The following is a 72,089-nucleotide window of genomic DNA, read 5'->3' as shown; positions in this document are numbered from 1 at the left end:
CTGTGACGAAATGACGGAATTAGACTTCAGAAGATGGATAATGAGAAACTTTGGTGAGCTAAAAGATCATGTATTAAGTCAATGCAAAGAAACTAAGAACCTTGAAAAAAGATTTGAAAAAAGATTCGAGGAAATGATAACAAGAATGGATAACTTAGAGAGGAATATGAATGAATTAAAGGAGCTGAAAAACACAATACGAGAACTTCGCGAAGCAAACACAAGTTTCAATAGCCGAATTGACCAAGCAGAAGAAAGAATGTCTGAAGTCGAAGACCAACTCAATGAAATAAAATGAGAAACCAAGATCAGAGAAAAAAGCGCAAAAAGGAATGAACAAAGTCTCCAAGAAATGTGGGACTATGTGAAAAGACCTAACCTACGTTTGATAGGTGTACCAGAAGAGGACGAAGAGAATGAATCCAAGCTGGAAAATACTCTTCAGGACATCATCCAGGAAAATTTCCCCCACCTAGCAAGATAAACCAACACTCAATTGCAGGAAATACAGAGAACACCACAAAGATATTCTGCAAAAAGAGCAACCCCAAGGCACATAATCGTCAGATTCAACAGGGTTGAAATAAAGGAGAGAATACTAAGGGCAGCCAGAGAGAAAGGTCGGGTCACCCACAAAGGGAAGCCCATCAGACTCACAGCAGATCTCTTGGCAGAAACACTACAAGCCAGAAGAGAGTGGGGGCCAATATTCAACATTCTTAAAGAAAAGAACTTTCAACCCAGAATTTCATATCCAGCCAAACTGAGCTTCAGAAGTGAAGGAAAAATAAAATCCTTTGCGAACAAGCAAGTACTCAGAGATTTTGTCACCACCAGGCCTGCTTTACAAGAGCTCCTAAAAGAGGCACTACACATAGAAAGGATCAACCAGTACCAGCCACTCCAAAATCACACTGAATGCTAAAGAGCTTCAACATAATGAAGAATCTACAACAACTAACAGGCAAAACAGCCACTTAGCATCAAAATGGCAGTATCAAATTCACACATAACAATATTAACCCTAAATGTAAATGGACTAAATGCACCAATCAAAAGACACAGACTGGCAAATTGGATAAAAATTCAAAACCCATCAGTGTGCTGTATCCAGGAAACCCATCTCACATGCAAGGATACACAAAGGCTCAAGATAAAGGGATGGAGGAAGATTTACCAAGCTAATGGAAAGCAAAAAAAAAAGCAGGAGTTGCAATTCTCATCTCTGATAAAATAGACTTTAAAGCAACAAAGATCAAAAGAGACAAAGAAGGCCATTACATAATGGTAAAAGGATCAATACAACAAGAAGAGCTAACGATCCTAAACATATATGGACCCAATGCAGGAGCACCCAGATACATAAGGCAAGTTCTTAAGGACTTACAAAAGGACTTAGACTCCCACACAATAATAGTGGGAGACTTTAACACTCCACTGTCAATACTAGACAGATCAACCAGACAGAAAATCAACAAGGATATCCAGGGCTTGAACTCAGACCTGGAGCAAGCAAACCTGATAGACATTTACAGAACTCTCCACCCCAAATCCACAGAATATACATTCTTCTCAGCACCACATCACACCTACTCTAAAATTGACCACATAATTGGAAGTAAAGCACTGCTCAACAAATGCAAAACAACTGAAATCATAACAAACAGCCTCTCAGACCATAGTGCAATCAAGTTAGAACTCAGAATTCAGAAACCGACCCAGAACCGCACAGCTTCATGGAAACTGAACAACTGTCTCTTGAATGTTGACTGGGTAAACAACGAAATGAAGGCAGAAATAAAGAAGTTCTTTGAAACCAATGAGAACGAAGACACAACGTGCCAGAACCTCTGGGACACATTTAAAGCAGTCTCTAGAGGAAAGTATATAGCAATAAGTGCCCATATCAGGAGAAAGGAGAGATCCAAAATTGACACCCTATTGTCAAAAGTGAAAGAGCTAGAGGAGCAAGATCAAAAAACTCAAAACCCAGCAGAAGACAAGAATTAACTAAGATCAGAGCTGAGCTGAAGGAGATTGAGACACGAAAAATCCTTCAAAAAATCAATAAATCCAAGAGCTGGTTTTTTGAAAAGATCAACAAAATAGACAGACCACTAGCCAGATTGATTAAAAAGAAAAGAGAGAACAACCAAATAGATGCAATAAAAAATGATAAAGGGGAAATCACCACAGATTCCACAGAAATTCAAACCATCATCAGAGAATATTACAAACAACTCTATGCACATAAACTAGTAAACCTGGAAGAAATGGATAAATTCCTGGACTCCTGTGTCCTCCCAAGCCTAAACCAGGAGGAAGCTGAAACTATGAATAGACCAATAACAAGGTCTGAAGTTGAGGCAGCAATTAACAGCCTACCACACAAAAAAAGCCCAGGTCCAGACGGGTTCACAGCCGAATTCTACCAGACACACAAGGAGGAGCTGGTACCATTCCTTCTAAAACTATTTCAAACAATCCAAAAAGAGGGAATCTTTCCCAAATCATTTTATGAGACCAACATCATCCTGATACCAAAACCCGGCAGAGACCCAACGAGAAAAGAAAACTTCAGGCCAATATCCATGATGAACATAGATGCAAAAATCTTCAATAAAATATTGGCAAGCCGATTGCAACAGCAAATCAAAAAACTTATTCATCATGATCAAGTAGGATTCATCCCAGGGATGCAAGGCTGGTTCAACATACGCAAGTCTATCAACTTAATTCACCACATAAACAGAACCAAAAACAAAAAACCCATGATTATCTCAATCGACGCAGAGAAGGCATTTGACAAAATTCAACAGCCCTTTATGCTAAAAACCCTCAATAAACTTGGTATCGATGGAACGTATCTCAAAGTAATAAAAGCTATTTATGACAAACCAACAGCCAATATCATACTGAATGGGCAAAAACTGGAAGCATTCCCTTTAAAATCTGGCACTAGACAAGGATGCCCTCTCTCACTACTCCTATTCAATATAGTACTGGAAGTTCTAGCCAGAGCAATCAGGCAAGAAAAAGAAATAAAGGGTATTCAAATAGGAAAGGTGGAAGCCAAATTGTCTCTATTTGCAGACAACATGATAGTATATCTAGAAGACCCCATTGCCTCAGCCCAAAAACTCCTGAAACTGATAAGCAACTTCAGCAAAGTCTCAGGATATAAAATCAATGTGCAAAAATCACAAGTATTCGTCTACACCAACAACAGACTGAAAGAAAGCCAAATCAAGAGTGAACTGCCATTTGCAATTGCTACAAAAAGAATAAAATACCTTGGAATACAACTCACAAGGAATGTAAGAGACCTCTACAAGGAGAACTACAAACCACTGCTCAACGAAATCAGAGAGGAGAAACAGATGGAGAAACATTCCATGTTCGTGGTTAGGAAGAATTAATATCGTGAAAATGGCTATACTGCCCAAAGTAATTTACAGAATCAACGCTATCCCCATCAAGCTACCACTGACTTTCTTCACAGAACTGGGAAAAATCCACCATGAACTTCATATGGAACCAAAAGAGAGCCCGCATAGCCAAGTCAATTCTAAGCAAAAAGAACACAGCGGGGGGCATCACACTACCGGATTTCAAACTATACTACAAGGCTACAGTAATCAAAACAGCATGGTACTGGTACCAAAACGGAGATATAGACCAATGGAACAAAACAGAGGCACCGGAGGCAACACAACATACATACAACTATACAATCTTTGATAAACCTGACAAAAACAAGCAATGGGGAAAGGATTCCATGTTTAACAAATGGTGTTGGGAAAACTGGCTAGCCATGTGCAGAAAGCAGAAACTGGACCCCTTCCTGACACCTTACACTAAAATGAACTCCAGATGGATTAAAGACTTAAACATAAGACCTGGCACCATAAAAACCCTAGAAGGAAATCTAGGAAAACTATCCAGGACATAGGAATAGGCAAGGACTTCATGAACAAAACACCAAAAGCATTGGCAACAAAAGCCAAAATAGACAAATGGGACCTAATCAAACTCCACAGCTTCTGCACGGCAAAAGAAACAGTCACTAGAGTGGATCGGCAACCAACAGAATGGGAAAAAATTTTCGCAGTCTACCCATCTGACAATGGGCTGATGTCCAGAATTTACAAAGAACTCAAACGGATTTACAGGAAAAAAACAAACAAGCCCATTCAAAAGTGGGCAAAGGATATGAACAGACACTTTACGAAAGAAGACATATATGAGGCCAACAATCATATGAAAAAATGCTCATCGTCACTGGTCATCAGAGAGATGCAAATCAAAACCACATTGAGATACCATCTCACGCCAGTTAGAATGGCGATCATTAAAAAATCTGGAGACAACAGATGCTGGAGAGGATGTGGAGAAAAAGGAACACTTCTACACTGTTGGTGGGAGTGTAAATTAGTTCAACCATTGTGGCAGACAGTGTGGCGATTCCTCAAGGCCTTAGAAATAGAAATTCCATTTGACCCAGCAATCCCATTACTGGGTATATATCCAAAAGACTATAAATCGTTCTACTGTAAGGACACATGTACACGAATGTTCATTGCAGCACTGTTTACAATAGCAAAGACCTGGAATCAACCCAAATGCCCATTGATAATAGACTGGATTGGAAAAATGTGGCACATATACACCATGGAATATTATGCAGCAATCAGAAATGATGAGTTTGTGTCGTTTGTAGGGACATGGATGAATCTGGAGAACATCATCCTCAGCAAACTGACACAAGAACAAAAAATGAAACACTGCATATTCTCACTCATAGGTGGGTGATGAAAAATGAGAACACATGGACACAGAAAGGGGAGTACTAAGCAGTGGGGTCTATTGGGGGGAAAAGGGGAGGGCCAGTGGGAGGGGGAGGTGGGGAGGGATAGCCTGGGGAGAAATGCCAAATGTGGCTGAAGAGGGGAAGAAAAGCAAAGCACACTGCCATGTGTGTACCTACGCAACTGTCTTGCATGCTATGCTCATGTACCCCAAAACCTAAAATCCAATAAAAAATTAAAAAAAAAAAAAGACTCTAAAGTATGTGGTAGAAAAGGAGGAGAAAGGTAGGAAGAGACTGATTCAGCTAGTGTGGTCACACTGAAATGGGGATTTATATAATATTTTTTCAGGCACTAAGGAACCTTACAGAAAAGAGGTTTTACGTATGTTCAGATGAGTGCTAACAAATTTTTATTGAAGGCAAATATTTGGCATTTAACAGATGAAAAGTAAACTTAACACAAGAATTTTGCACGTTATTTATTAACTAATAGAGGAGTTATCAATGCACATAATTAGAAAAAATACCTATGTCTTAAGATAATGTCTGATTAATTATTTGCACACGTATTCACTTAAGCTTACATCTGAACAATTTAAGGTTAAAAAAAAGTAGGTTAAAAGAAAGGTGGTACAAAATGCTAAGGTAGTCCAGAGGAAGATACTATACCTTACTAGAGAGAATAATAAGTGCTTCACGTACAGGTTAATTCTAAGTAGCAGAGACACAGGGCAAGAATGAAAACATCCAAGAGGTAATTGCCAAAGATATAGGAAAAAAAAGCATAAATTATTTCCAAAAGGTTTATGTAAGATGTTTAGATTTCTTTTTAAAGGATCATATGATAGAATGTGAGACTTAAGGAAAGCAAAGTACGTTTCATCACACTAGTGCTTTAAATAGGTCCTGCATATGTCTTTGCATACTTATTTTAGATGCAAATATAAACCAAAAATAAAATTTGAAGCCCCCGCCACAACCATCTGAATGGACTTCCTCCTCAGCCAGGGCACTCTAAAACTTAACTTGAAACTGTGGTGTAGGCCATGACAGGAAGTAGGGCTTGGACTTGCCTCATTATTTCCCATCCAGCATTAACATCAACACAAAGTTTAAGTCCGATAAGAAACATTTGCGTCTGCTAAAATCTGCTGCTTGAAGGCTTCATCTGCTTGATAAAACCTAGGTCTCCACTACCCCTTATCATAAACCAGATATTCCTCTTTACGAATAATAACTCTTTCAACCAATTACCAGTTAGAATATGTTTAAATCTACCAATGACCTAGAAGCATCCCCAACCTCAAGTTGTTCCACCTTTCCATATTGAACCAATATAAATCTTCCATGCATTGATTGATGTATTCTCTCTCCCTAAAATGTGTAAAAGCAAGCTGCACCCCAACCACCTTGGGCACATGTCATCAGGACCTCCTGAGGCTGTGTCACAAGTACCTCCTTAACCCTGGCAAAATAAACCTTCTAAATTGATTGAGACTTGTCTCAGGTACTCTTTGGTTTACACATCTAAAAACATACATAGCTCAAGATTATCACATGATTCAAATTATTTAAAGAACTTTCTTAAACTCTAAAATTTATAAAACTTGTATTTACATACAGAAAGACCTGATTTTAGAAAATATAAATTAATGCCATTATATAAACCCATTAAAAGCAAAGCCTGAAGAAATTCTGCTCAACAAATCAGTATATAAGTGAAGTTCAGGTGACTGAACCTCCAAGAGTCAGTGGCTGTGTATACAAAGTTGTCTACACTATTCAATTTTAAATAAGCAGCCATAGTAATCTAAATATAGTCATGTAATGAAGTAGGAGAATAATACAGTATGGAGAAAATACATTTATTTTACCTAGACCTCAAAATATGCAATCAAATATTATAATTAGTATTCCTTCTAAGAGTTCATAAGGATTACTGAAGAGGAAGAAAACATGTTATTTGCATTGTTAAGAGGCAGTCTAAGTGACTTCAGGAGATTTTAAGGAAATGAAGTGGTATTTTTATGAAGAAGAAGAAATAATGGCTTAAACTATTATCATAGAGAGCTTTTAGGACCTCATTAGACACTTATTTACATACTAAATAACACACCCACCAGTGTCATGACGGTTCCCAGAATACCCATATTTGATATAAAATAGGTGACACTTCAGTTCTGAGAAATGTCCACTTATTTCCTGGAATTTTCATGAATGTTCCATCCATTGTTTAAAGAAACCCATAGTGGTAACAGTCCCCAAACTTCTTGCTCGTGGCTCTCTATTGAGTCTGACTACATTCCCATTTATTTAGTGTGTACTTTTTGATTTTCAGTAAATCTCTGTACTTTCACTATTTTCTGACTCAATCTTAAGCTCCTTCCCACGATGATGTTGAAAGCCTGGAAGCAAGTTGGTGTTGAGGTTCCACTGGCATTAGGTGATCCTCCCCCCAGCCCACCCACCAGTATTACGTGGAAGTGATCACAGTAGTTGAAACTATAGAAGAGGCAGAACTAGATGAAGAGAAGTGGATAAATTCAATGAGTGTGTTGGAGGTGGTGCTCAAAAGATTTCTAGATATAGAAACTTTAGAGCAATCTGAAAAACTGTTATAACCGTCTTTATAGCAGTTCTTCCTTTGGAGAAACACTGTAACCACCAACCTCCTTTTCAAGCCATTCATATATTTTCAGTCATATTAACACAAAAAGGAATTCCATATTTAGCATTCTATTATGCATTGATTCCTGAGCACAATCCTATTCCAAAGAGATTCTTGGACTTGAGTTTCTTACTATAAATTAAGTAGCATTAGCTACATTTTCTTATAGATAGTTTAGGGAAATATTTTTCTAATATTTAAGAAAACTGGTTCATAGATGCAACATGAACAGTGGAAGAGGTCATGTTGTCCATGTTCACTATCACATGGAGAGACTTTTAAGTAGATAAAATATAAAAACAGACCATTTTCTGAATTTGCTGTGGTAAATTTCATATGGAACAAAGTTATTTTTGAGAAGAATTATTGTGCAGAATTTATAAAGTAGTTTTGTGTTTATAATATTATTCTTGAAAACACGATCTGAATATAACACTATGATTCTAAATCTATGGGAAAAAAGAAAAGAAATGATCCATCAAAGAGCTGGAAAGCAAGCTGCAGGGTACCTCCCAACTCTACGCTACAATAACAAAATGGCCAAATTACTTCTTAAAAATTATAACAGTCAACATTGTTGAATAATCTTTTTCACAGAATATGCAAAGCTGTTCAACATTTTCTTTTTCATTTCAAGGACATATGAGCCAACTGTTACGATGATGTATCTTGTAGGGATTTTGAGACCAGCATGACTTATGTTCATAATATTTGGATGTTTTGTATTTTTCTTGGACTTATCTACACATTTGAATAAGTGCCAGCACAAGAAGGGAAAGAAATGGGAAAGAAACAAATTTGATCCTCACTCTCAAATATTTAAAGCTCTAAGTGTTCTTGTTCTTTGCTCCCTTGTTGCTGAACAGAATGTCTATCTTTCTCATCGAGTGATCCTGCTATATGTGTGACTTTAACAACCTCATTATAATCTGGAATACACACCTAATAGCAGCACCATGGCAAGAAGAACATGTTCATGACTGACAGTAGCAGGAAGCTAACAAACCATTCTTTTGTCTAGACACTCTCTTCCTCCCAAGCTTAAGAATAAACAAATCCAAGACTGCAGCTGCATTGGTGTTACATACAGACAAGATGGATAAACAAAATTTGACTTTCTTCCTGTTCCAGTAGGCACAGATACTGACAAATACATTTCCCACATCTTGTACACATATTTTGTCTGCCAGAAGAAAGGCATAAAGAACAATGTGTGTATGCCTCTGTGTGATATGTGGATAATGCCACGTTTCTACAGAATCTATTCTCTCCCATTTAGCATAGAAACAATAATGAAAATTATATTGTTTTAATTCACTAATATTAAATCAAGGATCTATCTAGAATCAACATTGCTTTATGGTTCTCTGACATTACCCCATTTGAAAGGAAAGAATGATCAAATTGAATTGGGCAGAAATTTCACCTAGATTTTTGCAGAATATTTTAAACAAAATGCTCTGATGTGAAGCAAACTAAAAATATTTTATTCTGATTTTTTTCCATTCCATTGTTAATTTAAAAACATTTACTTATACCCCACATCACAAATGCCCATAAATGAGTCCCACAAACCCAGGCTGAAGCATACTTGATGTTCAAGGTTTGGGATTGTATAGGCTCAGTTTACTGTTTTACAGATTTCCATATATCAGGAAATCCATATATGGGCACCCCATGTTCCATAAAATTCTGACTGAGAACCTCTGACACAACCTTTTTTAAAATAATTTTTAAACATAATATTTTATATATTTATTTTTATCTGCTTTATTTTATGTTCTGTAGATAAATCTTTGAGCACAATGTCAAGTGCCAGATTTTGGTAAAGTCAGGCAAAAGAATGGCAGCATGTGGTCCTCTACAGAAAAGACCACAAAGATCATCTCTCTTTGTTTCCCTCTGCCCTCTGTATTTCCCACCTATTGGCAGAGCATGTGCCTCATAATCATTCCCAAAGAGAGTTTAAGACAACATGTTCCCAGGAATGCAGTACACATCAATGGACAGTAAAGAGTTAATTAGAATTATTATATTTCCCCGCACCTTAAAATCCTTAGTCAGAACTCAAAAAAAAAAATTATTTGGAAGGTTGAGAAATAAAGTCATCTGCATAAAAAACAATTATGTACTGTCAAGATGATACTTTATAGAAGAATTTAATTTCCAAGGTTAATAAAATGTGACATCCCCTTCCTCAAACTTGAAGATTACTTGTAGCCAAAAATTATAAACAATCACATTATCTGCATTCTGGTACCAGATTATGATAAGAGTATAATATTTTTCTAAGAATTTCTCTTGGTTCTGGATAAGGACCAACATTATTTTCTTATAGTTAAGATGCAGTAATTCCAAAACATAATTGGCCTCTGTAGTAGCCACAAGCCATTTGATATGTTATCATAAATGAAACTGTAAAAATTAAATATAGCTAGAAAGATGTTCATCCGTCTGTTCGCTATAGATTTAGGTTATGCTTGCTGTTCTTCATATCCTCTAATCCTTGAGAGGATATATGTATTTACGCGTGTGTGTGTGTGTGTGTGTGTGTGTGCGCGCGTGCGCTTTTCCATTCAAAGTTTTCAATCCAAAGTTACTTGCTAAATACCAGGAACAATTATAAGAATTTCTGAAAATCACCAAGATATTTGATATTCAAGGTTTGGGCTTGTACAGGCTGCAATCAACTGTTACTGCAGAGTGAACAACCCAAGTTGGGTAAAATGTTACACTAATAAGAGTAGGAATCCACTATGGACTGAATGTACTGCCACAAAATTTATATGCTGTATTTCTGACCTCCAGTATGGTGGTATTTGGAGATACAGTCTTTGGCAGGTAATTAGATCATGAGGGTAGAGGTCTCATAAGGGGATTAGTTCCCTTATAAGAAGAGACAGGGGAGCTTGATGATTCTCTGCTCTCCACCAAGTGAATTTGCTATCTGTAAATGAGGAAGGGGGGCCTTCAGCAAAATCGGAGTGTGCCAGAATCTGTACCTCAGACTTTCCAACTCCAGAACTGTGAGAAATAAATGTTTATTGTTTAAGTCACCAAGTCAATGATAATTGGTTATAACAGTCTGAGCTGACTAAGAAAGGATCTTACAGAGATTCATATCCATATGGGTAAGATGAAAAGTGTCCCAATAGTTGGGGGAGATTAAAAGGGTAGAAAAGTATTTGAGAGTTAGGCAGATCTGAAGGCAAAGAAGTAAGACTAGTGTTATAGAAACTTTCATATGAAACACATTAAAAAGAAATTATCATCCTATATAATTATTCCCTTTAATTACATGAAACCCTTGATTAATGTCTGATGCAGCTGTAGAGCCAAGTGCAAATTATTTTGATGAATAAAGAAATTGAATATTAGAGGAAAGAATAGTCTGTAATGAATCAAGGGAATGAATATTACAAGGAAAACTAGCCTGTGACACATTTTTTCTTCCTCAGATTCCTCTGAGGAGAAATCACCATCCTATGCAGAGATGGGACCAGGAGTTTGAGGCCATGATAAGCACTAATGTTTTGCTTACAATCAACAAAGTAGTTTAGGTCTAGAAGTCTTTCAATGAATAAAAAAAAATGTTCACTTTTAATTCTTAACTTGAAGGAAACTGAGGGAAGAAAGAACAGTGATTCATACTTTAACCATACAGTACGGTTAATTAGCCATTAAACATAATGTTTTAATTAGCCAGACTATATGGTTAATTAAAATTACCCCCTTTGACATCCATCAGACTTAAAATGAAAGGTTGGAGAAAAGTCTATTGAATAAATATTGAAATATCATGCACCTGAAGGGTGGCAAATGTGAGGGTCCACAGGGAAGGCACAGATTTCTACTTTTCATTGTTGTGAACAGTCACTCTAACACTTGGTTTCTTAAAATTTGAGATTTCATGGATCATTAATTAGAGGAATTTTCCCCTAAAGTTACTTTTAATTCTGTCAAATTAGGATATTAAAAATCAATATATCATTTAATTAATTTGATTAAGCAACCACTTACTAAATATCCTCATTTTATTAAAACAGTTGCTGTTTTGGACATACACACACATAAAAACACATATACATACCTATACACATAGGTACATATATATATATATATATATATATATATATATATATATATGTATGTGTACACTAGGAAACAACCATCAATATTAGTCATTAGAATTTACCTAAAAATGTCACTGCATTATCACTGTCCACATCTGTTGTATAGTTGCTAAAAAAAAATCATTGTAGATCAACATCTCTTCTCAAACAAAAATGTAGGAATCATTACAGGAGCTTAAATTCTGTCTTAAATTACAAATAAACATCGTCTCCAAGCATTTCACCTCTTGGCCATGTCTATTCCTACTCTAAATGGATACTTCATAAATTGGCTCTTATACAACTTGGGACTATTTCAGGGACTTCAATAGCTTGCACTTAAGATGGACCTTTCTCATCGATATGGAATGAAGGTCATGAACTCTTGTTGCATTGAGCAGTTGAAAATTTAATTAAAATTGTTCCAAATTCTTAAAGTCAGCAGGTGAAAAATAAATACATTTGAAACGAGAAATACATTATATCATATTGTAAGTTTTTATTGTTTAGAAATGTATAAAAATGAGATGGGAGAAGTACAGGTAGATACACATCAAAAACCATTGCCATGTTAAAAATTAGCCAAAGCTGTTGTCCTTACAGATGTTTTTGTAAGAATTTTCTCTAAGTACCCTGTAATTTTAAGAAGCACTTTAAGAAATGTCTGTTTATACTCACCTCTGAAGAGCTCATTTATTCACATATATTAGAACATTGCTCTGATGCTTTCCTTTGGTTTCATGCCAGGAGATCTCTAAATAATAAAAGCACCTGATAAGAAGGCCTATTTTCTACATCTACAGCTAAACCCTCTTCGATGAATAACAAATGGCCCCTTCTTATAGCAAATTTTGAACGTAAGGAAGATTGCTATGATGGATTTCCTGTGGTTGTTTTATCCTCTATACCCCATACATATAATTTTTACAAGATTCAACTTACTTTGAATAATAGACGTATTGGCTGTTCATAAAGAAATCAAACACACTAAGCTGCTATTTTCAACGTTATTTTATTATTTTACAGCTCATATTTCTTGTTATCCAGAGTAACTCATGCCAAAAATTTCAAAAGCACTTTTGGCAGATATGTAAATAATTTGGAGAGCAAATATCCAATTAGTAAATTTTGGCAGATAGTCTTTTGGATCAACATGAGAAGAGAAGAATATTTTAATATCCTTGACCAGTTCATTACTACTGACATAGTTCTGCTCGCACATGGCAAACACTCCAGCTTTTATTTGAGAGGAATATGATCAGGGAAATTTGTTACTAAAGCCTAAATGTTCAGATAACATTAAAGGGTTTCTTCCTCTCAAATTGCTGTTTTACTAAAAATAGATTAAATAAACTTTGTTTCCTTTGCTTTTCTGTGAGCAATGTTTTTTAAGTTGCATATTACAAAAGATGATAGTGTGTTTCAGTTACAATGATCTCACATAAGAAATACAATGGAGAACAGGAACCTGACTATTTGTTCTCAGGGGTCTTTTACTCTTCATAAACCTGCCCTTTAGTTTCATTCGTCCATTCAGAGCAGTAACTGTGAGCTGACTCTGATGGACTCAGCAAAGCCATGTCAAATATTCATGAGCTGGAACAAGGTAACCCAGTCCAATTGCTTCCTTTCATAAAGGAAATGATGAGACTTGGAATAATTCCTGAAATGGAAAAACCAAGACTTAACATTTTAAATGAAAGGATTTCAAGCCAAAGCTTAATTTACAAAGCAAGTGTCTATTATTAAAAATAAGTTTTAAAAGCCAAGCCTCGACTTTAAAAGTCACACAAAACTTCTTTCATAAATGTCCACTTTATTGGAAAGCATCTATCAGTTTCAGTTTGCTATATTTTCCACTTTCTGCTGCATGAACAGCTTCATAATGTAAGATATCCATGTTGTGTTTTATTATTATAAATAATGACTTTAAGCATTTCTGGTTACTTTTAAAAGGAAGAGAGAGACACAGCAACACAGAGTAGTGAGAATTTGCAGAAGCCCCATGTGCTTGTGTCTTCAGTAGACCATCAAATGTGAGCAGCCTTTCGGTTACTTAACTACTTCACTAAGACTACAGAAGCACCTTTTCATTAAATCTTTATTCTTCAAACCACCATGACTGCATTTAGGGACAGTGGATGGGCAAAACTCTTCTCTGTAGAATCCACCGTGGCAATGGAATCTTGGCTTCTTTGTTGTTTCTTTCTGATTTATAACCATGTCTACGACGTCACATCACATAAATATATTTTAGGCTCTTTTCCATCTTACAGTGTAATATATATCCTGAGACTGTAGATACATATATATGTGTGTGTGTGTGTGTGTGTGTGTGTGTGTGTGTGTTTATGTATATCTGTGTGTACCTATATCTGTGTTGTGTGTGTATATATGTATATGCATATACATACACATTCTGTATAATGCATATTTTTGTATAAGTTTATGTATATTTTCACACATATTTCATAGGTTAAATACATACAAATCCATAAGGCATAAAAACACATCCATGTGTTTTTTCTTCTGAAGTTGTAGTCATTACTGTGTAAGAAGCATAATTAATTATGCTTTCATTCAACAAGTATTTAAGTCCTACTTTTTATCAGACTGTTTCATTAGCAGTTTTTCGAAGTCTAATTTACATTTCTTAAAATCCCACTGTTTTAAGTGTAAAATTCAATGATTCCTAATGAATTTATATAATGGTGCAAACATCCCCACAACTCAGAAACATTTTTATTCCACAAAACATCTCCAGTCCACTTGTAGCCATTTCTCTTTTCCATCCCCAGCCCTAGCTAACCTCTAATTAACTTGCTTTCTCTTTTTTGAAAAGTTTATGTCAATGGAATAATACAAAAAGGTTTTTTTTACATTTGGCATTTTCAGCTTAGCCTATGTTTTTTGAGGTTCATTCATGTGATAGAATATATCAATAATGCACTCTTTTCTATTGCTGAATAGTATTCCACTGTGTGGTTATAACACATTTTGTTTACCCATTTACCAGTTGGTTGGCATTTGGGTTGGCTTCAGTTTTGGGCTCTTGTGAATAACAATGCTATTAACATTTGTATACATGTCTTCATATAGACATACGTTTTGATTACACTTGTATATATACCTCTGAGTCAAATTCCTGGGTAAATGTATGTCTTTCTAAGAAATTGCCAATCTGTTTTCCAAAATGATTGATTATACCAAGTTACATTCTGACCAAAAATGTATGAGAATTTCAGTTTTGCCACATCCCATCAACATTTGTTTTGTGTGTCATTTTGATTACAGCCATCCTGGTTGGTGTGAATTGGTACCTCACTGTGATTTTGAAATGCATTTCCCCAATGGCCCAATATGTTCAACATCTTTTCATATGCTTGTTAACTATTCATTTATCTTCTATGGTGAAATGTCTATTCAAATATTTGGCACTGTTTTACATCAGGGGATATAGTATGGAAAATAAATTTCCCACACTCCAGGGCTCACATTCTAGTAGTAGGAAGAAAACAAAATTAACTATTTCAAATAGTGTTATATCATATGGAGAAATGCAAAACAATGCAATGGGCACAGGGAGTACTAGACTGTGTTGGTTTGATATTTAAATAAAGTCGACAAGAAAAATTTCACTGATAAGTAAACTGCAGAAGGTCTGGAAGAAAGTGATAAAGGAACCCACCTGTACTTCTGGTGTATAGATCTATACGTATTTAGTATCATATTGTTATTAAAGCAGAGAGTATCATATACAATTATTTAATTAAGAGAAGCAATAACATATTTTGTTCTCCAGCCTAAACTGTTATTTAAAGAACACCTAGTATCAATGATTCAAATATTGTGACTTATAAGATTGAGGATTTTGAAGGTGCTTTTTATAATCACTCTAAAAATGGCACAGAGCAAATTGTTGTAATATTTATGAAATCTACATTATATAGCAAATGAGGTGACTCATTTTTACCGAGTTATCGCTGCTGCATGTATGCTTTTTAATCTTCTGACATAGAAATATAGTAGTATACATTCTGTTTGATAGGAATCCATACTTCTATACTATAGGAAATTGACATTTTCTCACTAACACAACTAGAAGTTTGTTTCCTGTGCCACCACAGCATTGTGATGGAGGACATCTTACATGATGGGAAGAATGCAGGCATGTAGGTTTCATTTTAGAGAATCTTAGAGCACCTCACAATTTTTGTTGTTTGTTAAAATATATCAGGTGGTTGCAATTTGCAGAATATATTGAGGAAGGCACATTTTTCCATGGTAAAAGCTGAGAACTAAAATTGTACTTAGAATAAGTATACAAGCAAAACATATCCATGTAGTATAAATAAGAGACATTAGATACTCCAACACAGACAGAAGCTATGTGGGGCCTAAAGGAGAGACTAACTCCTTGAACAAAAACAGCTCTATCTTATTATCATCATCCAAAAAGTTACTAGAATGGTTGATTTGATATGCAGTTGCTGAGTTTGAACCCTTTTTCTTTTATTTGTTATCTGGGATTAGCAGTGATTGCTTCTTTTGTTTTGTTTTCTGCGGTTTTGTTGTTTTTTGTTGTTGTTTAGATTTTGTTTTGTTTTGTTTTTTGTTTGCTTGGTTTGGATTTGAGAAGGGGCATTCTTGTAGCTAATAGAGAATATTTTCATGACATACTGATTTTGTGGTCACTTGACCTCTGGGCAGATTTTGGCATAAGGCTCTGGTTGTCAGGCAGCAATTCCTAGCACATGCCAACTTTCTGGTTCTTGTTTTCCCTTCCCTTAGGGCTCTCCAGATGAGTATCATTGACTGGAAATGCTTGATGAAACTCTGCTTTCATTTTGGGCATAACTGCCTACAACAAGAGGATCTGGTGAGAATTAGCTATACAGACTCAACCACTGCCAATGCCATGAAGTTACCATTGCTAAAAGCATTATCCACATTAGGTATATCATATCTTAAGGACTGGGGGATAAGAATAGAAAAGATAGAGATAGGGGATATGCAGTAAAGCACTTAATGTTTTAATTAATAAGGCTGGGACAAGGCTGAAGTTAACTAAGGTGGCAGAAAAATGATATTACAGAAAAAAAAATTAAGACAAAAATTCTAAAATACACTGGAGTCATACCAAGTGCTGAATGCATGCCACTGAAAAACATGGCCTTGGTTTCTGGCTTGATAAAGCTTATAATCCCTTATGCCACACAGACAATAATTCAAAGGGAATCCAAGGGGAAAAAACATATTAATTCTGCCTGCATTATCTCTTCTAAGAGTAAATAACTGAGTAATATAAAAAGAAATAACAAAAGCCACCTAGGTTAGACTGTGAAGTCAAGAAAATCCTGAGTAGAAACAAGCAATGAAAATTAAATTAGGGATGAATCCTGTACAAGTGATTAGCTAATAATAAAAATTTTAGATTTTATTTTAAATTCAATAAATAATTGTTTTATGCTTGAGAACTGAGACCAATATGACCTCCTTTGCCTTTGAACAAAATCACTTTATCTTCTGGGTGAAGAGTACATTAGATGAAGATAAGGATAGGTACAACAGACTGGAGTCTAATACAAAAGAATAATGATGTGGACTAGAATGAAAGCAAGAAAATGTGTCAACAGTATCTGGAGATGAATTGTGAGTAGAAGATAGGCAATGGATAGTGAAATTTTCCAATTCCTGGCTGACATAATTGAAGCCAGTAAATTAAATGGGTCAACTCTGGAGAAATAGCACATTTGAAAAGAAAGATATTTTTTATTGTTTGTGTTTATAAATTTCTTTCTTTTTTGCCATTTTGAATACCTTAATTTTGAGATGTTTATCACCAAAATTGATAACTTTGAGTTGCCATTTGGATAGAGGAGTGCAGAGCTCGGAGGAGAAATAAAAAATAGAGATAATAATTAGGAATCTTTCACAAACACATATTTTGCCAGACACAAAAAAATTAATCAGATTGCTTTGAGTGAAGGTGTGTAATGAGTTAAAATCTCCAAATGTCCAAAGATTATTTAAAGACTGGGAAGGGAAGAAATTGCAAGAGAAAAATGAAAATTACTAATGATATTTAAGAAGAAATTAAGAGAATTTGGTGTCATAAGAAGCAATAGAATAGATTTCACAAAGACAGGTATGGAGAGAATTTTTTTTCAAATGCTTCTGAAAGGTTAAAATAGCCATAGAGGATTAAGAAGTTTACATTGGTTTTAGCAGCATGGTAACCAGAGCCTTTCAGTAGACTGGAGGAGTGAGAGGCTAAATGGAGAATCAAAGTTAATGGAATTGAGAAAGCAAAGGCAAAGAGAGTAGACAGAGAGAGCTTCATAGATACTGTAACATGTGGAAATGACTTTGAGGAGATATGTGTGAAAGGGACATTTTAAGAATGAAGGGTAGTGAATTTGTTTAAAATGATGGTGGAAATGACCCAATAAGGGGTTATTAAAGGATCTTAATGTGCAGATTAAGATCCAGAAGAAAAAAAAAATAGCTAATATATTTTGGTTAGAGGAAGTAGGTTTGGCACTTAATTGGGCCAGACTAAACGTGAAATGTTTTACACAGAGTGAATCTTCAGCTTGGGATAAGAAAAAGGCAGACAGTGGGTTGACACGGTTTGTATGACAAGAGTATAAACAACCTTAGCCATGATTTTACTAGCTATCACAAGATGGAACTGCTGCAAACTTCATCCATTTTCTTAATCCCATCACTTTACTAGAAATCTTAAAAACCATTAAAACAAGAAAAGGTGGTCATGGTCTTTGTGCAGAGACACCAGATATAAATAATAATTGGAAAATACTGTCTGGTCCTTTAGAAGCCCTAAGGGGAAAAGATATCAGAGAGGAAATGAGTATCACAATGCACGTCAAATCAAAGACTCCAGGGATCAAAAAGGAGGTGGGCCATGAATGTGCCCAGGGAAGAAGCACCACATCACCAGTCAGTATTCAGTCTTTCTTACTTTCACACACAACCTGGTGGTCTCTCTGTCTTTATTCCAAACGTCCACAATGTCTATCATTTTCTGCTCTCATACACTAAAAAAAAAAAAGGTGTACAAAACTAAAGAATACATTATCTGTTTTCTCTTATTACAAAGGCCTCCCCAAACTTTGAGATGAAGTAAACATAATTTGCGGTAGGTATTTCAAGGGACTGTGGTTGCAGAATACTTTAAAAAATTAGAGAATTCTTTGTTCAGAAATGGTTAGATCTGGACAATATCTTTTATGAAACAAATTTATTATAATATGTTCAAAGATACAGAGAAGGACTTCTTTCAGAAGTAATAATAAAGCTATAATTAGCGATGAATGATCTTGAATCACCTGCTGACTCAAATGATCAACTGAGGTTCTCAAGAGTGAAAACCTTATGGAATGTTTTTTTCCCATGACATTTCCAGTAGGCTTTGGTTTGTGCCTGACTTGGAATTCCAGTACAAAAGGCTTTCTTGTGGTGGATCAACTCTGTCTTTTTTGGAAGCAGTCAGTGCCAGGAAATGAACTGAGATGAAGAAATAGAGTGAGGCTTTTTGTTTTTGTTTTTGTTTTATGGTTTTGTTTTATTTCCACACTGAAAGCTCACACTAAGAAAATGAAGCATGTTCTTAGAAGAGAGTTTGCAAGTGTTAAATGGGTTCATGTACTTTAAATAGTTCTGTATTATTGAATTTGTAAATTAAAAAATAAAATATTGTTTGCCCAAGAGCAGACTCACAAACCCATCAGAATTTGTGGTTGCCAAAACTCTGGAACTTTGTGCTAGATTCAACCATGGGAGATTTTTGACCTCTTGAGATTGCTATTTGCATATTATCATATAGGTATAGGTAATAGAGAGGATTTAACAGGGTTCTTCAGGGTGCGTAACTTAGATAAAAAGGTAAAGAAGGAATACATTCCCTCCCAGCATCAGGGGATTCTGAAATGCCTTCTGTTCACTACGATTTGTGATTCTGCCTATTTAAAGTGAGGAGAAATTTGAGTTTACTTTCTGTGGTCTGGAGCCCTCCCACTCTGTTCTGGGACCCCATCAGCAAGGAACTTATAACCCAAAAGTGTCTCTGGCACCCTTTGGACACCCAAGGAGAAGAAGTCTGCTTAGAAAATGATGTTAAAATTTCAGTTATAAAGCCACTTTGCAAATAAGTCCTGAGTTTATGTCCCCAAGCAACTTGAGAAGAGGTCACAATGTTGCTTTAGGTGTTGGCTTTTGGATAAAGGATGTAATTTGAGGCCCTTTTTGATTTTGCTTTTTCAAGAAAAGTAAGGTCAGTTCTTGGTTTTCTAACCACAATCAGCTTCATATTAAATTCCTTCCTGAACTTTCACCTTCTACCAGTGGAGTGCTCTAAAACAGTTTTAATCATTTTTTTATGTTAAAAAAGTTGCACATTTTGAAAACTAATTCTAATTCAGAGTCAACATCATTATTTTAGTTCATTGTACTCTAGAAAACATTCTTCTATAGATGTCACAACAATATTTTATTTGACTGATTTTGATATGTAATTATTATTTTGTGTACCTTTGAATTTTATAGTTTTAATTGGGGAAAAAAGTAGCATTTTAGCGAACTTGTTATTAAGTTAGCACACACACTTGTGAAAGGTCTTTCATTTAGAATTTATTCTAGGTTCATCAAACTAATTGCTTAATATAAGTTTGGATAGATATGCTAAGAAAACATGAGAAGCAAATTGTGAGTGATTATATAAACAAATCTTTTCAATTATTTTAGTATTCACTATCTGTATATGTAGATCTTATTCTCATTTAGTAAAACTTTTTCCAAAAAGAAAAGAAATCTAAAAGTTTAAGGGCATCATATGTGTATCAAACAAGATAGTTATTTTCCTATAGAAAGTGAGAGGGAAGTGAATGAGTACTACCTGATCAGAAGCCCATGTAGGATTGTGTGTCAGTATATCTGGGTTCATATTCCTGCTTTATTTCCACATGCAAAGTCACTTCAGTTTTCTGAACAAAAATTTCTTAAACAGAAAATAAAAAATTTTTGACCAGATAGTATCTTCCACTTATTCTAAGCGTGACCATTATCTTAACATTAGCAATTAACAATTATTGATTTCTTTGTTTCACTTACTTTTTCTTTTCATTTTGTGTTTTTTGGGCCACATATAGGTTTGTTTATTTAATTTTATGTTTCATGCATTCCTGGAAAATATGTGCTGTTTGCGAGCATATGATTATTTAATCAATAGTGTTGAAGGAATGTCTTCTCTTCCCGGGTCCACAAGGGGGTGTAGTTTCTAGGACAGAAACTTGCCAGCACCAAGCCTTGTTCCCACACTCTCCTTCTGGGAGAATAACGGTCTCTGTTTAATTCTGGCAAGCAGGGGAAACGGATTAAACTCAATCGCTCCAGTGGAAGTTTAAAGGAACCCTTTTTATTGGTCAGGGAGCTTGGAGGAGGTGGGAATTCCTCCCAGGTCAAAAGTTCCTGTCCCCACATCCAGCCAGATTCCATCTTTTGGTCCCCTTCCACCATCTTCCTGGAAGCTTTCTCTCTCTCATCTGCTCTCCCTCTCTGGGATTTCCCCCTCAGGGGTCCCCTTCCACTCAGTGTGGAAGCTGCTTTCTCCTGGATTTCATCTTTCTGGATTCTCTCACTCAGTGTGAGAGGAGCTTTCCTTCCCTGATTTTCCCCCTCTGGAACACTTCTCACTCAGTGTGAGAGCGGCTTTTCTGTCTTCTCCCTCACTGTGAGAGCTAGCTGTCTCTCTCTCTCCCCTTCTCCTTTTTTCTCTCTTTCTCTCTGCCTAAATAAATCACTTTCAGCAAAAACTTTTTGGGTCCAGTATTTACTTGTGAGTGCACCGCTCCCGGCTTGGTCCCTTCTCCCTTTCTTGGGTGAGGGACCAACAGCTTGGAAAGACAGCCCACTGGGGAGCAAGCTGAGTGCTCCTCTGCACCCCAAAACCCAGAAACAGTGTTATAATGGATATATCCTTTATTTTTCTATCCAGCACTCTGTTTTTCAGATCTGATCAGGTTTCCATGTGTGCATCTGATTTTCCATTCTAACTCCTGCATTCACAGTACTTCATACAGTGAATTTTAAACATCTTAGCTACTTTATTTCTTGATGATGGCGACTTCCCGACTCTACCTTCAAAAGCATTTCCACAGTACACAGCTGTGAATACTTTATGACCATGTTTGAAATTTCTTTCAGAAAAATACCTAGGAATAAAATATCTGGGCCACGTATAGAGCATATCAGTAATTTCACATAGTAATGCCATGATGCTCTCCATTATGATAAAGCTAGGATATACTACTAGCTGTACATAGGGGTTTCTATACCCTACGTATATACCAACACTGGCATTAGCCAGCTTTCTAATTTTTGACAGTTTAAGAGTATAAAGGGAAAGCTTTTGTTTAAATTTTTACTTCTGCCATTTCCAACGGGCTTTAACATCATTTGATGTGCATATGAGCTGTAATGTTTCTGTGATCCATCAAGTCATGTCCTTTGTTATTTTTGGGGGAGAGGACGTGGTGCTTTGGAAAAAGTCTCTAAATATTCTAGATATTAATTCATTGTGGATTTTTAAAATTGCAAATGTTCCTCCATTATTTCAACTATAGAACCTTTGACCAGGATTCTTCTTCATTGAACATAAATATTTAATAATGATATAATAAAATTAATTATATTTTCTTATGGGTCATAATTCCGAAATTATTTTTTAAAGTCCTTTAATTTCCTAGATGACAAAGGCAATCCTTTTAACTTTTTATAAATTTTATTGCCTCTCAAAATTATGGCTGTGATCCATTTGGAGTTCACTGTATATATGGTGACATAGTAATAAACAAACCTTTTCAATACTTTTACTTCAAAAGAGTTTATCGTGTTCAGTTTAAATACACAACTGAAGCATTTCAATAATACTTTTCTTCAGAAGGTAAATGCCATTCTTTTTTATGTCTTTTATAGGATTTCTGTAAGGACTTCCCATGTCACAATGTAAAACGATATTTTCTCTCTGAAATCTTCTTTCCCTAGGGCTATGTTCTTGCTTTAACAAGTGTCATGGAGTAGAGGAAAAAGGTCCTAATAGGTGCAGGGCTCAACGTGTTTAAAGAGCAGAGAGGTGATGACCCATGGGCAAAAAGACTTTGCTTCCCCTAAGTACCATAGGTTACATGCCGTTGCTGCCACTAGCAACCCAAAAAATCCAGAAATGGTCAGGGTTTTACTTCCCACCCTCTGGGAGAAACAGCAGGGTATTTTGAATAGGAGTAGAGGAAACACATACAGCTTATTATGTTGCCTGTTTTTATTAACTGTCCGCAGCAAGGTCTGATTCCCTGATATTATCATGATTACACTGGCCTGAAGGCCTGGCAATAACTCCTGATTTCTGCACATAAGAGACCAGTGACTACTGTCCCAGATCCACCTAGGAGGTAGGCAGGAGCAGAACATAGAAGGCTTCCCTTCAGCTCCTTCAGCTTTTTCACTTCCTGCTGCTTCCAAATTACCCCATCCCAGTTCACAGACGTCAGCTTCTGAAAAGTACCAGTTTAAGACAGCCTTTAGTCTTCCCAGGTGTTTCTCCTGAGATACTAGTTTCTGGAATCCATGTTTCTCTTTTTTCCCATCACTCATCCAGAGCTAAATTTAATGTGAAGGAGACACAGCCAGGGCTAGTTTACTATCTCAAATGAAGAATGCCTTTTAAGCACTGCCAGTGGAAAGCACTTTGTTTATATATATATACATATAATTTTATAAAGTGACTAAACAATCTTATGTAAGAAAAATTTAAGCATGCTTTCCCAATTTCAAATAAAGTTGGTCCATGATCAAGATAATATAACCAAATATCTGACCAAATTTTCTCTTACAAATGCGACTTCCTGTCTGGTGAACTTTCTATAGAAGACAGGGTACTGAGCATAAATTTCAGCCAAAGTTCTGAATTTCTCACTTTTATGGTGTTATAAGGCCCTTATTAGTAATCTTTTTTAAGTAAAATTCATAGATTCATAAAATAGCATCGGTATTTACATTTTAGAAGTTCCATAAAAAGAAAAATGTTTGAAAAGATATTACTGAAGGTGTAAATCGAAAACAGATTGTATATGCTGTCTGAGTTCCTGAAGTAGAGTTTGACCTCACACTTTATTTCATTTTAATGGTGTTTCTAGAAAAAGGCAGTATTAAATAACATGAAAGAAAAAGAGGTAACATCATAGGACAAAAAAATTCACACAATATACATTTATTGTTAAGTTAAACTGTGTATTAATTAATTAAAGGTATATTTGGCTGTGTCTAGAAGAAAAAATTTAACATTTGCTAAAATGAGACAGAAGTTTAAAAAAATTAACATTATATTACCGAAGAATCTACACCATATATATTTTAATTCCCCTAAACTATTAGTTTGAGGTAGGTTTGGCTACATATAGAAGAAAAAATTAACAATGCTTTAAATGAAATAAGAATTTATTTCTCTTATGTAAAAGAAATTTGGAGGTGAGCAGTGCAGAAATGTACTAAATTACAAGATTCCATGCTCCAATCTGTCTTGCCTTTCTCAAATGAAAACATGGTCTTGATTTCTTACTGTTTCTTCAACCATCACATCTAAAGAAAGCCAAAACAAGAGGAAAGAATGAAAAAGTGAACTTTCCCCACTGAGTTAGATCCCTTTGTGCAATTTCCTGATAAATCTGAAAAAAGATTTCCACTTCCACCTCAGTGGCTAGTGCTTCATAACATGATTGTAACTAGCTGCAAGGGAGGCAGAGAAGCAAAATGTTTTATCGTGTGGGAGTAAAGCTAAACACCAAGCTTCTAGTACAAAAATACAAGGAAGAGAATTAATTACAATATAAGAAACTAGTTATCTCTGCCACAAGCAGTAACCGAAATGGCTTAATTCTTAAAACTTAAAAAAATAAAAACAAGGAGTGTGAGACATATTTGTACTTAAGTGCCCCTTCTGTTATTTTAGCCAAACTAAGTGATCCTCACAGAGGCTGTGAGGCTCTGATAACAGATGCTTCAAAGTTTTATAGCTGATAAATGGCTGTATACAAATTTAAAACATAGCCATTTGCAGTAACCACTCAATTGGTTAAGTTATCCAAATGACTGCTCTCAATGACACAAAGGTCATATCTTCCTAGACCCCACACTGAAATCTGTAGAACTCTAGCAAATAGATTTCAAAATTGAAGAGTAGGTATATTACTAGGATTTTATTTTATAATAATAAGAGTAATTTTTAAGGCGAAAACCCAATAATATCTTTAAAACAGTCATGTAGGCTTTGAAAGGCAAAGGAGAAATATGTGATCTATTCTCTAGGTCTATTAGGAAATATCTAAACTGCCTGTGTGTGACAATATTAATCCAACTTAAATATCTCACATAATTACAATTTCTACCATGAGAAAGAGAATTGATGATAAGGATAAACACAGTCTTGGTGGCTAGCATTCTAAAATGAAGAGTAGGAAAGATAATTAAAGATCAACGCAGACCAGTAAAAGATCAAATTACATATAATCTGTTTCCATAACTAAAAATGTTTGGCTAAAATAGATTAGTTTCCAGGTCCATTAAATTAAAGCACTAACACAAGAATGAGAGATCAATAAAGACTAACACTTTAAACTCTAAGAATATTTTATAATGGTGGAAATCTTTTATGTTTCTTCTTATTTATTGGCATAAATTATTTGTGTAACTTATTCTGTCTAGTGCTTCCTTTCATCAAAAAACATAATTATGTAGAATTTGAATTATATAGAAAAAACAAAGCCTAATTTCAAAACAATCTATATATATGAGTGATTTTGATACCTTTTGCTGATCTTAGTTTTATATTTCTAACCTTAGTTTTTATATTTGTCCTAAGCCCTTCCATGCAGGCTTTATTTTAGCATAGATATGGCTAAATTATTTTATATTCAAATTTAGAGTGTTAAAATGAAAAAAAAAAACATCAGATTTAGTCGATTTGTTGTTCTCTTGAAAGCAGTAACCACTTGTTAACCCAGGTAAAACTAAGACTTAATCACCATTCTTATTAACTTAAAAATATTGACCAAAAATGCATTACATCTATGATGCAACAGGTATGAAATCTATACATGCTTACATAATTTACATTATCATTCACTATGTAATTAAATAGTCATCAATCTCAGTTCAAAATAATGAATAATTTTATTTGAATAAAATGAGAATGCATATGCTCTTATAGTAACGGGGTTAACTTCAGAATCAAAAAGCTTAACTTTTATATCTACATATGTAAACTTGTGTATATATTTTAATTTTTTGAAGCTTCTTTGTTTTCATTTTTAATGCTTGGAATTACAATATCTGCTATAATTACCTCATAGCATTTTAAAAATGAAATGTTAATATATAAAAACAAATTGCCTTGTCGAATTCAGAAGACCATATAAATTTCAGCTATTGTTATTTATCATGTTACTATTATAGCCATTATTATTGGTAATGATTTTATTATTTTTATTATAGCTATTAGTTGTCTTATAATTAAAATATTATAGAAGGACGTGTGTTAACCGTCCAATTCTTTTGAATACACTTATTCTAATAGATATATGGGAAAGAAATATCCCTAAAGAATTGCCCATTGTGCACAAGTGGATGAGAAAGTAGATGATGAATGAACAGAAAGTGGCAGAGTTTGATATTTTATTTGGTATTCAGTACATTCATCTAATTGTTTATTAATTTACTCTTCATATCCAGAAATTGCAGTCTTACTATAACTTTTAAAGTAACTTTGTAGTGATTAATGTATGTATTCTCATATATTGCTTTGTTTCACTACATTTTTTGAATGCTGTGTTAGAATGCTAAAAGGCCACCGTTGTTAAAATTTATGTCATCTAGGATAATAAATATGCAAATTCAGCAGTAAAACTGTTTATGACATTATAAAGAAAAATGTGTGTATATTTTGTGTGCTATGTTATTCTCTCTGTTTATGTCTTTCTTCTAGCTAGCTAGCTAGATCCATTGATCTACCTAACACTTACTATACTTCATAAATTAAATAAAATCCTTATGTTTAGCATCTTGAGAATGAAAGCCTCTATTTATGTTAGGCCAATCCAAATACGTTTGAATGTGTGAAAAAAAATTACTGTTCCTTTTGTCAGTAAAAGAATAAAGATTACTGAAAATTTATTCTTAAGACAAAGCTAAGTTTCCCTTATTTAATACATTTATTACAGTACCAGTATTGTACTTAATAAGGGAAGACATATCTATTAAAAACTATGTATTCATAGGAAGAAGACAAAGATGCCCATTCTCATCAGTTCTATTAAATGTAGTACTGGAAGTCCTAGACAGCATTAAGCAAACAAAAGAAATAAAAGACATTTCTGACCGGGTGCAATGGCTCATGCCTGTAAACCCAACACTTTGGGAGTCCAAGGAGGGTGGATTGGTTGAGGCCCAGAAGTTGGAGACCAGTCTGAGTAAAGTGGTGACACCCTATCTCTACAAAAATGCAAAAATTATCTAGGAATAATGGTGCACACTTGTGGTCCCAGCTACTTAGGAGGCTGAGGTGGGAGGATCACTTGAGCCCAGGAAGTGGAGGTTGCTGTGAGCTGTGATGGCACCGCTGCACTCTAGCCTGGGCAACAGAGTGAGACTCTGTCTCTCTCTCTCACTCACACACATTCACACACACACACACACACACAGTTTCTCAATCAGTAAGAAAGAAGTAAAATTGTCTCTTTTTGCAGATAATGATTTTATATATAGCATATCCTGAAGATCCCACCAAAATACTGTCAGAATTAATAAATGAATTCAATAAGTTTGCAGACAAAATCAACAATAAAAAAACTATTTGCAATTCTATACACTAATGATAAATTATCTGTAAAATTAAGTAAACAATTAATTAAATAATTGCATAAAAATAAAATAATTAGGAATACATTTAACCAAGGAGGCAACTGTGTTTTTATTGGTTAAGGTAATTTTGAATATCTTTAAAATAGAATCTTTTCTGAAACTTTGCTTTGAAAATGGAAAATATTTTGGAAACCTCACAATATTTAAAAATATATGGAAATTATTATATTATTTAACTCTGAGTCATGCCTTTATTTGAGGAAAGAATAAAACCATCATAAGAGGCTTAAAGGGGCCAACCGTACACCCTCTGGTTTATTGCTTCCATAAAGTCTAATGACTTTTCCTATTGAGAAGTAATATATATCAAATTTATGTAGCCTTCTGTCATTATCAGTGATGGCATGCCAGCTGTTCACAGTTTATCACTGCCATAATGTTTTAATGATGCAATGTGAAAACGTGCATTTTAAAAATTTGCCTACCTAGGTTGAATTTTAAAATTCTAATTTTAAGGTCATGTGTGTATGCATGTAATTTTAAAATTTGTATTTGTGTATGCATGTAAGTGTCTATTTATGTGTGTTTCACTATTGTGCCAAGAGATATATTTGTGTCCATTTTAAGTCCAGATGAATATTTTAAGTATAGACAATGATTTGGTGTCATTTGCGGTATATTTTTTGTAATTATTTTTAAGACTTCTGATATGTTCTCTACTCAGTTTAATATCTATAAAACTGAATCAGGAGTTAAGTACTTGATAAACACAATGAAATATATTTGCATTTTGATATTTTCCATCATCATCCTTATTTCATAATTTCCAAAAAATTTAGTAAATGGCATTTTAAAAAATTTTATTTAATTACTATTATAAAACTTGCTGAATATATCTGTGTTGTTGTGCCTGTGTTTGTGACTGTGTGGTATGTAGAGGTGTAAATATACCTAGAGCAAATGAAATAAATTATAGACATAAAAACTAATCCAAGAGAATATGTGACTCAAAATTTAAGACTGAAGCACAAGGACAGCTTCTTTTAAGTGACTAGAAATTTAAGTATAAATGGTAACAGCTATACATTGAGAAAGCTCATAGAAAGACGTTACTCAATCAAATTTGGATCCAAAGGTTTCTGTGCTTCAGGTTTGGATTGGAATGGATTCCTCACAGATGAAAAATGTAAAATAGTAGTTATCCTTCAGTGATTTTCACTCACTAGGCAACCAGCTTCTAAATTAGAATGTAACACCCTTTGCTATATCTCATTCTTTCCAGGTTAGTTTTGTGGTACTATGCATCATCCCTACTTTAGTAATACTATTTTTAGAGAAGCCAAAGAATAAATAATCATTTCCCCATTATTCCCCAAATAATGAGTGCCAGGAGTCATGACTTTTAAGCAGGTAAGACATGGAAAATCGGAATAAACTTTTAGAATACATTTAATTCAATTCCACAAATATTAAACATTCAAAATCTGGCCACAATCACTGGAATACAAAAGCAAAATCCTAGTCCTTTCTTCCCTAAAATGTTACAAAGCAATAGGTCTAATATTGTGTATATTTCTAATGTGATGGAATGTTGGTATATATTCTCTGTCATGCAAACTACAGCTCTAAAGTTTTTCTAAGATAGTACATGTATTATGTTTTCTACAATACAACACCATTATAGTTTTACCTTTTATATCTCATATTCTACTTTAATTATAGAAGTATTACTACATCTTCCCGATAAAAATATCAAAATATGCTAGGGGAAAATTAAGAAAAGACATATTAAACCTTGTTACGTAGTAGCACAGACCTGGGAAAACTTTTTGGAAGAAGTGAGGTTCATCATTCAGAAGTCAACCTATTTAATACAGAGATAATTATTCAACTTTACTTCAGAGAATTTAAATCTGTAGCTACCCTCTCATGGTTTGATTGTTGCTGGTGACTATTTTTTAAAAGAAGCAAGAACTATCTGACACAATTCACATAATATAAATTATGTTTCTCTCACATATTGTTTTACAATATTTAGATTTATCAAATATAGCAAAAATCAAAGTATTGGACTAAAAAAACTGGATTTCCAGCTTTCCTTAAAATTGTGAGCATGTGGCCAAACCAAACTCTCAATTTTATTAGCAACATTTGACTAAGGCACATCTGTTTCCATTTGCCCCCGTTGTCTACATCACGCATTTCACTCTCCTGACTGGGCAAATTAGTTATTTGCACTTTTACTCCTGCTTGAGAAATGGAAGAAGTGTTTCCCTCCCTTGTTCTACATGAAGTGACATATTCCTTTCTAGAAAGATGAAATTGTTTTCCAGAAAAATAAACAGAAAGTGAAAATAGCCTTATTCAGGCAAATTGGCAAAGAATAAATTTAACACATTTATTCATAAATTCTAAATCTTTAAGCTAAGAATCCCATAATAACTTGACCATAAATAGTTTAATGAGGGTAGCAAAGTTGGTTCTAAATTCTAAAAAATCTGCTTAAAGAGTGTAGAGGTGGAAGGAAAAGAAAATATATGAAGTGTCTGTTAAAATCAAGTTAGGTGTAATCATCAAAGAGTTTAATATGATTGGCCTCAGTTTATAGTCCCATACTGGAAACAGGAAGCAAACTCAGAGTTACCCAACCTTAAAAGCCTGGGCACTCTATCTCTTATTTTTCTATTCTACCAATTATTTTCAACTTCTGGCATGCAGTTTCTTAGATGGAAGATGCAAAAGAAAAAAGGCAGAAGTTTTAAAATCATCAGTAATTCATGATCGCTTAACTCCTCTGATATGAAGGCCATTGTCTCTAATTTTTTATGAATTACCTAATTTAAAATTAAAAATTTTATTTTTAATTTTTTTTCTGCATCAGTAATTTTAATAAAGAAAAATATGCCTCTGAAAGAAAGTAACTAAGCTCACTGGTCTACAGTCCTTTAAATAAAGCAGTGCGGTTCTTAGCTGAGGGTACGTACTGCAACTGTCAGAGCACCTTGTCTTCCACACAGTTGGGACTCTGTTTTGACACAAAGATAAGTCTTGCTCTTGTTCCCTTTTGGGAGGGATATATCCACTGAGATGAGAGGCCAAACTCTTGTTTTTCACAAGATTTTTTTACTTTGCGGTTCATTTTCTTCTTGTCAGGTTCATATGCAACAGCATGCCTAGTGAGACTTTGTTTCATTGCAAATGTTCTGCAGAAGCCAGCATGTTCACACACAAAAAAAACATCGCCTTTCCTCATGAAAGGAGAAGATATGGCTTTGGAGATTAAACATAGTTGTGTAGGTTCTTCCACAGCCTTCTCCTGGACAGCGACATACATCCCTTATTGGGGCATGAGTTTTCATGTGTTGCTTAAGGTAATCTTTGCATTTAAATGTTTTCTGGCATATTTCACATAGTATTTCCTCTTTATGGGTTTCGCTCATATGTTTCAGAAGTTCTGTCCATATTTTTGCCACAAATAAATATCCTTTTTGATATACATATCCCTCGTGGGCCTTGTCATGTCATTTCAGCTTGCTAGGTGATGCAAAGTGTTTCCTAGATCCTTTCTGGGTACACTTGAATAGAGGTTCATTGGTATGCTGGCACTAATGGATTTTCAGCTGCTGACGTTTCTTACAGGTTCTTACAACCTTCAAAATTGCATACATGTTGTTTTTGTTGATTTTCATGTTTGCATTGAAAATGTTTCTTCAAGTTTGATTTGTGTCGAATTTTTTATCACAGCCATTAGCTGTACAAACAAACGTCTTTATGGGCACATGAAATATTTTCATACCAGCAGGCTGCATAATAATCACATTAAGTTAAGTGGGGTATCCATCACTTCAACTATTTATTATTTCTTTGTACTATGAATATTCCAGTTATACTCTTTTTTTTAAATGTACAATAAATTACCATTGACTGTAGTCACCTTGTTGTGTGATCAAATGCTAGATCTTACTCATTTCATCTAACTATATTTTGTACTCATTAACCATTCCCATTTCTCCCTCCCCTACAAACTACCTGTCCCAGCATCTGTTCAACTAGTATTCTACTCTATATCTCCATGAGTTCCATTGTTTTCATTCTCAGCAAACGTAAAAGAGTGGAAACATGCAAAGTTTGCCCTTCTGTGCCTGACTTGTTTCACTTAATATAATAAACTCTTATTTCATTCATGTTATTGCAAATGTCAGAATCTCATTCTTTTTAGGGTTGAATAGTACTCTACTGTGTATGTCTACTACACTTTCTTTATCCATCCCTCTGTTGAACGCTTATCCTGCTTCCAAATTTTGGCTATTGTGAATAGTGCTGCAATAAACGTGGAAGTTCAGATACCTCTTCAATATACTGATTGCATTTCTTTTGGGTATATGTATGGAATCCTTGAGCCCCACATATTGGGTGCCAGAATGTAGGGAGTCCATGAGCCCCACATCAGGCACCAGAATGTCGGGAGCCAGCCCTACATCACTCATGGGTACCCTGAGTTTAGTAGCGACAGAGGAATGAGAAAAGGACAGATTAAGTGAGACAGTGGGACCAGGGGGCCATCACTTTATTACTCTGGAGGAGGCAGTGATGGCCTGGAGCTCTGATTATCCTCACTATTTATTGATTACAATCACTTTGATCTACAGGGTAGGGGTGGAGTGATGATGGAGTGAATCAGTGAGCCAGAACTGGTGTGTCATCCTAAGGATTGATAACAGTGGTGGTTTGGGAGTTTCACAAAACAAGAACATGTGGTTATGTTTAACTTATTATCTATGTGCAGCTGATGGAACGCGGGCCTTACAAGGAGCCTACGAGTCTGGCTACATCATAGTGCTACAAAGAGGTTTTACGTTCTTGAGCACAATGTTTACGGTAACATGAGGCATGGAGAGGGCTTCCTCCTCAGAGGCCTCCTGTGGCCTTCTGCAGTTTGTTGCTCCTTGTTTATGTGTTACTCATAACCAATTTATGTAGGCACTCTGTCAGTCATTTCTTCTCTGCTGTTTTTCCCAACAGGTATATACCTAAAACTGGAATTGCTGGATCATGTGATAGCTCTATTTTTACTTTTCTGAGGACTCTCCATACTGTTCTCATAGTGGCTGTACTAATACACATTTCTACCAACAGTGTATGAGAGTTCCCTTTTCTCCATATCCTCACCAGCATTTATTACCTGTTTTTTAAGAAAACCCATTTTAACCAAGATGATATCTCACTGTAATTTCAATTTGCATTTCTCTCATTATCAATCATGTTGAGCCCTTTTTCATATACCCATTTGCCATTTGTATGTCTTCTTTGGACAAATGTCTATTCAGATCTTTTGACCATGTTCAAATCAGATTATTTCATTTTTCCTGTTGAGTTGTTTGAGCTGCCCATATATTTTGAATATTAATCTCCTGTCAAATAGTTTGCAAACATTTTCTCCCATTCCGTGGGTTGTTAATTCACAGTGTTGATTGCTTCCTTTGCTGTGCATTAGGTTTCTAACTTAATGTGATCCTATTTTTCCATTGTTTGATTGCCTGTGCTAATGGGGTATTACTCAAGAAATCTTTCCCCAGTCCAATGTCTTGGAGAGCTTCCCCAGTGTTTTCTTTTAGAAATTTCACAGTTTGAGGTCTTAGATTTAAATCTACAATGCATTTTCTTTTATTTTTTTAAAATGGTGAGAGATAGTGGTCTAGTTTCATTCTTCTCCTTATGGATATCCAGTTTTCCCAGCACTTTTTGTTGAAAAGATTGTCCTCTCCTCAATGTATATTCTTGGCTACTTTATAAAAAATGAGTTCATTGTAGATGTAAGAATTTGTTTCTGGGTTTTTTATTCTGTTCCACTGGTCTATGTGTCTGTTTTCATACTAGTACCACGCTATTTTGCTTGTTATAGCTCTGTAATATTCCTTGAAGTCAGGTAATGTGATTCCTCCAGGCTTGTTCCTTTTCCTCAGAACAGTTTTAGTTATTCTGAGACTTCTGTGGTTCCATAGATATTTTAAATTATTTTTTCTATTTCTGTAAAGAATATCATTGGTCTTTTGGTAGGGATTGCATTGAATCTGTAGATTGAGTACTGTGGAAAATTTAACAAAATATGGATTCTTCCAATCATAGAACATGCCATTTTTTTTTGTCTGTGTCATCTTCAAGTTCCTTCAGCAATGTTTTATAGAGTTTTTATGATACAGCTCTTTCACTTCTTTGATCAAATTTATTTCTGGGTATTTTATTTTGTTCGTAGCTATTGTAAATCAGATTTCTTTTGTGATTTCTTTTACAGATTGTTCACTGTTGGCATTTAGAACTGCCATTAATTTTTGCATATTGATTTTGTGACCAATACAGTATTGTATTTGTATCAGCATTTATCAGTTCTAATATTTTTTTGTGGGGTCCTTAGGTTTTTTCCAAATATAAAATCATACCATCAGCAAACATGAATAATTTGACTTCTTCCTTTCCAATTTGGATGCCCTGTATGTACTTCTCTTTCCTGCTTGCTCTTGCTAGGACTTCCTGAACGATATTGAATAATAGTGGTGAAAGTGGTCATCCTTATCATCTTCCAGATCTTAAAGAAGACTTCATTTTTCATGGTTCAGTATGATACTAGCTGTGGGACTGTTCTGTATAGATTTTATTGTGTTGAGGTATGTTCCTTCTATGCCCCATTTTTCAGGGTTTTTATCATGAAGGGATGCTGCATTTTATTAAATATGTTTTCAGTATCAATTGAAATGATCGTATGTTTTTTTCCTCCATTTTGTTATGAAGTACTATGTTGATTGATTTGCTTATGTTTAACCATTCTCGCATCCTTTTGATGAATTGCACTTCATCACAATGGATGATATTTTACGTATACTGTTGAATTCAGTTTGCTGGTGTTTTCTTGAGCATTTCTGCATCAAAGTTCATCAGAGATATTGGCCTGTAGTTTTCTTTTTTTGATGTGTCTGTCTGGTTTGCTATTAGGATAGTACTGGCCTTGCAGAATGCCTTTGAAGGTATTCCCTCCTCCTCTGCTTTTTTTTTTTTGGAATAATTTGAATACGATTGGTATTAGTTCTTTAAATGTTTGGTAAAAGCCAACAGTAAAGCCATTAGGTCTGGGCTTTTCTCTACTACAAGACATTTTAATCATAGCTTTGTTCTTGTTACTTGTTATTGGTCTATTCTGCTTTTGGATTCCTCCATAGCCAAGTCTCATTAGGTTGTATGTGTCTAGGAATTCATCAATTTCTTCTAGGTTTTCCAATGTATGGGCATATAACTGTTGCTAATAGTCTCTAATGATCCATTGAATTTCTTCAGTGTCAGCTGTAATGTCTCCTTTTTTATCTTTGATTTTATTCATTTGGATCCTCTTTTCTTGTATACTTTTAAAATTTTTAGCAATCAGCCACGTACACTGAATGGATCCTCTCTTTTTTTTTATAGTCTGGCTAAAGGTTTGCCAAAGTTTTTTTCTTCTTGAAAAATCAGCTTTCATCTCATTGATCTTTTGTATTTTTTTTTTATTTTCAGTTCCACTTATTTCTGTTCTAATCTTTATTTCTATTCTTCTAATAATTTTGGGTTTTGTTTGCTCTTGCTTCACTAGTTCTTTAAGATGTATCATTAGGCTGTTTGTTTAAAGTTTTTCTACTTTTTTGATGCAGGTTATTATTGCTATAAACTTTCTTCTCAGTGCTGCTTTTGCTGCATTCCAAAAGTTTTGGCATATTATATTTACATTTTCATTTATTTCAATACATTTTAAAAATATTCTTCTCAATTTCTTTATGGACCTGCTGGCTTTCATTCTTCATTCTTCTGATATAATGTTTTACATTGATAGGCTAATTTATAGGTACTTGTGGCAACAACAAGCAGTTTGAAGAATGAATACATAGCTCAAAGCCAGGTAAATAGGACATAAGTGGCAGTCTTAATTCTTCTTTGGGCCTGAAAATAAAAAGGGCTTGCATTTCTTAGATAACAGAGCTTTTCTTTTTTTCATTAAAGAAGAGCAGCATATTGCTTAAATTCAGGAGCATATTATTTAATTTTCATATGTTTGTATAGTTTCCAAAATTGCCCTTGTTATGGATTTTTAGTTTTACTCCTTTCAGTCAGAAAAGATGCTTGACATGATTTCAATTATTTTTCAATCTTTTGACTTGTTTTGTGAACTAACATAAAATCTACACTTACGAATGATCCATGAGTTGAAGAGAAGCATGTGTATTCCATAGCCTTTGAATGAAATATTCTGTGAATATCTATTAGATCCATTTGGTCTAGAGTGCAGATTAAGTCTGATGTTTCTTTATTTTCTGTACCCAGTAATCTGCACAATGCTGAAAGATGGGCTCTGATGTTTCTAGCTACTATTCTATTGGAATCTATCTGTGTCTTTAACTCTAATAATATTTCCTCTTCCTTCTCCTTTCTTCAAGCATGAAGAGTCTCTCCCTGTGCCCACTACAGCTAGGAATGCTCTGGGTCACACCTGAAGGCAGCAAAGTACTGGGTCTTCCCTGAAACCCACAGTGACTACTGCCTACCACTGACGTTTATTCAATGCCCAAGGGCTAAACTTCACAGGTAATAAATTTTGCCGGGACTGGGTCCTTCCCTTTATGCCAGTGGGTTCCCTTTTGGCCTAGGGTGTAACTGGTAATGTCAACCAGGAGCTATGGCCTAGAATAAGGGCTTCATGACTGTTTCATGCTTTATTTTACTATTGCTGAACTTGTCTTCAAGGAGCAAGACAAAGCTCTCTTTATTCTTCCTTCTCCTTCCCTTAAGTAGAAAGAGTCTCCCCAAGAGCTGCAAGCCGTGCTGACTGGTCTTGGAGGAGAGGTGACACAAGTGCTCCCTTAGCCGCCCAGCTGTGTCTCACTGAGTTTCATGCATCCCAAGTCCCCTTGCTCCAAGCACAGCATGGCACCAAGACTTGCCCTGGAATTGCAGTCCTTGTGGCATAGACTGCCACTCAAATTTATTTAGGACCCCAGAGAACTTTAGCCAACAGTAGTGGGGCTAGCCAGAACTCAGGTTCTGACTGCTGGGATAGATCATTTCTCCCTTAGGCTAGGGCTGATCTAACTGCTCCCTCTGTTACTGGCAGCAAAATTCTGCCCTATTTGCTTTCCACTGTGACAGGATCCAATCTGGAGTCCCATATTCATTGCACTGTCCCTCCCCCAGACACACAGATTCTCTCTCCATTCACCACATGGAATTGTCAGGGGATAGAGGAGAGATGATATAGGCAATTCAAGACTGTCTTTCATATCCTGTTCAGTACCTCTTTCCTTAAAATGATTTTAAAACCAGATGCTGTTTTAAAAGATGACATTTTGTGTAGACAGTTGTTTAATTTGGTGTTCTATTTGGGGAATGATCACCACAGGGTTTGATTCAGCCATCTTGCTCTGCCTCCATAGATCTGGATTACCTATTTTTGATTTCTTATGCTTCCATTAGCCATGGACATTTAGTCTTTTTTCCCTAAACTTAATTCCCCTGTCATCAAAAGGTTGTTGTTGTTTGTTTTTAGCACAGCTTCCTGCCAAACCTCTCTTCCAGGTATTATACACCGGACTTTTCTCCCTGCCTTTTCTGTACTGGCCAGTCAACAATTAATTTCTTACCAAAGCTGTATTTCATATTAGTATGCAAGAACTTGCCTTAACATTTTCTACTGTATTATAATCTATTTATTCCTTAGTTCATAACTCTATTTTAAAATGTGTTTTTTAATATATCATAGTTCTTATAATTTCCAAAAAGATATCTAGTATCCAACTAAAACATGTCAGTTAGAAAGAGATTTATGAATTATCAAGATAATACTCATTAATGCAAGAAAACTCAAAGCCCTAAGCCACATTTTTGCTGATATTTTTCTCTTAATGGAGAGGATTCTGAATTAATTTAGATTTAGGTTTATACAACAAATATTTTGCTTTAAAGTTTTTGTTGTTATTTCCTTAAGTAAACATTTAAATTTGTGTTCCTCAAATATAGGGGTTTTGTCCATAAAGTAAAAACTTCTGCCAACTACTTCTTATTCTAAATACAAAATGATGTAGCAGATATTGTCATTCTCTTCTTTAATTTAAATGAAATGAAATAAAATTTTTATCACATATGTGTGTATTAATTTGAGTTTCTTTCCTACCCCTTCTGAAGTCTACCTTAAACACATTACTGAATGAACTTGACTCATTTTTACCATATTTTAAATATAATTCAATTTGATTCATTCAGCATCATTTAGAGGATTCAATAGAAAAGAAATATGTGATTAAAATGATATGCCAGACCACCTCCACAAAGCTTTCTAACAATCCAAGTTTTAAAAAATATCTCATAATGGAGTGTTCCTATATAGTGGAATTATCCTTTTACCCTTACACTTTCTGAAGTTACAGCATTGTATCACTTGTGTTTAAAGCCACAAAAGAGTAGGTTTAGGTATTGAAACATGATATGCAGTATATATGGTTTCAAAAAGAGGTCAATATATTAAATATATGATGGAAAAAAGAAGTGTACAAGCTGGGTTTTCTTAGTAGGATTAAGGAGAAATACACCTAGTGTATATTTTCTAGTCTTATTACATTTTGGAGTTTTTATTTCCTCCATTATAGCATGATCCTAGATAGGTATCTAAACATAAGGAAGGCAGACTGTTTTCACAGCTGCTCTTACAAAGTTATACCTATGCACTGTAGACCACACAGGGGGAGCACAGTTGCTCAACTGTTAAAGAATGACTAAAAGATGGCTTACTTAAACTGATTTAATTGCAGCACTATGTAATAATTTCTGTGTACATATGTACATCAATAGAGTATATATCAGTAAATGAAATTTATTTTGAAGAATTGTGTTTCAGAATCACATGAAAGAAATAGTATATAGTAACATTATAAAATAATTAAAATCTTATGCCCCAGAAAATAAAAATGTGATTTATTTTACAAATTGTATCTGAGCATATGCCCATGCCGTTTGAAGACAAGAAAGAAAGAAGTACAAGTAAAGGCAGCACTGTCATCAAAAAAGATGATGTTCTTCTTGCCAAAGTAATTTCTCAGTATGCTCCAGTAAATCCTACAACTTCCTATGCATTAATTAGCTGAGATCATCACAATATACATCTATATCTAGCTATATTATATATATGAAATACAAACATACACACTTCTCTTACAGCCAAAATCTTTCATTTATCAATGGAAAGAAAATGAGATAAAAGAAAAAAAAAGCAATATAAGTATCGAAGCTAGTACTCTCAGACTATGATTATCTCTTAAGTCAATGTCCACCCCTGTGATCAATTACATCTTCAGTCATAAATAGCCTTTGAACCAGCATCCTCCATCTTCAGGAAAAGAAGATATTTAAAGGTGCAATGTATCACGTTCTATCCTTTTTAAGCTTTTAAGTTGAGAACATGAAAATGACGATTTGATATTTCCATATGTTGTTTGCTTTCTTGAAGCCTCTCTTTAAAATGACTTTACAGAGAAAAAAGAGGTTGATTGGTAGCTCTGAAATATAAAAACACAAAAATTAACACTTTTTCCTCTAACAATTTTATTGAGTGTTAAGACTGATTTACTTAATTTCACATATAATTGAGGCCAAACCACTAAAAAGAAAAATATCAAGTCACTTATTAATGCCAGATTGCTTCCAATAATCCTCAAAGATGATTTGGACTAGAAATGTGCAGCCAGACCCTGTTGCGTTTTAATTAAGTGCCACATTAAAGCTCCTAGAACCCAGTTAACTATAATGATATAAAGTTTCTTCCAGAATCTAACTTCCTTTTATGAATCTATTTCTTCCTTTCATGTAGTTTATTTTTAACCTACGTACTTTTAAGATGCCTGATACTAATGATGTTTATTTTTAATAAAATAATGATATGTTATATTCTTACCCTTTTAAAAGTGCTTTAATATGCTAATTTTAAATTTGCAGAACTAAACTATGAAATTGATAAAATTAAAGATATACACTTAAAGATGAGAAAATGAATTCACATGAGCTTAGGGTCCTTCTCAAAATTGTGCAGCTGGTAAACTGGAAAAGTAATAACCTTAACCCAAGTAGAATGGCCTCTGAGCCTCTCCTCATAAACAAAATGTTAATACTTCCTCTCTGCTTAGTGTCCAGTCTTCCTTTTAAAACCCTAACCCAAGATAATGCTAACTGTGATCTACAAAGTAAAGCTGTTTTATTCATCTATATTTATCCTGAACATCAAAGGGATTCTGAATGGTCATAGATTTTTATAAAAAATAAAATGTTCTGGTTTATGTCTCAAAATAAATATAAAAGATTAGGCTAACCAAAGTGTGGAGCAATGTTAAGCCTCTATTTGAATTTAGAGGATTTTTTCAACAATATTTTTAGCAAAACAAAAAATGATAAATGTAAAATAGAGAAAAATAAAGGTAAAAAGATAACTATTTCCCTAAAACAGGTTTATGAGACACTATTACTATCTTTCAGACCTGAAAACTATGCAGTGATAATATTTAAGATGGCACATGTAGTGAGCTTGATATTTGATAGTTTTTTTACTTCATTCACACACTGTCAGTTGAGCTTCATAGTTTCATAATGTGGGAGGATCAGGATAAGCTTTTTTACATAGGTAAAAAAATAAATATAGAAAGTGTAATTTGTCCATGATCTGATAGTTACTTGGTAATATATTTTACACCTTTTATCATGATTTTTTTTCAAATAAAAGTACTGAAAAATAGAATCCCATGCACTTTCAGAAAATGTATAAATTACTGAACACAAATTGGGAAAAAAATAAATAAAAATAGGTAGAGCTTCAGTCATAAACAACATTTTAATTTTAATTCCAACAAAATTTTTTGGATGCTTGTACTTCAGAAATACACAACACTTTCTTAGCTAACTTTCATCAGTATGTAACTTTAACTTTATATCTAGCAATGTCTTTCATCTTTGTCTAACATATTGGTTATTCTAACAAAACTCAGTTTTATACAAAGGCTTCTATCTTTAGAGTTGAAAGCATCGAAATATTGGTTGGCCTGAATGAAAATATCTACATTATTGAATTTTTCACTTTTTCGTTGGATGTTTTAATGTCATATAGACATAATTGTTTTCTAGAGACATGGCAATATTTTTTTCTTTTAAATAATTGACTGTTTTGGAGATCAATTCTTCAATTCTTGAAAGATAATTTTTTAGTTCATTTTTTTTTCCTTTTTGGCTAAATTGAAGAGAAGTTTGTATTTTCACTAAGTCAAGTCAGATTTTAATTGCAAAAACTATTTTTTATTTATTTTGGATAGTTCAAGATAACTCATGGGTGTCATGCAAATAAAATTTTGCAAAATTAGCACTGATTTTTGAAGTTATTGAGATAAAATTTACCTACAAAAAAAGCAGAAATTGCAAATGTATATTCTGATAAATTTTGACAAATATATATACTCAAGTAACTGTTTAAATAGATAACATTCCTGTCACACAAGAAAATTCCCTTCCCTTATTTTCAATCTCTGATTTCTAACATCATATATGATTATTAAATTTATAATTGATCCTTTTAAAATTAATATTTGTGTGAAGTATGAAGGAGTGAAGTAGCATTTTTTCCCTATTAAGTTCTTTTTTTTTTTTTTTAAAGGACCATATGTAAAAAAGACTTCTCTTTCTCTTCTGAATTGACCTGGTGCCTAAGCCAAAAATGTTTATATTTATAAAATGCCTATTTAGTATTTTTGATCTATTTTTCTACTATTATGCCAAAAATACAGTCTCATCATTACTATAGCTTTATAATAACTCCTCAACTTAGGCAATATAATTCCTCCAATGTTGATATTTTATTTCATAAATACTTGAATGATTATTGGTACTATAATTTGGCACATATATTGTAGAACATGCTTGAAGGGTATTTACTGAAAAACCTGTTGAATAGCTTTAAAGTTTTAGTTTTGAAAATGAGAAGTGTTCTGTAGATAAAGGTGGTGATGGTTGGACAACACTATAAATATATTTAATGCTATTGAACTGTACACTTGAAACATGGCACATTTTAAGTTTTATGCATTTTGCCATGATTTGAAATATTGCTAAATGAATGAATGATGGCTAAACAAAATGTAGTCCATCCATTCAATGGAATTTTTTCCACCATAAAAAGGAATGAAATGCTGATATATGCTACAACATTTGTAAATCTTCACAAAAATTATGCTAAGTGAAAGACACAAAAGGACACATAGTGCATAGTGCATAATTCTATTTATATAAAATGTTCAGAATAGGCAAATGTATAGAGACAAAGTAGATTTGTGGTTGCCAGAGACTGGGAGGAGGAACGAACTGCGAGTGACTGCTAACAGGTACGGGATGTTTTTGAGGGGTTATGAAAATGTTTTGGAATTATATGCTGGTTATAGTTGCATCACTTTCTGAATATATGATAAAACACTGAATTATACACTTTAAAACTGGGAATTTCATGTTATGTAAAATTTCTTGTTATATAATTTAGTTCTGATTTACAAAATAAATGAACAAATGAAAAAAATTTAATTTGAATTGATTTGAATCGTTACATCAATATGGGAATAATTGTTTCATTCATTTTCCATGTACAAGTTTTGTACATACCTTCTAAATCATACCTAATAATTTCATTTTGATGTACTTTAAAAATGGCATTTAAAAATTATTTTCATTTATTCTTTTATTGAATATAAAATAAAATTGATTATTGTTTATTTAACTTTTCTCCTATGAGCTTGCTAAGTTTGCTTACTAATTCTAGTATATCTGATGAACAAGGGAGAGTGAGAGATTCCTTAGAATATTTTTGTGCAACAGTGTATAGTCTGTGTATAAAAAGTTTTTTAATTTTTCTTTTCTTTTCACTCTTTATGTCGTTATTTTACTTTTTGTCTTATTACCTAGGATATAACTTTGGTTACAATGTTTAATAAAATGTCAAGAGCAGACATTCTTCAGAGAAATAATTCAGTATTTCACTTACGATAATGTTGCTATTGATATTTCATAAATTCATAAATTTATGACATTGATTAAATGACCTACTATTTCCAGTTTCCTGAGTGTTTAGAAAAAGTGTGTGTTGAATGTTATTAAATGTTTTGTCTGCATATATTGAGATGACATTATTTTTTTCATTTGTGTACACATTTATGTTTATTCATATTCAAATAAAAATCCAGCCCTGCCTTTCTGAAATAAACTCAAACTGGTTTTGATGAAAATACCAAAATTTTATGAAGGCTATTTGTTTTAATATTAAGAAAAGATGTTAATTTGTATTTTAATTTGTATTGTCCCCAGGCTGGAGTGCAGTGGTGCGATCTCGGCTCACTGCAACCTCCGCCTCCCAGGTTCAAGCAATTCTCCTGCCTCAGCCTCTCGAGTAGCTGGGACTACAGGTATGCACCACTACATCCAGCTAATTTTGGTATTTTTAGTAGAGACAGGTTTTCACCATGTTGGCCAGAATGGTTTTGATCTCTTGACCTCATGATCCGCCCACCTCAGCCTCCCAAAGTGCTGGGATTGCATGTGTGAGCCACCGTGCCTGGCCAATTTGTCATTTTTATGACATATCTAAATTCATGTTTATCATTTTATCTCTTGGTCACATAAACACATCTATATATGTTTCTATATAGAAATATGTGTATATATGTGTTTTGTTTTGTTGTTTTTGTTATTGTTGGATTATCAGTTTCAATGAGTTCAATAGTTTGATTTTATAGTTAAAACTAGAGCAGGTTCTTTTCTTAACACATGAATTAGAGTCTGGTAAAACACAAGCCATCTATGAAGCTGTCTCCTTCTTTCCAAGATTTATTGTGAAAGATCATGGTGTGGAACCCTAGACAAAGAAGCACATTCTTGTCTGGTTTGAATCTTATCAACAGTGGGGAAGAAAAGTGTGAATTAATCAAGTCACAATGGCTTGCACATCCCCAAATGTCTTTGAAACAATCCTTATTCTTCACTGTCAGAAGAGGAGCAACCACTCTGCCTACAGGTCTTAGCAAGTGCATCAGTAATGACCTGAATCACAGTGTGTCTCTTGTGATGCTCTGGAATGCTCCAGAAAGAGGCCACAACCTCCCTTGGCATTTTTAAGGGAAAGAGGGCATTTTGGAATGTGGAACCTGGTCTCAAAGATAGCGTTCAAGAATTTAGGTATTTTCTTTTGTGAGCTGAACAGGGAGGGGTGTGGCCTGATAGCCGTGGTTTCTGCCACAGAGTCTCACAGGCTGAAATAACTGGAAGGCCTTGTGATCTGGGCATAGACGACTTGGGACTAGCCTAAATGGTGGGCCCATTGCTAGGGCCAGATGCCGTAAGGAGACCTCCTAGATCAGGATAGTGGGAGCTGGGTGGGCCCCATGGCAAACTGCTGGGATAAAAATCCCAGCCACCCTTCTTCACCTGAGTTAACTCTGTGGTGCAGCAGAGGTGCCTCCACCCCACCCTGGAGGGTTGTTGCAGTGGTCTGAGAGCTGCCCCTAGATCCCAACCAAGGCCAGTGTTTGACCTGTCATGGAGAGCCTGGATGCCAGCTTGCCTGGTCCAGCCTGGCCCAGCTTTCCCTCCTTCAGCTGGCTTCGCAGGAGATTACAGGATAGGACCTTGAGAAACCTATGCCCTGCACATCACCAGGGATGCACCAGTACTTTCTCCAACAACAAAGTCCAAGTAACCTGACCAGGGCCAGCTTGGCAATGTGAAGCTAATCTGCTTGTGCCATTGCTGGGTGCCCCATCCTACTCCCCTGAGATCATGGTCAGCAGGGCTTTCTCTGCTTCACTCCAGGCAGAAATCCAGGCATTTAGAGTGCCTCCTTGCCTGGACCAGTAGCATGTGATGCCCCACCCTTCATAGATACATTGTGGTACAGAGGGACTTTCTCCACTCCATGACCAAGTGGAACTAGATTTAGTTTCCACTCATCTAGTTCAGCAGGCTGAGCCATTCCGCTCTTCCTGTGCGGGGATCCTGGTGCAGGGGGTACTTTTCTGCTATATACCCAGGCAGATCTCCAAGCATTCAGAGGACCAGCTTGCCTGATCCAGCAGCGTGAGTCACCCTACTCCTTCTGTACAGAAATGTCGATGCAAGGGTCCCTCCCAGCTCCAGGCTCAGGCAGATATCCAGGCATTAGAAACACCCACAAACCTGGAGCAGGAGCCTGATCTTCTCCACCCTTCCTAAGCAGAGATCCTGCTGCAGAGGCCCTCTTTGTTTCAGGCCCAGGTAGATCTCCAGGTATTAGGATCACCACTCATTTGGTTCAGAAGCCCGAGCTGCCCCATCATTCCTGGACATAGATCATGGTGCAGTGAGGACTTCACTCAATGCCCAGGTAGATCTCCAGGCATTTGGAACACCAGTTCACATAAGGAGCCTGGGTTGCCTGACCCTTTCTGTGCAGAGATCTTGCTGCAGGGTGGCCCTCCCCACTTTATGCCCAGACAGATCTCCAGGCATATGGAGCACTCACTCCCTTCGATAAGGGTATAGGCTGCCCCTTATCCCTGTGCAGAGAACATGGGGCCCGGAAGATTTCCCAGCTTCATACCTGGGCACATTACTGAGCACATGGCAGTGGTCCTTTGGAATCTTTTCAAGTAATGCTGCGTGTTTCTGCCATTGGACCCTGTAAGTGGAGCTGCGTGGTCTGTCCCTACCCTTTATGATACCCCCCCCCCACTTGGGGTTGAGCAGAGAACTCAGACCACTGTGCACTCCACGAATCGGTCTATTTTCTTAAGCAACAGAAAGCTTCTGCCACTAAATAAGGATCAAGTATATATGCAGCACATTGGCAACAGCAGGATCTTACCCATAAGTGCCGTCTACTGGCTTGTAGGTCAAACTGCACAGCCCAATATAAAACTTGCCAAAAGAAATGCATAGAGCTATAGAAGCAAAGACAAAAAAGACCCTACCCAGTGTTCTCTACAGTCATTTCGCCAGGGAGTAGAGGAAGAAAAAGGAAAATAATAATTATCATTTTATTGAGTATGAAAGAAAAAGAAAATAATCCTAACTTCATGGAAATAATTACAGTAATATGAAATTTCAGCACCTCCAGATAAGAAGGAACCAGCACAAGAATTGTGGCACCATGAAAAAAATCTCAATGTAGTAACACTACCAAAAAATTGTACTAGCTCTCTAGCAATGCTGTCTAACCAAAATGGAAGCTCAAAAATGACAGCTGACGATTTCAAACCATGGATTGCAAAGAACCTCAATAATATCCAAGACAAAGTTAAAAATCAAAACAAAGAAACTTTCAAAGCAGTCCAGGAAATAATGGAAGAGTTAAACATGAAAATATATCAATCAGAACTTCAGGAAAAAAAAGTTTCCAAATACAATTAAAGTTTTATCAATAGACTGGACCAAGCAGAAGGAAGAATTGCAGAGCTTGAGGTCCAGCCTTTCCAAATAAATGAGTAAGACAAAAATAAAGGAAAAGAAATTTTTGAAAATCAACAAAGTCTTCAAGAAATATAAGATTATGTAAAGCCATTAAACCTATAAATTATTGGCATTACTGAGAGAGAATAAGAAAAGTAAACAACCTGGAAAACATATCTGAGAGAATAATTCAAGAAAATTTCTCAAATGTTGCTAGAGATTAAGATACAAGAAATCCAGAGAACAATTGCGAGATGTTATTTCAAAAACTAATATCACCAAAGCATATAGTTACCATACTATTCAAACTCAATGCTAAAGAAAAAAATCTTAGGCAGCTAGAGAAAAAGGTTAGATTATATTTAAAGGGAAACTTATCAGGCCAACAGAAGACTTATCAACAGAAATCTTACAAGCCAGAGGAGATTGAGGACCTATTTTTAGCATTCTTTTTTTTTTATTGCATTTTAGGTTTTGAGGTACATGTGCAGAACATGCAAGATAGTTGCATAGGTACACATGTGGCAGTGTGATTTGCTGCCTTCCTCCCCTTCACTTGCATCTGGCATTTCTCCCCATGCTATCTCTCCCCAGCTCCCCTCCCCACTCTCCCTCCCCTATTCCCCACAATAGACCCTAGTGTGTAGTGCTCCCCTCCCTGTGTCCACATGTTCTCATTGTTCATCACCCTCCTATGAGTGAGAATATGCGGTATTTCATTTTCTGTTCCAAACTAAGCTTCATAAGCAATGGAAAAATAGAAGTTTTTCCAGATATGAAAGTACTACAGGAATTTATTATCACTAGACCAGCCTTAAAAGAGATCCTTAAGGGAGTTCTAATGTGGAAAAAATAAATAATACCTGTTAAAACAAAACAAAAAAATGCTATAGTTGCATAACTTGCAGATCCTATAGAGCAACAGGCAATAGAAACTACAAAGTAATGAGCAAATAACTTCATGATAGAATCAAAACCTCATAAATAAAGATTAATCTTAAATATAAATGGTCTAAATGTCCCCACTCAAAAGGCACAGAATAAGAAGATAGATTAAAAAATAAAACCCATTCTTCAGCTCTCATCAAAAGATCCATCTCATACATAATGACGCCTATAGACTCAAAGTAAAGAGATCTATCATGCAAATGGAAAACGATGAACAGGGGTTACTATTCTCATATCAGATAAAATAAAAAATACAAAAATTAGCTGGGCATGGTGGTGCATGCCTGTAATCCCAGCTACACGGGAGGCTGAGGCAGGAGAACTGCCTGAACCCAGGAGGCGGAGATTGCGGTGAGCCGAGATCGCACCATTCAACTCTAGCCTGGGTAACAAGAGCGAAACTCCGTCTCAAAAAAAAAAAAAAAAAAAAAAAAAGGACAACGAAGGGGACTACACAATGATGAAGGGTTAAATTCAACAAAAAGACATAAATCTCCTAAATATATATAAAGCCAACATTAGAACACCAAGGTCAATTAAAAGAAAGTATTTCTCTAGACCTACCAAAAGACTTAGCCACACAATACTAGCGGGGAACTTCAACATCCCAGTGACAGATGCATGAGACAGATCATTGAGGGAGAAAATCAACAAAGAAATTCTGGACTTAAACCTGACACTTGACCAACTGGACCTAATAGATATTTACAGAATACTCCACCCAACAACTTCAGAATTTACATTCTAGTTTCTCTATTATGAAAGCTTTTGTCATTGTGCACATGGAACACACTGCAAGATAGTCACATACTCAGCCAGAAAGCAAGTTTAAATAAATTTAAAAAAACAAAGTTATACTAACCATATTTTTGAACAGCAGCAGAATAAAAACAGAAATGAATACCAAAGAGATCTTTCAATTCACATGATTACATAGAAATCACATAACTTGCTCCTGAATGACTTTTGGGTAAAAAGTAAAATTAAGGCAGAAATGAAAAACTATTCTTGAAATAAGTGAAAACAGAGACACAACATACCAAAATCTTTGGGATGCAGCAAAAGCAGTGTCAAAAGGAAATTTTATAGCACTAAATGCCTACATTAAGACAATTAGATCTCAAGTTAATTATCCAACTTCACACCTACAGAAACTAGTAAAACAAGAACACCACACAAAAGCTAGCAGAAGAAAATAACTAATATCAGAGTGGAACTGAACAAAACTGAGATCCCCAAATACATACAAAAGATCAACAAAACCAAAAGTTGGCTTTTTGAATTGATTAAAAAGGTTGATAGACTGATAGCTAGATTAACAACGAAACAAAAAAAGAGAAAGATCCAAACAAGTACACCAGAAATGACAAAGGTGACATTACAACAAATCCAACAGAAATACAAAAGATACTCAGAGAATATTATGAACACCTATACACACACAAATGAGAAAAATCTAGAGAAAATGGATAAATTCCTGGAAACACACAAGTTCCCCGGATTAAATCAGGAAGAAGTTGAAACACTGAACAAACAAATATCAAATTTCAATATTGTATCATTAATAAAAAACCAATGAACCAAAGATTAAAATAAAAATTATATAACAGCTGGATTCATAGGCAAATTATACCAGACATGCAAAGAGCTGGTTCAATTTTACAGAAGCTGTATACTAAAATTCAAGAAAGAGGTACTCCTTTTCTTATTCTACAAAGCCAGTATTATCTCCTGATTCCAAAGCCTACCAAAAACGCAATGAAAAAAGAAAACTATAAACAAATATTCCTCAGGCACATAGACATAAAAATCCTCAACAAAATACTAGCAAACTGAATTCAATAGCATATCAAAAAGTTAATTTCCTATAATCAAGTAGGCTACATTCTTGGGATGTAAGGTTAGTTCAACACATGCAAAGCAATAAATATGATTCACAACATAAACAATTAAAAATAAAACTCAAATGGTCATCTCGATCGATGTTGAAAAAGCTTTCAGTAAAACCCAACATCACTTCATGATGAATATTCTCAAGAAACTAGGCATCAAAGCAATATACCTCAAAATATAACAGTCATCTATGACAAACATTCAACCAGCAACTTATTGAATGTGCAAAACTGGAAGCATCCTTCTTGAGAACTGGAAGAAGACAAGGATGCCCACATTTACCACTTCTATTTATCATTGTATTGAAAGTCCTAGCCAGAGCAATAAGACAATAGAAAGAAATAAGAGACACCCAAATAAATAAAGAAGAAAGCAAAGTCTCTCTCATCATGGACAATATAATCCTATACCTGAAAAACCCAAAAGATTTCTGGGACTGATAAACTACTTCAGTAAAGGTTCAAAACACTAAATAAACATAAAAAATCAGTAACATTTCTATACATCAATATATTTAAGCTGAGAGCCAAATCAAGAAGGCAATCCCATTTCCAACAGCCAAAAAATAAAATAATGTAATATACCTAGGATTTCAGTTAACCAAGGAGATAAAAGAGTTCTATAAGGAGAACTGCAAAACACTTCTAAAAGAAATCATAGATGACACAAACAAATGGAAAACGTTTTATGCTCATGGATTGGAATAATCAGTATCATTAAAATGGTCATACTGCCCAACAAAATCTACAGATTCAATGCTATTCTTATCAAGCTACCAATGCCATTTTTCACAGAACTAGAAAAAAACTCTTCTAAAATTCATATTGAACAAAAATATGCAGAAATTTAAAAAATTGTTTGAAATTAGTAAAAACAGAGACAAACATTTCAACGTATCTGCTATACCACAAAAGAAATACAAAAAGGAAAGCTTATAGGTTCAAGGTCTATATCAAAAAGAAATAAAGATCTCTGATTAACAACCTAATTTCACACCTAAAAGAAATAGAAAAACAAGAATAAAACACACCCAAAGTTAGCAGAAGAAAAGATATAACAAAGATCAGAGCCGAACTGAATAAAATTGAGACTACAATTACAAAAGACCAATAAAAGAAAAAGTTGGGTCTTTCAGAAGATAAGCAAAATTGATAGACTGCTATATAGATTAACCAATGAAAAAGGATAGAAGATTCAAGTAAGCACAATGACAAAGGTGACATTGCAACTGATAGCACTCAAATACAAAAGATCATCAGACATAAATATGAACACTTATATGCACACAAACTAGAAAATCTAAAGGAAATGGATAAATTTCTGGAAACATACAACCTTCCAAGATTGAACCAGTAAGAAATAGAAACTTTGAACCAATGAAAAATGAGTAATGAATTTGAATAAGTAATAAAAGTAACTTCCAACACACACACACATACACACACACACACACACACACACCAGATAAATTCACAGCTAAATTTTTCCAGATGTACAAAGATGAACTGGCACCAATCTTAATGAAACTATACCAAATAATCGAGGAGGGGTTATTACCTCATTCATTCTCCAAAACGAGTGTCACACTGAAAAGTGAATTCAGACAATGACAAAAAAGTGGAAAAAAAAAAGAAAAGAAAAAGAAAACTGTGCCCAATATTCCTAATGATCATAGATGCAAAACTTCTTAGGAAAAAACTAGCAAAGTGTGGCTGGGCAGGGTGGCTCACACCTGTAATCCCAGCACTTTGGAAATCAAAACAGGAGGATTGCTTGAGCCCAGGAGTTCGAGACCAGTCTGTTCAACACCACAAAATCTCATCTCTAAAAAAATACAAGAATTAGCTGGGCATGGTGGTGCATGTCTGTAGTCCCAACTACAGAACAGGCTGAGGTGGGAGGATCACTTCAGCCTGGGAGGCAGAGGTTGTAGTGAGCTGAGTTTGTGCCACTGCACTCCAGTCTGTCCCAAATAAATTTTTTAATAAAATAAAATGAAAAAGAAAAAAGAAACTAGCAAAGTGAATCCAATGCATATCAAAAAGATAACTCATCATGATCAAGTGGATTTCATTCCAGGGATGCAAGATTGTTTCAACATATGCAGGTCAACAAATGTGATTCACCACATAAATAGAATTAAATACAAGAACCACATGATCATCCCAATAAAGGTGGAAAGAATATCTGATGCAATCCAATATCCTTTCTTGATAAAAAGCAAATCCTCAACAAGCTAAGCATTGAAGAAGAATACCTCAAAATAATAAGAGCTATATGTGGCAAACCACATTCAACACCATAATGAATAAGGAAAAGTTGAAAACACATTCCCCCTAAAAAATAGAACTAGACAAGGATGTCCACTCTCTCACCACTTGTATTCAACTTAGTGCTGGAATTAATTCTTAGCCAGAGCAATCAGGCAAGAAAAAGAAATGAAAGTCATCCAAACTGGAAAAGAGGAAATCAGATTGTTTCCGTTTACTAATTACATTATCTTATACCTTAAAATCCCGAAATCATCCTCCAAAAGACTAGAATTGAAAAGTGAATTCAGTAAAGTTTCAGGATATAAAATTAGCATGCAAAAATCAGTAGCATTTCTATATGCCAATAATATTCAAGCTGAGAACCAAGTCAAAATCTCAATGATGTTTACAATAGCTAGAAAGAAAAACAAAATACCTAAGAATACATTTAACCAACAAGATGAAAGAGCTGTACAAGGAGAAATGCAAAACACTGATTTAAAAAATAGCTGACACAAACAAATTGAAAAATATCCCATGATCATTGATTGGAAGAATCAATATTGTGAAAATGACCATACTTTTCAAAGCAATCTATGGATTCAATGCAATTCCTAACAAAGTACCATCAGTCTTCAAAGAATTGCAATAAAATTTAAAATATATGTAGAGCAACAACAATAACAAAAACTCTGAATAGCCAAAGCAATCCTAAGCAAAAGGAACAAAGCCAGGGGGATCAATCACATTATCTGACTTCAAATTATATTATGGAGCTATATTAATACCATGGTACTGGTACAAAAATAGACACAAAAGTCAATGGACCATAATAGAGAACCTATAAATAAAGCCACATGCCTACAACCAACTGATATTTGACAACATCAACAAAAGTAAACAATGGGGAAAGGAAACCCTTTTCAATAACTGGTGCTGGGGAAATTGACTAGCCATATGCAGAAGAATGAAACTGGATGTGGCTAGTCAATTATATCTCAATATATACATATTACCATATATAAACATTAACTCAATATGGATTAAAGACCAAAATTTAAACCTGAAAATACAAGTCCTGGAAGACAATTAAGGAAAAACTCCTCTGGACATTGGCCTAGGCAAAGAATTTATTACTAAGACCCTAAAAGCAAATGCAACAATACCAAAATTAGACAAATGGCATTTAATTAAACTAAAAAGCTTCTGCACAGCAAAGGAACAGATTAAACAGACAACATACAGAATGGGAGAAAATATTTGCAGTGTATGCCTCTGACAGAAGATTAATATCCAGAATATAAAGGAAACAAAACAACTGAACAAGAGACAACAAGTAATCTCTTAAAAGTAATCTGACAAAGATCTAATATCCAGAATCAACAATGAACTTAAATAAATGTACAGAAAAAGAAACACAAACGACTCCATTAAAAAGTGGGCAAAGAACATGAACAGACTCATCTCAAAAAAAGACAACCATGAAGCAAAAAAACATGAAAAAAAGCTCAACACTGCTGATCATTAAAGAAATGCAAATCAAAACCACAATGAAGTAACATCTTATGCCAGTAGGAATGGCAATTATTAAAAAGTTAAGAAACAACAGGTGTTGGAGAGGTTACAGAGAAATAGGAATGCTTTTACACTGTTGGTGGGAATATAAATTAATTCAACCATTGTGGAAGACAGCGTGGAGATTCCTTAAAAATCTAGAACCAGAAATACCATTTGACCCAGCAATTCCATTACTGGGTATTTACTCAAAGGAATAGAAATTATTCTGTTATAAAGATACATGCACACGTATGTTTATTGCAGCACTATTAACACTTGCAAAGACATGGAATCAATGCAAATTCCCATCAACATTAGACTGGATAAAGAAAATGTGATACATATATACCAAAGAATACTATGCAACCATAAAAAGAAACAAGATCATGTTCTGTGCAGGGACATGGATGGAGCTAGAAGCCATCATCCTCAGCAAACTAATGCAAACAGAAAACCAAACACTACTTTTTCACTTGTAAGTGGGAGCTGAACAATGAGAATACATGGACAGAGGGAGAGGAACAACACACACTGGCCTGATGGGAGAGAAGGAAGGTAGAGAGAGCATTAGGAAAAAGAGCTAATACGTGCTGGCTTAATACCTAGGTGTTGGACTGATATATGCAGCAAACCACCATGGCACATGTTTACCTATGAAATAAACCCGCACATCCTGCACATGTACTCTGGAACTTAAAATAAAAATAATTTTAAAAAAATAGGGCAAAGGACATGAAAAGACATTACTCAAAAGAAGACATATAAATGGCCAACATTTATATTTGAAAATGCTCCTCATCACTAATCATCAGAGAAATGCAAATTAAAACCACATTGAGATAGCATGTTATAGTAGTCAATATGACTACTATGAAAAAGTCAAAAAACAACAGACGCAGCATGGATGCAGAGAAAGGAGAACCCTTATACACTGTTGGTAAGAATGTAAATTAGAACAACCTCTATGGAACACAGTATAGAGACTTCTCAAAGAACTAAAAATAGAACTATATTTGACCCAGAAATCCTAATAATGGGTTTCTACCCAAAGGTAAAGAAAAACTGTTATATAAAAAAAAATGCATGTCCAGGTATGGTAGCTCAAGCTTGTAATACTAGCACTTTGGGAGGCCAGGGTAGGCAGATCACCCAAGGTCAGGAGTTCGAGACCAGCCTGGCCAACATGGGGAAACCCATCTCTACTAAAAATGCAAAAATTAGCTGGGTGTGGGCGCACCTGTAATCCCAGCTACTCAGAAGGCTGAGGCAGAAGAATCGCTTGAACCTGGAGGCAGAGACTGCAGTGAGTGGAGATCATGCCAGTGTACTCCAGCCTAGGTGACAGAGTGAGATTCTGTCTGAAAAAAAAAAAAAGAATACTTACACGCATAAGTTTATTGCAGCACTATTTACAGAAGCTAAATCATAGAATCAAACTAAGTGTCATCATGATGGATTGGATAAAGAAAATATCTATATATACACCATAGACTACTATGCAACCAAAAAAGTGGAGGGAAATCATGTCATTTGCCTCAATGTGGATTGAACTGGAAGCCATTATCCTAAGTAACTCAGAAACAGAAACTTAAATATTTCATGTTCTCTCTTTAAGCGGGATCTAAATAATGGGTACATGTGGACATAAAATGGTAGCAATAAACACTGGGAACTCCAAAAGCAGGGAGGGTGGTCGGGGTGGTGAGGGTTAAAAATTTAACTATTGGGTACAATGTTCAAACCTCACCATATGCAATGTATACATTTAAAAACCTGCCTATGTATCACCTGAACCTAAATTTTAAATAATAATAATAATGGATTTAGATACTATCTTCAAAATTGCTAGGGTGACAGGATTTGGACATCTCTAGGCAAAATGTGACCCATCAATTTTTTGCAAATGTACGGACAAAATGTGTTATACACTGACATGTCAGTGTTACCTAAGTTAAAACAACTGAATTAGCCTTAAATTGGACCCACCACCTTTATAAATATGGTGTGTGGATTTAACTCTTGAGGGCACTTCAGTAAACAATGAAAAAAAGCTTCATACCAAGATGGATTTTGTTGTTGTTTTCATTAGTTTATTTACCCTAGGCCCAAATGAGGAATGGAGATTGTCTCAGATGCTTATTTCTAAGGCACATCGGATTTCTGTTACTTACAACTGAGTGAATCTTGACGAATTTACTCTGTTAACGTAAGTCTAATTTAGTGCAACAGATTCAATGAGTAGGAAACATTTCACTTTCAGACCAGATAGCCAGTCACAGCTGAGGTCTCCATGTGAATGTGCCAGGGTAAATGCTAGTTGCATGAAATTCCTTGAAGTAAAAGAGCATTTTTTTTTTTTTCTGTCCAGACCCTCTGCTTCACCTGTCCTGGGACACTTTTATTTTAAAAAGTTAAATTTATCTTTTCTCTTAGTCATTATTCAGTAGGCACTCATTCCATAATGATTTTTTAATTTATCTTTTTGATGCTTATAACAAGAGCAAGCCATTTTATACCGTCACCTTAACCCCTACACAAATTCTTTCCCTTGACCGTCGTTTGAACTGGAAGAATGACAAGAATTTCATAAATATTCTCAAAGCACAAAGTCTTGTCAATTTTTTTGACATTTCATTTTGGCCTTAGTGTTCAGTATTGCACCTGCTAAAATATTTTGCACACTTATTAGTAGATTTGACATTTTCAAGATAGCTGCTGTCAATAAAAATTATAGGTATTTATTTTAAATAGTGTGGCTAAAAATCATCCAGCAGATCTTGGTGGAAAAGCAGCCTAGATCAGAATGAAAGCAAAAGCATCCCCCCAAAATATTTTTTCACGTAATGAAAAAGAACCTGAAGTTTCTAATTCTTCAAGCTGCATTGTTGTTTATTTCAAGTCTATTTTATTATTGTAGGTGTTACTATAAACTTCACTCTTAGCAATGCTTTTGCTGTATCCCACAGGTTTTAGTTTGCTGTGTTTCCATCTTCACTTGTTTCAAGGAACTTTTTGGTTTTTTGTTTAAATTTTTCATTGACCCAATACTTGTCAGAAGCATCTTGTTTAATTTTCATACATTTTTACAGATTCTAATTTTCCCCATGTTATTAATTTCTAGTTTTATTTTATTTTGGTCTCAGAAAATTATTGACATAATCTTGATTTTTTAAAAAAATTTACTGAGATTTGTTTTGTGGCCTAGCATATGGTGTGTCCTGGAGAATGTTCCATGTGCTCATGAGAAGAAAGTTTATTCCATAGCTATTGAATGAACATGCCAGTCAGAATGGCGATCATTAAAAAATCTGGAGACAACAGATGCTGGAGAGGATGTGGAGAAATAGGAACACTTTTACACTGTTGGTGGGAGTGTAAATTAGTTCAACCATTGTGGAAGACAGTGTGGCAATTCCTCCAGGACCTAGAAATAGAAATTCCATTTGACCCAGCAATCCCATTACTGGGTATATATCCAAAGGATTATAAATCATTCTACTATAAGGACACATGCACATGAATGTTCATTGCAGCACTGTTTACAATAGCAAAGACCTTGAACCAACCCAAATGCCCATCGATGATAGACTGGACTGGGAAAATGTGGCACATATACACCATGGAATATTATGCAGCAATCAAAAATGATTAGTTTGTGTCCTTTGTAGGGACATGGATGAATCTGGAGAACATCATTCTCAGCAAACTAACACAAGAACAGAAAATGAAATACTGCATATTCTCACTCATAGGCAGGTGATGAACAATGAAAACACATGGACACAGGGAAGGGAGCACTACACACTGGGGTCTATTGGGGAGAATAGGGGAGGGACAGCAGGGTGGGGAGCTGGGGAGGTATAGCATGGGGAGAAATGCCAAATGTGGGTGAAGGGGAGGAAAGCAGCAAAACACTGCCACGTTACACATGTGCAGTAACTATGCAACTATCTTGCGTGTTCTCCACATGTACCCCAAAACCTAAAATGCAATTAAAAAAAAAGAAAGAAAAGTTCTGTTAATGTCCATTAGGTTCATTTGGTCTAAAGAACAGTTTAAATTCACTGTTTTTTTGTTAACTTTTTGTCTAGATGTTTTGTCCAGTGCTGACAGTGGGTTTCCTAAGTCCCCAATTCTTACTGTATTGAAGTCTTTCTCTAATAATTACTTTATATATCTTGATGTTCTGGTGATGAGTACACATATATTTAGAATTGTAACATCCCTTTGTTGAACTGATCTTTTTATATCTGTCTATATATCTTTCTTGTGGCTTTTTACAGTTTTTGACTTAAAGTGTGTTTTAACTGACATAAATATAGCTACTCTTGCTCACATATAGTTTCCGTTTGTGTGGGATATTTTTTCAATCCCTTTACCTTCAGTCTATAAGTGTCTTTATAGGCCAAGTAAGTTGCTTATAGGTAGCATATAGTTGAGTTATATCTTTTTATCCATTAACAAACTTTTTAAGTGTGGAGTTTAATCTGTTGACATTCAATATTATATTAATAGATGAGGAAGTTTTTCCTGTTATTTTCTTAACTGTTTTCTAGTTGTTTTGTGTATCCTTTGTTCCTTTGTACTCTCTTATTATCATTGCAGTTTGGTGGTTTTCTGTAGTGGTAACATTTAACTTCTTTCTCGTTCTCATTTGAGTATATATTTGATGGTAAGTTTTATTATTTTGTATGTTTTCATGATGTTAGATATCATCCTCTGGTTTCCAGCTGTAGGACTCCCTTATTCATTTTTGTAGGGCCTGTCTAGTGGTGATGAATTCCTGGCTTTTGGTTTTCTGGAAAATAGTTTATTTCTTTCCTCATTTTTGAAGGATATCTTTGTTGAATATAATATTCTTATCTGATAGGATTTTTCTTCAGTCCTTTGAACGTGTCATTTCATTTTCTCCTGGTCTATAAGGTTGCTGTTGAGAAATCTGCCATTAGTCTGATGGGGATTACCTTTTATGTAGCTTGATGCTTTTCTCTGGCTGTTTTTAACAATCTCTTTTTTACTATAATACATCTTGGAGGATACATTTTTAGTTTGAATCTATTCAGGTACCTTTGAGATTCCTATATCTAGATGTTTACATCTCTTGTGACTATTTAAAAAAAGTTTTCAGCTATCCTTTTATTCTATAGGTTTTATATGTCTTTGCCCTTCTTTCTCTTTCTCCTTCTAGAACTTCTTTAATGTAGATATTTAGTCATATTATCTCTTATGTCACATAAAATTTCTTCATTCTTTTATATTTTTTTAAATCTGTGTTACTTCAAAACACTTGCTTCAAGTTTAGAAATTCTTTGATCTACTATGTTGTTAAAACTCTTAATTGTATTTTTCATTTTCTTTGTTGAATTCTTCAGTTATAAGCTTTCTGTTTGGTCTTTTTTTATGATATACATCTCTTTGCTGAATTTGTCATTCAGATCACTGTTTTCCTGATTTCTTTGTATTGTTTATCAGTGCCCTCTTATATATCACTGAGTTGCTTTAATATTATTCTGATTTTCTTAGTCATTTCATAAATTTTCTTTTCATTGGAATCTGTCTGTAGAGAATTACTATGTTTCTTTGAAGATGTTATGCTTCCTTGTTTTTTTTTTTTTTTCATGTTTCTTGTGTTCTTAAGTTGGTATCTGTGCATTTGGTGTAAGTCTTTTCTGTCTATTTTATGGATTGGCTTTTGTAGGAAAATACTTTTTCCTTCAGATGTATCTACAGTGTTGGCTGAGTAGGGTGACATGGCTCTAATTCTGGATGGACACAGTAGTGTAGTCTCCACATTATTTTTTGGCTGTAATCAGCATCAGAGGTTCTTGTGAGTTCCTCAGTGACTTAGACAGTAGTTGTCAGTGGAGGCTTTGGTGAGGCTTTGCTGAAGAGAGTGACTCCGGGAGACCAGTATTCAGGCACCAGTGATAGCAGTAGTAGGCAGAACAGGCCTATCCTCAGGCCCCTGGGTGATATGCGTAAGTGTTGGAAATGGAGGGTGGGGCCATTTAATCCCTGGGTTCCTGGATGGCATATTCATGTGCTGGCAGTAGTGACAGTTAGTAAAGAAGGCCAAAAACCCCTGAATAGTGCTTGTGGGCACTGGCAGCAGTGGGCAGAGTGTGTTGATCCTCAGACTTTCAAATAATGCACATGTGTGATGGCAGCAGCAGCAAAATTCAGGATGGGTCTGTCCTTAGGCCTTCTGATGGTATGTGCACAGGTACCACTTACAGTGGTCAGGGCAGGTCAATCTGTAGACTCCTGGACTCTGCTCTCAGACACTTGCAGTAGAAGTGAAAAGTGTGTTGGGCCTATCCTCATGCCCCCAGTTGATGCACAGGTGTTGGCTGTAGCAGGTAGGACAGGTCAGTCCCTAGGCCTCCCAATAACTTGCTAATGTGGCAGCAGTGGAAGGCAAGTCAGGTCTTTCCTCGGGTCCCTGATGGTACATGTGGATACCCACAGTGAGGCAAGATTGATCCCCAGACTCCCAAATCATATGCATGGGTACCAGTGATAGGTAGGACAGCCCTCTCCTTGACCCCATTAATTATTGTGTTCATGCGAGCCCCTGGTGGTTGGCGGGGCAGAATGAATCCCCAGGCTCCAAGGCAATATGCATGATCTTTGTGATCTGCACTTAGTCCACAGAAGAGTGATTTCACAATGAAGATTTAGAGACAAGAAACAAATTTATTAGTTTTATTTTTGTGAATAAAATCCACCTATTGAGAAATAATTTCATACTTTTTATAAAACAAATATAGCTATATTTCCATATGTTTTCTTACAGTAGTTTTACAGTTTCATGTCTTATGTTTAAGTTTTTAATCTATTTTGAATTCATTTTTGTATGTGATGTGAGGCAATGGTTCAATTTCATTCTTCTGTATGTAGATACTAGGATTGTTTTCTTTTTGTGAGATGGAGTTTCACTCTTGTTGCCCAGCTGGAGTGCAATGGCATGATCTCAGCTCACCACAACCTCCGCCTCCTGGGTTCAAGTGATTTTCCTGCCTCAGCCTGCCCAGTAGCTGGGATTACAGGCATGAGCCACCACGCTCGGCTAATTTGGTATTTTTAGTAGAGATGGGGTTTCTCCATGTTGGTCAGGCTGGTCTCAAACTCCCAACCTCAGGTGATCCACCCACCTCATCCTCCCAAAGGGCTGGGATTGCAAAATGCACCTGGCTCTCTATTTTTCTTTGTTTTTTTATTTTAATTATTTCAAATGATACTTTAAGTTCTGATATACATGTGCAGAATGGGCAGGTTCGTTACATGTGCAATGGTGGTTTTCTGCACCCATCAACTTGTCATTGTATATCATGTGAGGCAATGGTTCAATTTTGTTCTTCTGTATGTAGATACTCAGTTTTTTTTTTATTTTTTATTATCCTTTAAGTTCTGGGATACATGTGCAGAACGTGCAAGTTTGTTGCATGTGCCATGGCGGTTTGCTGCATTCATCAACTCATCATATACGTTAGGTATTTACCCTAATGCTATCCCTCTCCTAGCCTTTCACCCTCTGACAGGCGCTAGTGTGTGACGTTCCATTCCCTGTGTCCATGTGTTCTCATTGTTCAACTTCCACCTATGACTGAGAACATGTGGTGTTTGTTTTTCTATTCTTGTGTTAGTTTGGTGAGAATGATGGTTCCCAGCTTCACCCATGCCCCTACAAAGGACATGAACTCATCCTGTTTTATGCCTGCATAGTATTCCATAGTGTATATGTGACACATTTTCTTTATCCAGTCTATCATTGATGGGCATTCGGGTTGGTTCCAAGTCTTTGCTATTGTGAACAGTGCTGCAATAAACATATATGTGCCTGTGTCTTTATAGTAGAATGATTTATAATCCTTAGGGTATATACCCAGTATTGGATTGCTGGGTCAAATGGAATTTCTAGTTCTAGATCCTTGAGGAATTGCTACACTGTCTTCCACAATGATTGAACTAATTTACACTCCCATCAACAGTGTAAGTGTTCCTATTTCTCCACATCCTCTTCAGCATCTGTGGTTTCCTGACTTTATAATGATCACCACTCTAATGGATATCCAGGTTTTTTTTAACATCATTTATTCAAGACTCATTTCTCTCTATGAATTTTTGGCACTTTTGTCACAAATTAAGTTCTGAGATACATGTGCAGAACGTGCAAGTTTGTTGCATGTGCCATGGTAGCACATGGCAACAAAGATGACAAGTCAATGGATGCAGCAAATAAACTCATTGATTAAACATGGGTTTATTTCTGAGTTCTCTTCCTGTTCTATTGGTTGATAAGTCTGTTTTTGAGCCAGGACCATACTGTTCTGATCACAACTACTTTACAATATGTTTTGGAATCAGGGAGTGTGACACATCCAGCTCTGTTCTTTCTGCTTGAGATTGTTTTGGCTATTGAGAGTCTCTTGTGGTTCTATATTAATTTAAGATTTTTTTCTATTTCTGTAAGAAATGACATAAGAATTTTGATAAAAATTACAATAAATTTGCAGATTGTTTGGGTAGCATCAGCATTTTACAAATATTCTATAAGTCCATGAATATGGCTTAACTTTCTATTTATTTGTGCTTTCTTGACTTTCTTTAACCAGTGTTATATTTTTCAGTATACGGTCATTACTTGGTATCCTTGGGTATTGTTTCTAGGACCTTCCACAGTTACCAATATCCATGAAAGCTCAAGTCCATGATATAAAATCACATATTATTTGCATGTAAATTGTGCACATCCTCTCATATACTTCAAATCATCTCTAGGTTACTTATTATTCTAATACAAAGAAAATGCTATGGAAATAGTGTTAGAACTGTGTTGCTTGGGAAATAATTGATTAGAAAATTATTTTTTAGAAAAAAAGCCTGTACTTTCTCAAAATAGAGGTAATTTTTAAAAAATATTTTTGATCCACAGTTGAATCCATGGATTCAGAATCTGCAGGTAACATTGGCATACTGTACAGGTTTTTTGCTTCCTTGCTTAAATTATATTTACACTTAAGTATTTAACTTTTTGTTGCTATTATAAATTTAATTGTTTTCTTAATTTTCTTTTAGAATAATTCATTATTAATATATAGAAATGCTACCAATTTTTGTCTGTTGACTGTGTATTATACAACAATTTATTTACGAGTTCTAACAGTTTTCTAGTGGAGTCTTTAGGGTGTTTTTTGCATATAAGATTAACTCGAGGCCAGGCGTGGTAGCTCATGCCTGTAATCCCAGCACTTTGGGAAGCTGAGGTGGGTGGAGCACAAAGTCATGAGTTCCAGACCAGCAGGGACAATATGGTGAAACCCTGGCTCTACTAAAAATAGAAAAGTTAGCCGGGTGTGGTGGCAAGAGCCTGTAGTCCCACCTACTAGGGAGGCTCAGGCAAGAAAATCGCTTGAACCTGGTAGACAGAGGTTGCAGTGAGCTGAGATTGTGCCACTGCACTCCATGCAGCCTGGGTGACAGATCGACTCTGTCTCAAAAAACAAAAAAAAAAGATTAACTCTATTGCAAGAAAACAAACAACCTAATTAAAACATTGGCAAAAGACCTGTATAGACACTTCTCAAGACGTACATGCATATGAAAAAATGTTCAGCATCGCTAATCATTGCGGAAATGAAATTTAAAGGAAAATGAAAATTAAAGCTACAGTAAGATACCAACTCACATCTGTTAGAATGGCTCTTATCAAAAAAGATGAAAAATAATAAGTGTTGGTGAGGATGCAGAGAAAAAGAAACTTGATACAATTTGGAATTTGTCCTTGTCCAAATCATATGTTGAATTGTAATCCCCAAAGCTGGAAGCCGGAGCTAGTGGGAGATGTTTGGGTCATGGGGGCAGATCTCATATAGGTTGGTACTCTTTTTGCAACAGTGAGTGAGTTCTTGTAAGATCTTGTTGTTTAAAAGTATGTGGCACCTCCCCCACTTCACCTTATTTGCTTCTGCTCTTGCCATGTGACATGACTGCTCTGCCTTTACATTCTGACATAATTGGAAGCTTCCTGAGGCATCTGCAGAAGCAGATGCTGCTAGGCTTCCTGTCAAGCCTACAGAACTATGACCCAGTTAAATTTCTTTTCTTATGAGTTCATCAATCTCAGGTGTTTACTGCAATGCAAGAATGGCCAAATGCGGAACTCTTATGCACTGTTGGTAGAAATCTAAATTTGTACCATTATAGTAAACAGCCTAAGTTTTCTCAAAGAACAAAAAGTAGAACTACCATATGATCCAGTAATACCACTCTGGGTATATATCCAAAGAAAGCAAAATCAATATGTCAAAGATATATCTGTACTATCATATTCATAGAAGTGTTATTCACAATAGCCAAGACATAGAATCATCCTAAGTGTTCATCAGTGGATGAATGAAGAAAATGTAGTATATATACACAGAATATTGGGAAAATTCTGTCATTAGTGAAAAGGATAAATCTGAAGGACATTATGTTAAGTGAAATAAGCCAAGCACAAAAGTTCAAATACCACATGATCTCACTTACATGTGTAATATAAAAAAATTGAACTCACAAATGTACAGAGTAAAATGATGGTCTAAAATAAAAAATAGTAAATATGTGAAACAATAGATATGTTAGCTTGATTTAAACATTTCGTATTGTATACATATAGTAAACATCACATTGTATCCCTTAAATATATACCATTATGATTTTTCAATGAAAAATAATATTAATAATCATAAATTTAAAAATAAAGTTGAAGTAGAAACTGAAAACATTGCTATAGAAAAGATTCTGGAGATGGGGGAACAAGATGGCCGAATAGACACAACTCCGGTGCACAACACCCAGCAAGAGAAACCCAGAAATCGAGAGATCTCCTAGCTCCAACCAAGGTACCAGGTTCATTTCAATGGGTCTGGTTAGACACTGAGAAAAGACCAGGCAGAGCAGACTGAGGCAGGGAGAAGTGTTGCTTCACCCAGAAAGTGCATCTGACCTGTGAGTTGGAGGCTCCCCCTCGGGCACCCTGGTCCAGATACAGCACTTCCCTTAAAGCCTCAGCAATACACAGAACAGGGGATCTTTGCCAGTCAAGTGTTGGGAATTACAAGCACAGAGTTGAATAATAATCCAGGACCATGCCCCAGATTGTCACACAGATCTAAGCAAATGCATAAGCCCATAAGCCAGCCGGGAGAGCCTGCAGACCAAGCTATCATCCCATTCCCCTGCACAGAGAGAGAGTGAGCTGAAAGTGAGAAGATAGACAGTGTGGCTGAGTGGGTCCCCACCCTCCCCCACAAACCTCAGAGGGCTGAAGCACTAACTCTGGTGGGTTACACAGCCAGTGCCTCAGTCTGAGCTGAACCCTGAATGATCCATCTCCTTGAAGGAAAGTCCAGCCCACCACTAAAGAGGTGGGACTAGGCTTCATATTTTAACAAAATACACAGGAAGCCTATGTAGCAAAGGGATAGTGGTCTTGACCACCCAGCAGCACCTCCAGGTCAGTGGCAGAGGTGGGCCTAGCCTCCCAGTGTAAACAAAAAAGACACAGGAAGCCTACCTAGTAACCTAAAGGAGTCCCTGGAAACCTTTTAGTGCCTTCATAGGCAGATAAGTGACCTCATCAAGCAGCTCCCTGAGATGAGAGCCAGTTAAATCCAAGAAAATGGGAAAAAAACAGTGCAGAAATGATGAAACCATCAAAGACCAGAATGCTTCTTCTCCTTCAAGGGATCACAGTTCCTTATCAGCACAGGAACCCAATATGACCGACAAAGAGTGAGACAAATTAACAGAAACAGGCTTCAGAAAGTGTAGTAATAAACTTTTCTGAGCGAAAGGAACACATTCTAACCCAATGCAAAGAAACTAATAACGTTGAAAAGAGGTTAGATTAAGTGCTAACTAGAATAACCAGCTTAGAGAAGAACATAAATGATGTGATAGAGCTGAAAAACACAGCAAGAGAACTATGTGAGGTGAACACAAGTTTTAATAGCCAAATCGATCAAGCAGAAGAAAGGATATCAGAGACTGAAGATCAACTCAAGGAAACAAAAAGAGAAGGCAAGACAAGAGAAAAAGAGAGTGAAAATAAATGAACAAAGCCTCCAAGAAATGTGGGATTATGTGAAAAGACCTAATCTATGCTTGATCAGTGTACCTGAATGTGATGGGGAGAATGAATTCAACCTGAAAAACATGCTCCAGGATATTATCCAGGAGAACTTCCCCAGCCTAGCAAGGTCAACATTCAAATCCAAGAAATACAGAGAACTCCACAAAAATATTCCTCAAGAAGAGGAACCCCACGGCACATAATCATCAGATTCACCAGGTTTGAAATGAAGGAAAAAATGCTAAGGCCAGCCAGAGAGAAAAGACAGGTCACCCACAGAGGGAAGCCAATCAAACTCACAGCAGATCTCTTGGCAGAAACCCTACAAGCAAGAAGAAAGTAGGGGCTAATATTCAACTTCCTTAAAGAAAACAAGGTTCAACTCAGAATCTTATATCCAGCAAACTAAGATTCATAAGTGAAGGAGAAATAAAATCCTTTATGGACAAGCAATTACTGAGAGATTTCATCACCACCAGACCTGCCTTACAAGAGCTCCTGAAAGAAACATTAAACATGGAAAGGAACAAGTACCAGCCACTGCAAAAACACACCAAATGGCAAAGACTAAAAATGCAATGAAGAAACTGAGTCAACTAACGGGCAAGAAAACAAGCTGGTAACAAAATGGCAGAATCAAATTCACACATAACAATATTAACATTGACTGTAAATGCCCTAAATGCCCCAATCAAAAGACACAGACAGGCAAACTGGATAATAAGTCAAGACCCATTGGGGTACTGTATTCAGGAAACCCATCTCACATACAAAGACAAACATAGATTCAAAATAAAGGGATGGAAGAAGATTTACCAAGCAAATGGAGAAGAAAAAAAGCAGGGGTTACAATCCTAGTCTCTGATAAAATGGAATTCAAACCTACAAAGATGAAAAGAGACAAAGAAGGGCATTACATAATGGTAAAAGGATCAATCCAACAAGAAGAACTAATTATCCTAAATATATACATACCCAACACAGGAGCACCAGATACATAAAGCAAGTTCTTAATGACCTAAAAGGAGATTTAGACTCCCACACAATAATAGTGGGGGATCTCAACACTCCACTGTCAATAATAGACAGATCAACAAGACAGAAAATTAACAAAGACATCCAGGATTTGAATGCAGAGCTGGACCAAGCCAACCTAATAGACATATACAGAACACTTCACCCTAAATCCACAGAATATACATTCTTCTCAACACCGCATTGCACTTACTCTAAAATTGACCACATAATTGGAAGCAAATCACTCCTCAGCAAATGCAAAAGAAGGGAAATCATAACAAACTGTCTATCAGACCAAACTGCAATCACATTAGAATTTAGGATTAAGAAACTCACTCAAATCCACACCACTACTTGGAAACTGAACAATTTGCTTCTGAGTTTCAACTGGATAAACAATGAACTGAAGGCAGAAATAAAGATGTTCTTCAAAACCAATCAGAATGAAAACAACTTACCAAAATCTCTGGGACACCATTAAAGCAGTGTCAAGAGGGAAATTTATAGCAATAAATGCCCACATGAGAAAAAAGGAAAGATCTAAAATCAACACCTTATTATCAAATTGAAAGAACTAGAGAAGCAAGATCAAAAAACCTCAAAACCTAGTGGAAGACAAAAATAACTAAGATCAGAGCAGAACTGAAGGAGATAGAGACACAAAAACCCTTCAAAAAATCAATAAATCCAGAAGCTGGTTTTTTTTTTGAAACGATCAACAAAATAGACCACTAGCCGGACTAATATAAAAGAAAAGAGAGAAGAATCAAATAGATGTAATAAAAAATGATAAAGGGGATATCAACACTGATTCCACAGAAATACAAACTACCATCAGAGATTACTACAAATAGCTCTATGCACATAAACCAGTAAACCTGAAAGAAATGAATAAATTCCTGGACACTTGCACTCTACCAAGATTAAATGAGGAAGAGGAAGAAATTAAACCCTGAATAGACCAATAATGAGGTCTGAAGTTAAGGCAGCAATCAATGGCCTACCAACCAAAAAATGTTCAGGTCCAGATGGGTCCATAGCCAAATTCTACCAGATGTACAAAAAGGAGCTGGCTCCATTCCTTCTGAAACTATACCAAACAATACAAAAAGAGGGAATCCTACCTAACTCATTCTATGAGACCAACATCATCCTGAAACCAAAACCAGGCAGAGACTCAACTAAGAAAGAAAACTTTAGGCCAATATCCATGATGAACATTGACAAAAAAAAAAAAAAAATCTTCAATAAAATATTGGCAAACTGAATACAACAGCACATCAAAAAGCTTATCATCACAATCAAGTAGACTTCATCTCTGGGATTCAAGGCTGGTTCAACAGACACAAATCCATAAACGTAATCTATCACATAAACAGAACCAAAGACAAAAACCACATGATTATCTCAGTAGATGCAGAGAAAGCCCTTGACAAAATTCAAAAGCCCTTCATGCTAAAAAACTCTCAATAAACTAGGTATGGATAGAACCTATCATAAAATAATAAAAGGTATTTATGACAAACCTACAGCCGATGTCATACTGAATGGGCAAAAGCTGGAAGTATTCCCTTTCAAATCAGGAATTAGACAAGGATGCCCTCTCTCATCACTCCTATTCAATATAGTATTGGAAGTTCTAGCCAGAGCAATCAGGCAAGAAAAAGAAATAAAGGGTATTCATAGGAAACGGGGAAGTCAAACTGTCTCTGTTTGCAGACAACATGATTGTATATTTAGAAGACCCCATTGTCTCAGCCCAAAATCTCTTGAAACTAATAAGCAACTTCAGCAAAGTCTCAGAATACAGAATCAATGTGCAGAAATCACAAGCATTCCTATATACTAGTAACAGACAGAGAGCCAAATCAAGAGCAAACTCCCATTCACAATTGCTACAAATAGAATAAAATACCTAAGAATACAACTAACAAAGAATGTAAAGGACTTCTTCAAGGAGAACTACAAACTACTGCTTGACAAAGTAAGAGAGGGCACAAACAGATGGAAAAAGATTCCATGCTCATACTTAGGAAGAATCAATATTGTGAAAATGGCCATACTGCCCAAAGTAATTTCTAGATTCAATGCTATCCCCATCAACTTACCAATGACCTTCTTCACAGAACTGGAGAAAACCACTTTAAACTTCATATGGAACCACAGAGAGCCCACATAGCCAAGACAATCCTGAGCAAAAAAAAAACAAAGCCAAAGGCATCACACTGCCAGACATTAAACTATATTACAATGCAACAGTAATCAAAATGGCATGGCACTGATACCAAAAGAGAGACATAGACCAATGAAACAGAACAGAGGCCTCAGAAGCAACACCACACATCCACAACCATCAAATCTTGGACAAACCTGACAAAAACAAGCAATGGGGAAAGGATTCCCTATTTATTAAATGGTGTTGGGAAAACTGGCTACCAATGTGCAGAAAGCAGAAACTGGACCCCTTTCTGTCACCTTACACTAAAATTAACTCCAGATGGATTAAAGATTTAAACATAAAACATAACACCATTAAAAACTCTAAAAGAAAATGTAGGTAAAACCATTCAGGACATAGGCAGAGACTTCATGACTAAAATACCAAAAGCAATGACAACAAAAGCCAAGATAGACAAATGGAATTTAATTAAACTTTAGAGCTTCTGTACAGCAAACAGAACAATCATTAGAGCAAACCAACAACCAACAGAATGGAAAACGTTTTTTGCAAGCTACCCATATGACAAAGGGCTAGTATCCAGAGTCTACAAAGAACTTAAAGAGATATACAAGAAACAAATAAACCAACCCATTCAAAACTGGGTGAAGGATATAAACAGACACTTTTCAAAAGAAGACATATATGAGACCAACAAACATATCAAAAATGTTTATCATCAGTGGTCATTAGAGAAATGTAAATCAAAACCACACTGAGATATCATGTTGCACCAGTTAGAATGGCGATCGTTAAAAAATCTGGAGACAATAGATGCTAGAGAGGATGTGGAGAAATAGGAACACTCTTACACTGTTGGTGAGAGTGTAAATTAGTTCAACCGTTGTGGAAGACAGTGTGCCAATTTCTCAAGGATCTAGAAATAGAAAGTCCATTTGACCCAGCAATCCCATTACTGGGTATATATCCAAAGGACTATAAATCATTCTGTTGTAAAGACACATGTACATGTATGTTCACTGCAGCCCTGTGTGCAATAGCAAAGAACTGGAACTAACCCAAATGCCCATCAATGATAGGATGGACAAAGAAAATATGGCACATGTACACCACAGAATACTATGCAGCCAAAAAACATTGAGTTCGTGTCCTTTGTAGGAACTGGATGAATCTGGAAACCATCATTCTCAGCAAACTGACACAAGAACAGAAAACCAAACACTGCATGTTCTTACTCATAGGCAGATGCTGAACAATGAGAACACATGGACTCAGGGAGAGGAGCATCACACAGTGAGGCTAGTGGGGCAGGGCTAGGGGAGGGACTGTGGGGTGGGGGGAGTGTGGGGAGAGATAACATGGGGAGAAATGTCAGATACAGATGCAGGTGGAGTAGAGGTAGCAAACCACCTGGTTATGTATGCACCTATGCAACAACCCTGCATGACCAGCACATGTACCCCAGAACCTAAAGTAAAATAAAAAAATTTAAATCAGAATTTCACAGAGAAAAAAAAAGATTCCTTAATAATATATTTAAAAGATTTATATAAAAATTGTATTTTATTACATAAAATATTTTTAAATCCATTCTTGATGTGAGAATTTTTTAAAATAGTAAAGCATTACTAAGATTCTGCAAAAAACTAGTACTTAACATATCAGATATTTACTATTGTAATTACATTTATAACAATAAAATATTCTAAATTTTGATAAAAGATCTCACCAAATGTATCTACCAAAATCTGAAACAATGAAGAGAAATGATATAGAACAAATGAATACATTTGAATACCAACAAAACCAAGAATTTATTTTAACACTTAATAAGATAATATGTTAGAAAGCAAAAAAAAAAAAAAAAAAAGCCTGAGACATCATTTGGCTTTGAGTTTTTAGTAATTAATTTTACAGAAAGTGTCTTCCTGCCTATTTTTTTGCTTCCTCTTTTTGAGAAACATGCAAATTACATGAAGGGTGTGTTGCAACATTAAGTTCTAGTGTTTCTGCTGAGGTATTTAATTTTTTTTAATTATATGAGATACATAGTAGGTATATATGTTTATCGGATACATGAGCTGTTTTGATTGATAGAGGCATGCAACACATAAAAATCGCATCATGGAAGATGGAATATCCATCTCCTCAACCATTTATCTTTTGTGTTATGAACAACCTAATTATACTCTTTTAGTTATTTTTAAATGTATAATAAATTATTGTTGACTGTAGTCACCCTGTTGTACTATCAAATACTATGCCTTATTCATACATTCAAACTATTTTTTCTACCAATTAGATGGGCATTCCCACCTACCATCAACTCTCCCATTATCATTCCCAGTCTCTGGTAACCATCCTTCTACTCTCTATCTCCATAGATTCAATTGTTTTGATTTTTATACTCTATAAATAAATGAAAACCTACAATGTTTTTCTTTCTGTGCCTGGCTTATTTCACTTAACATATAATGACCTCCGGTTCCATTCATTTCGATACAAATGATAGGATCTTATTTTTATTTAATGATTGAATAGTATTCCATTGTGTATAAGTACCACATTTTCTTTAGTCATCTGTTGATGGACACTTAGGTTGCTTCAAATATTTTTTATTGTGAACAGAGCTGTAACAAACATGGGAATGCAGATGGTATCTCATTGTAGTTTTGATTTGCATTTCTCTGAGGATCAGTGATATTGAGAACCTTTTCATATGTCTGTTTACCATTTGAATGTCTTATTTTGAGAAATGTCTTTTCAAATCTTCTGCCCATTTTTAAGTCAGATTATAAGTTTTTTTTTCCTATAGAGTTGTTTGAGCTCCTTATATATTCCAGTTATTAATCCCAGGTATTAGTATTGTAATATCACATGGTTCATCAATTTATTTTCATCAAAGTATAATATTAAAAGACAGTCAGACTGAAATATAATTAAAAAGAAAATATCTAATTTTCTCATACTTATTAAGAAAGAATAAAAATGATCATCTCAATTCATAAAAGCAAAAAAATTTCTAGTAATATCCAAAAGTGAGGAACTAAATACAACAGATATAAATTTTGTACCTCTTGAAGCAGTCAATTTAGCAAGTAGGGGGAATGATACATCTTATCTTATCATACTATAGTTGAAGTATCACTCAAAATTTTCTTTCATCACAGGTTAACCTCTTAATAAAATGTATCAAAAAATAGAAAGAAATTATACATTTACCTGACCTAGATTTTTAGAATGCTCCAATCTTTTTACTTATATTTTTAGTAATTTCTTAGTTTACTTAATACCTCTCAGAAGACAAATTTATTTAATAAATTACAAATTAAAATAAAACGTATTTAGAGGAGAGGACTGTCTCACTGTTCACTCTACAAACCACCAACACCACCTTGCCAGGATCAAGAAACTGTCCCACTTGACAGAGCTTCATAATAACTGATAGCAAGTCAGCCCAAACAGATCTTGATATTTTTTATGGACAAGCAACATAAGCGCCAGTATATTTATCAGCAGATTTGACTCAACAACTTAAGTAACTTAGAGAATTAAAAGTCAAATGTGATACACTTGTTTTTATTTTGCATTGTTTTGTTGCCCAATCATAGGCCTCTTAAGTAAGAGGGTAAAAAGAACAGTAGAAGCAAGTGGTTGGGTTGAATTGGTTTAGAGAGTGTGAAGGTGGCCTCTCTGCCGAGCAGGGGGCCTGCCAGTAGTCTGGAATCTATGCTTTAACTATAAAACAGCCTTTACACTGAGCCTCGAGGGTCATTTTATAGGTGTTCTATAAACATTTTAAAGCCATTCTATAGCTGTGCCTTTTTTATAACTGCCCCATCTTATTCCCTCCTGGAGATGCTGACCCAGCAGGGGGTGAGGTAATGGCTAGTTATGGAGATCAGAATGGATTGCTTTCTTTACTCACTCACCCTTCACCTACTGTTTAATTACCACCCAACAACTCCCAGCACAACAAAGAGAAACCAGTAGGAGTAGCTCTGAAAGGATACTCTAGACAAAGTCTAGGCCTGAAGTATTCCCACTGCCACTCTGTGAATGAGTGGCTCATCCCCTTGTGCTTGTTTAAATACAGGCATG

The 72,089-nt window shown here is 35.3% G+C and overlaps 1 pseudogene; it reads right to left on the bottom strand.

Moving 5' to 3' along the window:
- Nucleotides 1-30,512: 30,512 nt before the first annotated feature.
- On the bottom strand, nucleotides 30,513-31,314 carry LOC108590744 (transcription factor IIIA pseudogene; annotated as a pseudogene).
- Nucleotides 31,315-72,089: the final 40,775 nt, after the last annotated feature.

This window comes from Callithrix jacchus, chromosome 3 (assembly GCF_049354715.1).
Source record: "Callithrix jacchus isolate 240 chromosome 3, calJac240_pri, whole genome shotgun sequence".
NCBI classification, from domain to species: domain Eukaryota; kingdom Metazoa; phylum Chordata; class Mammalia; order Primates; family Cebidae; genus Callithrix; species Callithrix jacchus.
The sequence above is the reverse complement of the archived record's forward strand: the minus strand, read 5'-3'. Positions and strand labels throughout refer to the sequence as shown.